Consider the following 72,089-nt stretch of genomic DNA (forward strand, 5'->3'; position numbering starts at 1 on the left):
CTTTTGCTTCTCCGGTGTTTCCCAGGATGGCCCCTTGGGATGTAGGAAGAAAATCTCAGGACTTCTATTTCTATTTATTTCTTATCTTTTTAAAAATTTCTAGTTTTAGTGTATGTTTTATAATGAGCATAATGTACAAATACCATACTATGTATATAGTTTAAAATTGCATGCTTAAAAAATTGCAATCCAAAAGCATGCAGAATCCAAAGATTTTGGAGACCACGGCTATGAAGAATAGAGTCAGAAGACGACAGAGCAATTCAGGATAGACAGGTACTAGTGTTTGGAATGAAGAAAACCAAAAGCCCCCAGTAGCGTGAAGCTGGGAAGCTAGAAAACATGCCTGCAACTGAGAGTGGGTGAGCTCACCTTTATTTGACTTTATTGCCCATGGTCACACAGGTGGTTGCTGCATGGTCAGGAGCAGAGGCAAGCCCTGCCCTAGTCTAGCTCATGTTCCACCATCTACATTACCCCAAAGGGACAACTGAACTGCGTCCTGGGCTTCAGGTCAAGATGGCAGATCTTTAAGTAACCCCACCCCCTGGGAGTGTATTCTGAAACTTCATTGCACACTAGTGAAAGTAAAGATTTTCAGTGCTTTCTGTTTCATTTAATAATAATATTTATATCTTGTATTAATGTAACATTACCTCGTTCACATCCAGTTTCTCCCCTCTTAAAAAAAAGAATTAATTCATGCGAACTGGATGTTTTTCCTAATACAAACATTATTTTTTCCGTATCGTATTGATTCACTTAAAATGTTTCCATAATTTGCATATTAGGCTGAGTGAACATATACTATTCTTTTTTATAAATTTTATTGAGGTATAGTTGATTTACAATGTTGGATTTAATACTATTCTTGAATATGATACTCTCAAGCCTCAAAGCTGTATGTTACTACTCTCTCTTTTTTTTTTTTTTACTACTCTTTTATGGGCACTGAAAGGTTTGTCTTTGCCTAACTGAAAGGTTTGTAACCACTTTCAAACACCAATAGAAGTTTTTTTGGTTTTTGGTTTTTGGTTTTGGTTTTGCCTCTGTGGGATAGGTTAATGTATAAGGACCAACTTTTCAGGAAGCTCTAAGTCATCGGTTGACCAAAAATGTGAGGCAGAAATACATATTCTGTCCACCTCATTACAAATAGCTCAATTTCGTGGACTTGAGGATATGGGGAGGGAGAAGGGTAAGCTGTGACAAAGCGAGAGAGAGGCATGGACATATATACACTACCAAACTTAAGGTAGATAGCTAGTGGGAAGCAGCCGCATAGCACAAGGAGATCAGCTCGGTGCTTTGTGACCGCCTGGAGGGGTGGGATAGGGAGGGTGGGAGGGAGGGAGACGCAAGAGGGAAGAGATATGGGAACATATGTATATGTATAACTGATTCACTTTGTTATAAAGCAGAAACTAACACACCATTGTAAAGCAATTATACTCCAATAAAGATGTAAAATAAATAAATAACAACAAAAAAAAGAAATACATGTTCTGGTCTCACATTTTGACAGAAGATGCTTATCTGTAGCAGAAAATTTACATGAGGAGCCTGTCCTTTGATATGTATTAAAGAGTTATTCCTTGAACGAATCATTTAAATATTTTAATGATTAACGAAGTCATGAATGGACTCGGAGAGGCTGTCTTGTTTGTTTTATTGATCAATAATAAACTTGTCCTTTTAAAACAAATCCTAACAGCTTATTCAGCTTACATTCAAAGACCCTGCCACACACACATTCACAACTCTGTTGGCAAACTTTGAGAATAAAATACAGGTAAATAGTGAAATGATCCTTAAATAATTCTTCACTCCAAATAAAATATTTCTGCAAATATTTCCTAACAAAATCTAGTACAACAGTCCTGTTTGTGCTAAGATCCTTCCAAGTGTACTCATAATTCCACTTATCAACCAAGTTTAAAGAAAAAAATACATTAATGTGAACTATATTTTAAAGTTGACATTTCCTGCTGAAATTGACTCTCTTCCAAACCTCCTAAAAAGCTTTTTCTACTTTGAATTTAAAACTCCTCTATGTCACTGCACTTACTTTTAAATAAATTCCCTCTGTTGCTCATGTTTTTGACCTTTTATAAATCCATAGTGACTAAATTTTTCTAGGTTTCTCGTATACTTATTACTGTTAATATTACTATAATTATTAATAATAAATTTACCATGCCTTGGGTGTTTGGAAACCTTATAGAGTTATACCTTTATTCTAACCATTTTAAACAACAATATTATGTTTATTTTCTCAAGAGGGTGATAAATATGGGTATGGAGGATGACTTGTACTAACAACTGTTTACAAAAATATATAAATATTTACCTTCACACTTCCCCCAAGTGGGCAAAATACTTCCTTGCTCTCTCAATCTGAGGTGGCATTCTTTAAAGCCATTTATGGAAGTGTGTGTTTGCCCTGTGCCCCAGAACCATCCTTCAGATGCGGTAACCTGGGAACTACATTAGCAGCCCTTTGAAACCTGCTTCAATTCAAGGCTACTACTCAAACTCCTGCAAGTTTCCAACATCCCACTTCCTTCAGGGACTGTTTTGTTTTCACTTTTCCCAAAGTGAAAAAAAAGCACAATTAAATTCTACTGAGGCTACCACAAGGAATATCTAAATGTCATACTCTCCCACCCCCAGCGCCACCTTCTCTTGCTCCTAACTCTTCCTCCAGCCCATATCCCAACATTAATGTACATCAAGTCAAGAACCGTGGACTCGCTGTGGTCTTCAGGTTTGGCTAGCTTTCTCTTTGGCTGATCTCCCTCCAGGTTAAGATTATCTAAGTTGCATTTTTAGTTCTTCACTATTACTATAAACACATATTAAACAAATCTATACGCATTCAAATATTTAACAAATATCTAAGAGTCTCCAGTCATATGCATTTTATGGATTGTTAGTAGCCTACTTTTTCTTTTTCTAGACCCACCCTGAATCACACTTATTCTCCAAAAGTTACATGTCCATATGCTATAATACAGACAATTCCTAAAGTGTTGGCTGTGTGTTGAATGATCATTAAAATAGTCTTCTCTTGGAAATCCCACCCAGGATCAGCGTGGATTTAACCACTTCATTACAGGAGACCGGGCAGCATTCTCCTTCACGAGTTCTTCTCTCACAGCATTGCCATCTCCAGATGCCATGTCATGCTCTGAAAGTAGAAGGAATACAAACCATGTCCAAATGTTTATAACTTCAGGATCAAGTACGGTTTTGTCTTATTTTTGTATTACAATGGATTTACAATGAAATCTTGAATAGATTCCAAGAGTCTATGCTGTGTTCACCTGCTATCAATTAGCACCTCCTTGAATTATTTCTCTTCATTCTCCTATTATCACCTGACATTATTCTATATATGCATTTGTCTTTTGTTCCCTGTATTATCTCACTCCACCACTAGAGTATCAGCTCCATGAAGGCAGGGGCTTTGTTTTGTTCACTGTTGCAACAGTGCCTGGAACATAGTAGGCACTTAATAAATACTTTCGGAATGAGCAAATGCTGTAAGTATAGATCTCTAAGTAAGATTCTTATACTATCTGATATGGAAAAGGAATTAGCTTATCGATGTGACTCCAGAATGCAGAAGGCAGACCAAAGGGCAGAACTTTTATAAAGATAGTTCTTGCTCTACATAAAAATTTGTAATATTTAGAGTTTTTTAAATGAAGTTCTCTGCTTCTAAGAAAAATGAGGTGTGTTTGCTTTAGCAGTGCACATTCTGCTATATGAAGATTAGCATGGCCCAGTAGTTAAATGAATGTATGTAAATTCATGAAACTCAATAAATCTTACCACTACCCCACACCCACCCCCCCCAAAAAAAAAACGGCTTGTGAATTCCCAATCTTAGAAAGGTGGAGAGCTCACTACTAAACAGCAACAACAACAACAAATGAAGAAGGGAAACCAGGAAGTCCATTTGCCAAGAATGTTGTGACCAACAGGTAGAAAGTTAGAGAAGACAACCTCATGCAATCAAGGTATGAAAGGCACCTCCGAGGTCCCTGTGCTGAGGAACCTTGGTGCCATTTACAAAGGCTTTGCAGAGGTGATAAGAAGCCCAAGACAGGACAGAGGCCCCAAGCCCCCTCCTGTAAACAGTAGCACCTGAAGCCCAGGAAGTCCCATGTGGACAATGCAAAACTGAACGGAAGGGCTCCTGGGCAGCCTTCCCACGAGGTCTTTAGGATATTCTGTGCTCCATCCTCAACCTGATTAAGGTTTACCGAGGTCACACTAATAGTCATCCTTAGTTGCTCCTTTAGCTCAGGAAAGGCAACACCTTAGGTCAGAAAATGCTTTTTCCATAAATTTCTAATAAGAATCTTGATACCTAATCTGGGCACAGAAATATTTTTTGTGTAACCCTTAATGTAACTTTCATCCAGCAAAATACAGTTGACCTTGAACAACGCTGGTGTTAGGGATGCCAACCCCCATGCAGTAGAAAACCCACCTATTGTTATATCTGCCCCCAAACAAAGGAATTGGTAAATGACTCACCCAAGGGCAGGAAGCTGAAACGGTTTGGATAGAATCAGGACTCAAACCCTAGTTCTTTGACTCCACGGATTGTGATCTCTAATCGAAAACAAACTGTTCCCCACACTTAGTTAATCTAAAGATCTGTAACATGAAAATACAGGTGCTATGTTTATTGGGGAAAAAAATGTGCATATACGTGGATCCACACAGTTCAAATCCATGTTGTTCAAGGGTCAAGTGTATCTGTTTCCAAGGCATCTATACAGTGGTCAAGATTTTTGCAGAATCTGCAAGCAAACGAGAGAGGGTGACAGGCCCGAGGGAAAGAGACTGCACAAGGGTCCAGAGGAGCAGAGGATGTGCTCCTGTGTGTGCAGCAGGAAGGATGGAGGTGAGACAACAGAGTTCCATCACTGAGGAACATTCCAGAGGAGCTCGAGAGCCCCCCAGACCTTCATCGCAAACAGCAACAAAGATTCACCAGGGATTTAACTCTCTCTTGGTGGGAAAGATTCAGGTGCAATCTTAAACGAGTGAAGAGGGATTCTAAAGTTGCTCCTTTAATGTTCTTTGTAGCCTACGGTTTTAAGAAAGCAAAATAAGACAAAAGGAGCTACAAGTGTTTGAGGCAGCTAGCTGTGCTGAGGTAATAGGTTTCCCTGTACTAAAGACAATCAAACCATTCAAAGCATTCCTTGTCTCAGGGCTTCCCTGGTGGTGCAGTGGTTGAGAGTCCGCCTGCCGATGCAGGGGACACGGGTTCGTGCCCCGGTCCGGGAAAATCCCACATGCCGCTGAGCAACTGGTCCTGTGAACCACGGCCGCTGAGCCTGCGCGTCTGGAGTCTGTGCTCCGCAACGGGAGAGGCCACAACAGTGAGAGGCCCGCGTACCGCAAAAACCAAACCAAAACAAAACAAGCAAACAAAAAAATTCCTCATTTCAGAACGTAGATTTGTGGTTGCTAGGAGTTGAGGAGTGGGAGTAACTGCTTGATGGGTACTGATTTTATTTGGAGCTGAGAAAAGTATTCTGGAACTAGATAGAGGTGGTGGCTTCCCAACACTGTGAATGTACCAAATGCCACTGAATTGTTCACTTTAAAAAGGTTAATTTTATGTTAGGTGAATTTCACCTCAACAAAAAAATTTTTCCGAACTTAAAATTCAATTTTCTTCCATTTTGCTTTTCAAGAACTATAGGGACAAGTCATAAGTATTTATAATGTTAATACTGATCTCAATATCCAGATCAAGTATTCACGTAGATATTCACCTAATAGGTTAAAAACAGGTTTTCAATTTAAATTAATGTTTAAGGGCATAGCCACACTTAAAAATAATAATTCACTGCAAAACACAGTATTTCCCCTTTATCTTGATGTACTTAACTGAACCCACATGTAAGAAGGAGGTAAAGCTGGGAAATAAGCACATTTGTCAATATTTCAAATCTTATTTAATTTGAAGTGCAAAGAACCAGAAACAAAAACTGAAATAGATTTGGACTGTCAACTATTTGTATCTGAGGGGGAAAAGTATACAGTTTGTTGATACTAGCAGTTGCTCTGGCTACATGTTATTTTAAACATGTAGCTACTTCCAATTCAATAAAGCTTTACTGTACTCTAACAATTTATCCAGCAAGATAACCGAATAGGTTAATAGCATAGTCGTATAGGCTGTATTTCTCACATTCTAACGACCTGTGTAAGAAATACAGAAGCACTAACAAGCAGTATGTGAACATCACACACTTTCATTCAAAGGTTTAGAGATGATTCCCAAATTTTAATCACAGATACTATCTCTTATTCTCTCCAAAAGCCACAAAAAGGCATGCTTGGAATTATTCCATTTAAACACTTCCATTTGGTTTAAAAAAAGAAATGTTTTATATTTTCTATGTTGGCTCTTAAGTCTTATCCAATAAATTCCTCAGAGTACTCTTTCTATGTGAAGTTGGGAGAGAAGCAGCTTTGTCTAGTATGTATGTAAAACAGATCACTGAAGAATTTAAATAACTTTGTATATCTCGGTTATTTTTTAGCACAGGTTTTTTCTGTAATCAGTCATATTTATCCTCCATATAAACTGGGTAAACTTTACAAAAATTATATAATCTTCAAAATTATTAATGAGGTTTCTTTGAAAAAAAGCAACAAATTTCAACAACCTCCCACCTTTCCCTTAAATTAAATAAAAGAAACTAAATCATTTAAACCAACGTCTTATTCTACTCATCCATATTTTTTCTTATTCAAACTGAAAATGAGGCTATGTTTCAATGTTTATACAGGAATCAATTCTTACCTGTGTGAGAAACAAATCTCTGGTTGGCAGCCTTGGCTACTGAATATTGGAAGAAGGGAAACTTCAGACATTTGCCAGTCACCCTGTCACATATGCCCGACTGACAGCTGCAGGTCTGCTTGCATTCCATCCCGAAGGTGCCATACGGACAGTCTAAGGATAAAGGGAAGGTTGAGAGAGGGAGCTGCTTGTTGTACATAAGCGTCCATCCTCACAGCCCGTGTGCACAGCCTCAGGAATTGGACAAATCTCATGAATATTGACTATCAGATAAAACCCAATTCTCCAAAAATCCCAGGCTTTGAAAATTGAAACCTTGTCACAAATGTGAAATCACACACTAAGACCAGATAGTGGATGCCTCACTTGTAGTGTCTTGCTGTGAAGTTTAATTGAAGACAGATACACGTAACCAATATCCTTGAACCAGTCTTAATTCTGTCTACTTTCTGCTTAGATACCAAAAGACAAGGTCTCATGGGCTACCTCTGTGACAGCTCAGTGAAGGTGGGCGATTGAATAGACATGTGCATCAGCTCCTCACAGAGCTTAAGAGATATGATGCTGTATTTGAACCCCCTGTAGTCACAGACAATTTACTGTTGTAAAGGTACAGGAAAGGGCTTACACTAACCAGGGGCTAAGAGGGCGATCATCCTAGCTCTTCATGAAGTGGCTAAACCTCAATCTGCTCCAACTCTTATCAACTTCCTTATCTATCAAAATGGTGGTACAAATGTACCTAACTCCTCCAGATGTTAAGAGGATTCACTACTAAAACCCTCTGCAGAGCTAAGATCCAATATGCTAAATGAAAAGGAAGCTGAGAATGTATTCGTATACCTAACCAAATCTGGAAGCTTTTAGAGCTTCAATGTTTTCATACTTAGACTAAAACATACTATATTGAGAAAAAGAGAACAAACTCATTTAGTAAAAATACATGGGTTTTATGATGTAAATAGCAGCTCAATAGACTAGCCAGGCTTGAACAGCCAAGCAGAATATTTATTCTCATGGCATAAGAATATCCTTGTAAATGTACAATCCCACATGGGGGAAGAAACAAGTTGTGAGGCATCTAAGTCTTTAGCAATCTAATATTCCACAGAATGATCAAGATAGATATTAATGAACTACATTTTTTAAAGAGATTTAGGACTGCTGTACTCTGTCCTACAGATTAGAGAAGCGCCTGGTTTTAAACATTGGCCTCTCTGTTGGGAAGAATAGTTCTTAAAAGGGATCCTGAAAAAAGTATCTGGCAGAAAAGCACACAGCATTGGGATCTGACTGTGTCTCCAGTGATATTGAAAACTAAAACTTTAGCCAGATTCTCAGTTATGCTTCTATTGTATCCCTCAATGTACTGAATAATGCTGGGCAGATAGTAGGTGTTCAATAAATATTGTTATCTGGGCAACGCGACGCCAAACATCTGAATATTTAAAAAACATCCAGATATGCAGCTAAAGTATACAGTTTTCATAGGGGTGTTCTTTTAAAAAAAAGCTAAAGTAGAGAGTTTGCCTATAGCAAAATACAATGTATCTAACTGCTGAGGTTCACACAGCCTCACTATTTCCAGCAGAGAGTAAATGTTCGAAACCAGACTCACTTGCAATCTGAAGGATGTCCAAGAGCTATCCTAAACAGCTTTTAAAAATATATCTTATTAACAGCTACCTCAATCATTCAGTGAATATTGGAGTGCTAAAGACTCCAGATGCCTTACAGCTTGTTTCTTTACCCATATGTAATTGGACATTTACAATCACACATACAGAGTCAATTTTTATGCCAAGAGAAAAAGCAATCCACGGCGTATACTTGTTATATCATAAGTATGATTGTGTTAACCACTTCCTCCCTAATTTCCCTGTGTGAAGTACTTTTTTCTTGGCTGATAAGCCCTATAATTTACAGAAAATAGAGATCCTACTCAACTGAAAGAAATGTATGTGAATGTCCACCAGAGAAAATGTTTCCTCACTATTCTACTTTTTATTGGTTATAAACAAAAATAAGCTAAGCAAAAAATAAAATTCTCCTAAAAGTTCAAGCATTTATTTCCTAACCTTTAGTATGTTTTGTGGCCTAAAAGGTAATTGATTTATAAAATATTTTTCTAAAAGAATTAATGGGATTAGCTCAATACTGGATGATTACCATTCATAAAAGCTTACAGTTGTATTAAACACATAAAATAAGAATTATTTAGAAACTTCTCAGTCCCTTTAATTTTAAAAGCTTCTTTATAGCTGATTCACTTTGCTGTACAGCAGTAACTAACACAGCATTGTAAAGTAATTATACTCCAATAAAGATGTATAAAAAATAAAAATAAAAGCTTCTTTGTACTGTAAAGCTGATGAATGGGGCTATAACATATGTGTTGAATCTTAATAATAGTTCTTAACATGAGATCATGAGGTATCCATACACAGAGTATTTTAAAATCACCGTTCTTTCGTTTCTAAACATGTTAAACATTGTAAACTACAGTCACTAAGTTTGAAATAAATTCTACAAATGTTTAACTACATTGTTTAGCTATAACTTCATTTTTCTTTAAGTCTGTAAGAGTGCTAACCTCTTTCTTTACAGAGTTCCAATTTTAGTTTTTCTTTAGGTGTTATTTTTCCTGGTCTTACACTCATTTTTCTAGATGACCAAAACCTTTTATAGAGTGGAATGAGGTTTGTTTTATACTTCAGGGTATCTTCCTCCAAGAATGTGAGTCATTTTGCTAGATGACTTAAGCTGCCCTATTTCACAAAGTGCATTAGTGTTCATCAGAAATATTTGATCTTGAGAGGTGCCCTCCATCCCGTGGACCCTTTTAAGATCAAAGAATCACTAAACCGCAGGGCTAGCCACCACTCCAAGAGGTTATCCAGTGCAGACCTCTGTAATCACTGACTGCAGAAGAGAGGACACCTAAACCATCCATAACAGATTACCTGTCAAGTTCCTGAAGTTTTCCAGAAAAGGAGGCAACACAGTCTTCAATGGGAACTTGAAAAAAAAATCTCCCAGGCATAATGAGTGAAATACTGTATTCCTTTCTGGGCTTTCTTGCACACTGGGTTCAGTTGCAATCTGCAGAGTTATCTTTCTCTCTCTCTCTATGACAGCATCAGTGTGGGACCTGGTCCCTAACCCACCTGCATTTTCCCTCTTTGCAATTTGAGAAAAGGCTCCTCATCTCTCGCGCTGGCTAAAAGCCCTCAGTGTGCCCTGGGCGGGGAGAAGAAAGGGGTCACTCTTTACCTTTGCAGATACCAAACTCGTCACCAAAATCATCCTCCTGACTGTAAAACTGACACCTCAGCCCGGGGCCACACTTCACGCCATCCATGCCTGAGACCGTGCGGTAGCAAGTTTCTCCCGGACCAGCGGCGCACACCCGGCAGCAGCCACAGTCGTCCAGCACCGTCCTCTTACAGCGCAGGCTGCTTTTGCACTCGTTAGTGTCACAACGCTCCGGGCAATCGACCGCGTACTTGGTGCTCCAGGCCGCCACCAGGTGCGCGGGGACCAGGAGCGTGGCCAGCAGCAGGAGGCTCTTCATGTTTCCCGCGGCGGCTCGGGCTCCGCTTCCCGCGGCGGGGTCTTTGCTGGCGGGAAGAAGCCGTCCAAAGTGGTAGCTGAGCCTCTGCCTACACGTTTATGAGTTTTATACACTGGGTTGCCCGCATGCTTCCCCGTCATCAATTTCCTCAACCCAGCAGCAGCGCTGTCCTCCTGCCAGGCTCTCTTGTTTTAGTTTATGAAATCCAGGATGAAGGCTGGATTAACACGCTGCTGCCATCCAGGAATTGAAAAGCCCGGGCTGATGTCATCTGTTATGTTTAGATGGTTGTTTTGCATGAGGACTAAAACACTCGCTCACATCCGTCTCAAGGGCTCAAGGACGTCTGTGAAGGGGGAATAAAGAAGGCTGCACACCCTCCTCCAGGACAGGAATTGTTCGGACACCAGCACATCAGTTGGGGCATAGCTTTGTCTACGAGCCTCTGCAGTCATGAGGAAAATTATATCGACATGAATCATCAGGACCGAAGAAGCTCCTTTTAAAAAAATAAATAAACATTTGGTATTTCCTTTCAATAAATAGCTATGAGATCATTTGGAAGAAGAAAGGGTTATGGTGGGCCTTTTCAATACTTAGAAGAAAGAAAATATTTTGAAAGGGATTTTTTTAAAGACCCTCTCTTCCTTCCTCTCACCCCTCATCCAATGTTATTTCTAAAACAATTCACATGGCATATATCTAAGTTTATCATGGATGTAGCTATATTTCTAGTAAGATGTGGAACGGCCGCTGAGAATTTCCTTTAAAATCAATACAAAACCCACAAAAGTGGTAAGATGCTGCTGACACTGTTTCTGGCTTACTCAGTTTTGGAAAAACTTATCAGTTGGACTTGTCCTGACCCAAAACTCACTGGGGAGAAGGCTCATCCATCACCAAGTCTGCTTGTCCAATGATTGAGCCCATTCGGAGCCCTTCCCCTCACCTCCTGGCATCGATCAGAACGCTCACTAAAAACCGCCAAACAAGGCAGGCAGCCCAAGGAAACAAATGAGCCAGCAGGCAAATCAGACCGTGGCCCAGAGAGGCAAGTCACAGGGAAGGGAAAATATTACCCATCAGGAAACAAGGTCTTCAAGCTATGGAGGGTCACAGGGCCTAGGTCCCACTGGGGAAGACAGAGCAGTCCTCTTAATATATTAACTGGATCTCGGCCTCGTTAAGCAAGGTTTGTGGGGCAGAAAGAGCAAGTTTGAAAGAGAGAAGAGAGTTCTTACACTAGCTACATGTTGGAGTCCAAGCCCCACCACCTATGAAAATAGACATATTCCCACTGTCATCTAGTAAATATACAGCCAACGAAGTCGATAGCTCTTGGTCAGTCACAAGTCAGTGATGGGCAAGCCACAGGGCTTCTCTCAGCCTCTGTTTCCCTTTAGAGAACTGACAGTATTAGGCTAGCTTATCTCTAAAGTTCTTGTCCCTTCTAGAAAATGAGGTCGAGTTCATTGGATGTGACTTGATGATTAGCCTTCAAATTTGCAATTTTAGGAGGATGGAGGAAATGGAAACCGAACTGCAGGAAACTGAGGAGATGGGAAGTGAAGGGCAGCAACTTAGCCTCCAAATTTCCCAAATTTTTCATGACAATCCAATTTAAAATATTCTATCTTCATCTCTCCAGAAGCAAACAGCACACTGTGATTAATTGTTTTCAATAGTAGGTAACATCCACTGAGTGCATGGTATGTACCAAGCACTGTTCCGAAGCATTTTACATGTATTAACTCACTTGATCCTCACCCAACCTTATGAAGTAGGTATTATTCTCATACCCATTTTACGAATGAGGAACATGTGTCAGAAAGAGGTTAAATAATTTGTCCAAGATCCCCAAAATGTCAGAGGATAAACTTGAACCATGTCAGTCTTGTGTCAAAGCCACACTCTCTATTGCCTATTACAACATAATCATGCTTCCATGGCCAATGCTCTGATGGCCTAGTTCACAATTTAGGCTGACCCTGGGAAAGGGTTCTTGTTCAAACTTTGCTGAACCCCACTTTCTGAGGAGAGTGGTTGATTGGAATAGTGGTCAATAATAACACCTAACTATTATAGAAAGCTTATGAGGTACTAGACACAATGCTAAGCACTTTATGTGGATTACCATACTTTCAAAACAACCTCAAGAGCTAGGTACTGTTCTTATCCCCATCTTAGAGATGAGAAAACTGAGGACTAAAGGAGTTAAGCAACTTGTCCAAGGTCACAGAGTTAGCAAATGATAAAGCCAGGACTCCAACCCAAAGACAGACCATCTCCAGAGACTAGAATGAGGACTGCAAAATCAAAGGCATGCAGGTGACCCAGTTGGGTGAGGTGGTGAGCTACACAAGGTGTCATGCAATAGGAAGGAGAGGATTTTGTCCACCTGAGAGTATATGCCTTCTCTAAGGGAAGTAGCCACTCCGTAGGGCTGGCTGACTGCTACCATACAGGAATATGAGCGCACTGTGCCCAGTCTTCTAATTTCTTCAAAGAGAAGCTAGAATCCAGACTTTTGAAAGTAATCTCCTAATTTTTAAATGTTGGTCAGCATTTCATTCAAATTAGAAAACATTATCTGTGCCTTCATTTGTTTTAGACTGGATCCAGTCTGCACACTAGTTTGGGCTTGCTATAAATTTTGGATTCTGTCAGAGCTGGATCTGATCTCTGCTCTGCCACTTACTCCCTAAGGGAACTTAGTTTAATGTCTCTAAGCCTCCATTTCCTCGTGGTGTACAATGGGGCCAGTAATACCTTCTTAATAGGGTTATTGTTAAGATTGATAAGATACAGGATGGGAAGTGTCAATCAAGCAATATGCATTCAATAAATGATGGCTATTCTTCATTTTAAAAATATAGTCACCTTAGAATTGGCAATGAATAAAGAAAAATAATAAATAAGTAAGAACCTTCTGACTTTTACAGGAATTTAAGGAAGAAACAATAAAGGTCTTTTTTTTTTTTTTTTTTTTTTGCGGTACGCGGGCCTCTCACTGTTGTGGTCTCTCCCGTTGCGGAGCACAGGCTCCGGACGCACAGGCTCAGCGGTCATGGCTCACGGGCCCAGCCGCTCCGCGGCATGTGGGATCTTCCCAGACCGGGGCACGAACCCGTGTCCCCTACATCGGCAGGCGGACTCCCAACCACTGCGCCACCAGGGAAGCCCCTAATAAAGGCCTTTGAATGTCAAAATCCCAAGTGTTAAGGGGAAGAAGAAGAGGAGCTTGTGGGCACCATCATCTGCATTTCTCAAAATTGATAATACCTCTGGTAAATGACAATGACATAGAGAGAAGATATAAGTTGAGGATACCAAATCCACAGTAATAGTAAACCAAAACACAATACACAGAGGGGTGGAGAAAATATGCTCAGCAGAGCTCATAAATGGTGGAACTATCTCAATACATAGTACCTAACAGCTCATTCTGGGGACTCCTTCAATTCCTTCCAAGACCCAACAAAAACTTGGTCCCCACACAGTCCCTAATGGATTTTTGTCTAGTTGTATTTTTATCTTTCCCAACTTTGAGCTTAGATCAACCTATCTTATGAAGAAAGCTAGCTATGACCACAAGGAGTTAGGAAATCAGAGCATGAGTAAACAAGCAGCCAACTTTAATCTGCACAGAAAAAATAATGATGTGAAGGCAGAGCTGGTGATGATGAGGACTTGAGGTCCCCCTTGGCGGGCTTGCTTTGAGCTGGGACTGGCAAATCTCTAACCTGTTCTGTACATCGGTTGTCAGTGAGGCCAAGGGGAATCACATAAGCTTTCACAGCTCTGCAAATGCAAGTTAAAGCTATGGTGGGTCAAACAGACCATCCCAGGATCCAAAGGACAACACGTGGCCTTCTGCAGCAGGGGCCAGAGACATGATAAAACCACATAACAATTCAACCCAGTATACCTTGCACATTTAAAATATCATTGTAATTTTTTTTCTTAAACCTGATATTGTACCAAGCAAGAAAATAAGCCTAGGTAATGTGCACTGGTATTTTGTATTTCATTTTGCACATTATAATTGCTTGTAACCAAATATCAAGCATCTTTTCCAGATAGGTAAAATGGGAAAGGCTCTGAGAAGGTTCCAAACCCTCATGGTCAATTCAAATGGTACCATGCGTATTGTGCCTTCCTCACAAATTTCTTTACCAGATAGGTTTGATTTCAATTGAATTACGAAGGCAGCCTTGAAGGTGAAAATTTCCAAGGGGCAAGCAGAGAAATTTAGGTGTATGAGACACTGTTTTTAGTTTAGTTTTAGTTTTTGCTTTTGGTACCATCTGAAAGTCTTCCTGTTTGACACCAGCTGATGGCAATTTTGCATGGGTCCAGGACAAGGTCTAGCATATAATAAGAGCTTATACTTAATAAATATGTAAACATAATCAACTGTTTCCCAGAACCATTTTCAGAGAATAGCGAGTTACAGCGGGCACCACTGTGTTCCCCAGGGCAAGCAAAGCGAGATCCAGGTTCTTGGACAGGTTGGAATGAGGTAGAAGTTTCAGAGACAACAGAAGCAGCTGAGGGTGGAGTGGGGTCTGAACAGAGACATTGGTCCCATCATGTCAGCTCCTGCACAGCTAACCAGCTTTGTCCTCTTGACCTTCCAGCCTTGGGTGTGGCAGCACCACATCCACCCTGAGAAGGAGTTCATGGAGCTCCTCATGGCCGATAGACCCTGATGAAATATATCTCTGCCAAACCAACTTTTACAGCAGTCACAGGTCAGCTGTCACAGGCCCTGGAAATAGCTTGCAGGAGTTCTAGAAACAGCCCTGCCACTACCAAACTATGTGACCTTAAGAAAGTCACCTTAAACCCCTCATCTCTCCTCTCTACCTCAGTAATGATTTAAGAAGACCAAAAGGGGCATCATGACTATCATTATGAAGAGTCTAAATTTCTAAAGGTTTGCTTCATTCCTTAAAAATGATCTTATGTCTTGGAGTAAACATCTTCCCAAAAGAAATATCTCTCCAGTTCTCTAAGTTTCAGTTCTTAGTGAAGACAATTTTAATAGCAGAGAGGGATTTGATGTTACAGGAAATTTTCAAAAACTACACCTGCTTAGAAGAGTAAAGAGATGTGGACTTTTTAAATTGGGCTTCTTGCCTGCATGGGGTCCTCTGATTTGTCTTAACGAGAAGGTCAAGGCTGTAGGCAGGTGGGGGACAACCACAGTTGCTCGCAGCAAACAGCCCTGCAAGAACCGTGTGGCGAAGTCTGAGAAGATAAGCACAGGACACCCACAGCATCTCTGACAAACCTTGACCCTGAATCTCTGGGCAGCCCCCAAAGAACTTTAACACCATATCCATAGCTCTGATTCCAATGGAGTCCCCTGAGAAAGCAGCCACAGAATCAGGCTGTTTTTGTAACCCTGGCCAAATCTAGAAACTTCCACCGTGGGCTCAGACTGGCAGGAACTCTTTTAGAGTGAGAAAGCCTGGACTTGGGGACATGTGAGGAGCTCTCACTTCCCAGCTGCCTGCGTCTCTTCTTTACCCCGAGTCCCGGGAGGTGCTAATGTGAGGAGTCAGGCAAGTTTTGCTAACAGCTAGCTCTTTCTCAAATCGGGGTTCTGAGTCTATGAACCTATCTGCAAGATGTCATACAGTGTTCTTCTGCCTCCAAATATGAACCCACATCCAGAAGCACTGGGCACTTCCCGGATACCAGACGAGAGGCAATGTTGAGTACCAAAAGCAGCTCTGAACTTGGAACCAGGAGACCTGAGTTTGAGCCCAGCTCCACCATCGGTCTTGGTGCAAGACACCAACTCGCTTTCCTGATTAACATGATGTCATTTTTTTTTTCAGCAAAATAAAGGGATAGAAACACTGTCAGCCCTTTCTTAAAGAGATGTTGTGAAGATCAAAGATAAGGTAAATGTGAAAACATGTTGTCATCTCTAAGTTACCAGGTGTGAAGCACTGTTACTTATTCTATAAGACAAATTATATACCAGGCCTCACTCCCCTCACCTTCTTCAAGGTGCAATTTTTCATTCACTCAGCTCACAGAATGATGGCTAAACATCCATATTCTGGCTTAAGAGGACTCCACCACCTCTCCCTGCAGCCTCGCCCCATCTGGAGTGAGATGACTAGACAGCCCACAAACTGCTCTTGTAGGCCCAAAGAGTTGTTTTTAATTACTAGTTTCTAAATGACTGAAGAATTAGCTTAGGCTTTGGAAGTCATTTAGACATTAGAACTATCTGACATTAGAGAACATAGGTTTAAAAAGTCATGTTGGAAGTTATTGCTAAGCCACTTGGCATTTTCACTAGGAATTTTGGAAAGACTAGGGGTTCTGATTAATACAAGATCATAGGAAATGATTCTGCTACTTTGTTTCTCAAATAACGTGGCACTTCCTTTGCCTAACCTTAAACTGACCCCTTTTATAATGTAATAAAATATTAATCAGGACCACCCTCACCAGACTCATCAGAGTTTGTCTAGTGATGAAGAGCCTTAGCCTTTACATGGTATGTGGGTTGAATAAATGATCTAATGTTTTTGAAAAAATATAAAGGTAAGCACTAGACGGGGAGAAACATGAAGCATACCTTCCAAGCCTCTTATTTAGAATTTTTTAAGGAAACAGCAACTTCAGACACACTCTCTAATCTGGTGTTGAAATATGTTGGCTCCTTTATTCCTAGGATGTTCTCAATGAAAGGCCACATTGTGATCTTGTTTTAAGTGCCTTGCTTTCTTTTGGCTGCCATGGAGTTCATGAAGTTTCCAAGCTTACAATCTGAGAGCTTAATGTACACCGATGGTGCCTCAGACAGGGCTTGGTGTAGCGTGCTTCAAAGCACTGTTCCCCAGACCACCAGCATCAGAATGTTCAAGGGAGCTAGTCAAAATGCCACTGCCAGGGAGTCCAGTTTGATGGGTCAGGGGTGGGCCTAGGAATCAACATTTTTAACAAGTAAGCCACTTGATTCTGACAAACTCAAAAATTTGAGAAACTTCTAAACTACTGGTTTCTCCCAATCACATCTCTTCACATTAGCAGAATTAGTACATGACATTTACTCTGGAGATTTCTGAAAGGAAAAGCCCATCTTTGAGGGATTGACCTAGAATTTTTAACTATATTATGCACCTCAAATTTTTTAGCATATTTTACTGATTCTAAGACATACATCTTCACACATTAAAATGATTGAAGTTGGGATACAGCCATTACTATTTAATTATCATTGCTTACATATGCACATCAGAACGTGCAGGATGAGTGCCAGTCACTTGGAAAAGAATCTCAGAGACAAATAGTGGAGCTAGTTGTTAAGAAATGCTGCATTACTAATCATCTCTGTGGCCCAGGGGCCTGTAATCTATCAAAAAGATATGACATCGACATGTGATTCAGAAGGACCAGATATGAATGTGGAGTCATTTAGGAATATTCTAACCAATTTACTGAATTTATATTTTTCCTCCTATGAATGTTCAAAAGTTCTAAATGATAGAAATCTATGTCCAAAAAAGCCTAAAAGAGTACTTTCAATAAGTATAAATAAAAATACTAGTGATAAAAAAGTACTGGAAGAATTTCACAAATTCTTCTAATTGGAAGAATTTTTTTCTTTCTCAATGGTATATAAAATAATGGCACATAATATACTGATAAAATTTTAGATTTAATAAAATACAGTATTTGTCAAAATAAAAATAGACCTGCTTTTATTTTTATTGATCCACCATCAATAGTTTACTTAGCAGCAGAATGAAGTGTTTCATCAGTCTTTAATCTTCCACTAGAACCTTATATGATGAAATCGAAGCCCCAGCTCTTGCAAGCTGCCTGATAAACATCATCCTAACCTGATCAGGTATTTCAGGGTTAGATATATGCGCTGTAAAGCCCAAGTTTAATATCCCACTCTCAGTTCAAAAGTGCACGCGTGTGCGTGCGCGCGCGCGCGCACACACACACACACAGCTTACATTTCTAACAGTGGATCATGAGCCTGTGTACACATCACCACTTCCGGACAGCACGCTGAGCCTGTCTCCTTTGTAAATATATTTAGGAAGTCGTCACTGAATAAAACACCAAACAATGTTTCCAAGAATGAAAAGAATCCAATGTACTTTGGGCTTTCAGCATTCAAAGTGTTCTCAAGATCAAAATTTCAACCTTCATGTGGTCTAGTCTAGGAAGGACCAAGAGTATAACAAATGGATAATTTTGGAGCATTGACCCACGCTGGGTATTTTTTAGCATTAATGCCTTCATTTTATAAATTTAAATAATGGGACTTCAAATAAGGTCACGAATGATCACCTTTTAAGCATCCCACATCCAGACAAGAGCTTATACTGAAAGCAAGAAAATGTAGGGTATCTGATCCCACCAGGGAATATCTGGCAGGCACTGTTGAAGGCACCTGAGAGGAACCAGTTAGTAAAACTGTTGAGAAAGGGAAAACACATGTGGCATGCTTGCCTTGATAAGCTCTTCCTAGTTGGTTAAAACACAAACACACAGACACACACGCGCGTACACACACCTCATAAACGCAACAGCAGCAGCAACAAAAACAGTTAGGGGTTCACTCTGTCAAACAATCCTACATGGTGAGCTTTCAAAACTGTTCACCTGCAATTGGAAAGCCACAGAAACCTGCTATGGGAAGACAGGCTTCTCCTCTGAGGGGTGGATACATGATCAGAGTGCTTCACGTTCAGTTAGGAGCATTCAAAACTTCAAAACGCAAAGTACAGCTTCCCTCCACATACAGTCCCACTGCCAGGGCAACTAGAATAAACAGGTAATCAAAGACCTTTAGTACCTGAAAAGAGGAGAAAGGGGTTGAAGCAATAAATGTGACCCCAGAAAGTGTCTCAAGACCTAAATACACCAGAGCTTAGAGCTAGAGAAAGTCTGATTTAAGAAGTGTTTCCAGGTAAGTTGTTTATTCAACTGCCAAAGAAGTCAGAGTTAAGAAACAGTTAATAACTTGGGGTTTTATACTTTATTTTTAACTAAGTATTTTTAAAACTTCTGTTTTTAATCTTGACCTGTAGTAATTATACAACACTAGTATTTACAGTTGAGTAAGTATTTCTCGTCATTGAAAACAAAAATGACCAGATTGTAGGCAAATGTGTCCACAGATGATGACAAATATGACCTGGGCTGAGCCTGCTCCCCCGCTTTTCTCCATCCATCAAAACACTTCACCCCTCAAGGCAGAAATGTCAGGGTTTGTATGATGCCCCCGCTGAGCTCCTCCAGGCCAGAATGGACCCCTCACCCAACATGGCATCTCGGCACTCTTGACGTGCAGGGGGCCCTCTAGTTCCGGTGAGCAGGAACCATTTTATGATCATTGTCGTGATCTTCACGATGCTTCTCTCAGGTCCTGAACATCCAAGGGGCTTGAGAAATGGCATAGGCTCTAAAAAGAAATAAGCAAACTTCAGGGACAGCCTCACAAACTCCAGCCCTCACGTGACAGTGACTGAGACAGCCGTCCCCAGCCCCCAGCATCCTCCCACCCTGCCGAGTTCTCAGGCAGCCGTGGTTGCAGGCATGCTCTTTTCACTTCACCCTCTTCTGAAGTTAAAACGCTAGAAACAGCTCCAGCATTACATCATGAGCACAGTAGTGCGAAAGAGTTTATCAGATCACTTTCCTTTCTGCCCCCACCAACCCCTCCTGCTGCACGCCTACCACTCCCCATGACTCCTAGCTCCACTGTTAGGAATTAAAGGGAGGTAGAAGCAGCAGATTTATTTCGCTATATAGAGCAGTGCCTAAAAAAGTATGATTTGGGGTCAGATCACTTGAATTTGAATCCTGAGTCCACAACTTTTTAACAGAGCAAACTGAGCACATTTGAAATCTCTAAGCCTTGATTTCCCCAGATGCAAACACACATGAGAATACCTACTTCCTAGGGTTAAACTGACACACCCAGCCAGCGCATGGTAAGTAGTGAGCTCTCAAAATATACTGAGACCTTGGGCTGGACCTCCACCAGATACCCCTTCCTGCCCCAGCTCTCCATGACCCTGTGATTTCTGGTCTCCTCAGAGCACCCAAGTGGATGTACACAGTGGAAAAAGAAGGGATACAGAAAGTCTCCAGGAAGTTACAGAAGCTCAGGTTGTGTCTCCACCCACTAAACACTTTGATTCCATTACTTATTGGGAGGGCGGGGTGGATGAATCTTGATTTATACAATAAAAAGTCAATTTAAACCCAAATTGTTAAAGTGGTTTATTTTTATAGACACGACCACATGCATGTGGAAAGAGCCCTCAGCATTGGTCCAGGGATCTGGGGACCCTGGGGTCTGCATAATCCAGCCTCAAGGCTGAAGGTCAAGGTAGCCAGGAGTGGGCCTTATTTATTATAATCCAACAGTTTCCAAGGCAGTGAAACAACAAGACCTGGAATAAGATGAGTCACACGGACTCACAGGATCAGAGAAGTCACGGAGGATCAAGGAACAGATGAACCTTCCAGCTCACTGCCCCTCTGAAACCAAAAGGTGCGTTTCGCAGGGCTCACTATAATCTGTTCCAACTAATTTTCAGGGATTGAGTCTAGAGGAAGAGTCAGCAGGAGATTTTGTTGCTATAGCCACTTGGATCCCTGACAAAGTAGGCATCAGTGGAACAGTAAAAAGCCAATTTCTCACAATACCCTCCCCCAAACAAAATGAATGGAAGTCAAAACCTCACTTATGCTGAAGGGATTAAAGACATAACTGAATAACTTGCAAAGAGATCAGAAATAAATACGGAGATAACTGAGCAACTTGCAATGCACTGCAAATAAATATTACTAATATATTCAAGGGCGCTTGTATACAACTGTTTTGTAATGGACACATCTATTTTGCTTTTCCTGTTGAATTCTTTGTCCTATTATGATGTCTGCCCACCAGCCACAGGTGAGGTGTCACAGTAACGTCACGCTTGCTAGACACAACATTCAAGATGCAGCCCACTGACCATCTCCTTTTGCAAAGCAATGTAGATGAGTACTGCACAGTCATCCTGGCCTCATAAGCTGACATGCAGTTGGTTAAACGAGATTTTGGCTAGAATTCTGGGGAACTAGGGGACTCTCCAAGTCTGCTGTGGGAGCCTTGCTGCCACCCACACTATGTTGGTTCCTGCCTGGGTTTCTTGTAAACAATGGAAACTGGCAAAGCTGTACACATGCACCAGATCTGACAGAGCAGAGTTCACTGGGGAGATGGGGACGGTTTCCCCATGACCCATCCTAGAGCAGTGCACCGAGAGCCAAACAGAGCTAGACTTTGGGCTGCGTGATTAGGAAGCACCAGCTCCTTACCTGCTGTGATCAGAGACTGGACACAAGAGTGACATGTCATGTCAGTACCTTAGCTCCAGCCCTGTCCCACCAGCTTGGGCATTCATGCCTGGGAGAGGCTGGTCTTTCCTGGCATTATGGGGGCTTCAGGCTCTAGGATGCCACAAGCTAGCTACAGAATTCCCCTCTAAGTGTTCATGGTGTTCACTAGCACCTCTCCTGGCATGATCAGAGACTGACGGGGACTGAATGCTTTAAGCACTGGGGCACCAGGTTTCCGCGGAAAGAGGCCACCTCTTTTCTGGGGAAGCCAACCTGCTCACCTCTAACAAATGAACTCTTACCTCTAGCAGGCGTACTCTGCTTTATATAGTCACATGCCTGCTATGCATGCTGCCCACCTGGGCCCTGTCTATGGCCAGACAAAGGAAGAATTTGGCGTTTCCCGTCAGAGCACAAAGGACAGATTTCTAGGTGCTGTGTGGTTTTTCGCCACTCGTCCCACCCACCCCAAATCAGTCTCTGCCCTTTCCTGCCTGCTCCATGCCCTCTGTGGACTACGGTACCCCGGCTCCCTTGCCCTTTGACTTCTGGTTGGGCTTGGCCTATGGGAGGCACCTACAGAGGATCAGAAGAGGAGAGAGGGGCTGTGGCATTTCTTCCCTCCTCCTTGCCTGCTCTGGCCTGCGTCTGCGGTGGAAGCTGCATCCCTCCAGGCCCACGGCTCCTGTTGGGCGTGCTCTCCACTGCTCGGCTCTCACTGGGCCCTGAGGAGCAGCAATGGCTCCTGAGCTTGCATTTCCCTGGGGCCCTTTACCTTGCCCGCACCTCTGTGAGTTGTTCCTTCATTAAAGTCTCTCCATTTGAATCACTTGGGTCAGATTCTATTTCCTGACAGAACCTGACTGAAACAGGTATCTTTCAGCAATAACATCCTGTGATTCTAACACTTGTAGCCCAAGCAGACGCTTTGTTGAAACAACATCCTGAAAGAAGTACATTGTGGGCACCAGAATTATGACTTCCAACTCAGGTGGGTTTTGTTCTGTCCCATGAGTAAGTAACCCTACCTGGCTATTTCTTTACCTATAGACTTTAGGCTATAAAAAGGATGTATCTCATTATATCAAGTTTACTAAACAGTTACCTTTAAAAGCATATATAATATATATATATATATATATATGAACATATATATACATACTAAAATAGTATTACTGGTGAGAGCTCAGGTAAAAACATTGTGTTAACTAATGAACTGGATAAAACAGAATAATCCCTGTTGTAGACTTGTCTGAATTGTCCCTTGTCTCTTACTTGCACTGTCCGCATTCTGATGACCCTTCTGTGTACGTTCCATGTTGATTTTGTTTTGTGTCCAGGGCTTGATTCGTGGTCTGTAAAGAGAATTTCAGCAGGGACTAATCCTTCATTGCTAAATTGCTATGGAGTCTTGGCTTCGCTCTGACACACTTGGCAAAATGCTGGCTGCCTACTTCTTTTATTCCTTGTTTTCCCATCGGAAGAGTAACCTTTATTTAATAAGTTTAAAATATAGCTCAAGATGCCAACTATTGCCAATGGTTATTATTACTACTTTAAAACTTGAGAATGAAGAGACTTTCCCCAGGAAATTATTTTTAAATAAAATACAGGTTTACCATATGTTGGTTTTTGACCCAGAGATTTTACATCAATTTTCCTGACCATTTTCCCCAAGAGGATTGGCCACTTGGATGCACACAATCTTTCTCATCACCCGTCTCTTCTCTCTCTGTATCTCTTCTGACACTTTCACAGAACAACGATGTGAGAATAAAAGCCTGAAGAATGAACAGTGAACAGTGTTCTTGATGTCTGGGATGGAAAGCTGATAGGTCTACTAGGAGAGTTTTCCTTCTTCCCTGAACTATGAATTATTAAAAGTCTCCTCATCATATAGAACACCTTGCACTTTGATTTAGATCCCACAACAAGCATCCTTGACTTTGGTTTGGGTTGGTTTCTTTGCATGCTGTCAGCTGGGGCTGCAACCTGCTGGCTTGGATCCTGTCACTTTTCTAAGACTTCTGAATGTATGAGACTTTGTTCTTACAGCAGGTGTCTGAGGGTAACACAAGGGAAGCACCACTTAGAGAAGGACCTTCTTTCCTAACACCGGGCTACCTCACTGCCCAGCTTCCTATACCCTTGGTACATAGGACCTGGAAATGGCTTGTGTGTGTGTGTGTGTGTGTGTGTGTGTGTGTGTGTGTGTGTGTTGGTGCCATCTGTGAACCAGAAGCCCACGCTATTCCTGGAGCCCTCACCCTTTGTTGTTCTTTGCTCCTTCATAGGGATATTTAAGTGAGTAAAGCACTCTCTGATTGAAGTCCAAACTTTAAAATATTTCTCTGGCCACTTCCCACACGAATATTTCTCTTCCCACTTACCCACATGGGCAGAAATACATGTGCCTTAGCATTTGACTAGCATGTGACTGTTTTAAACATCCCCCTGGCAGCAGCAGTTCAGGAACTTCTGGCTTTTCAATTACCCAACAATATGCCAAAAAAAAAAAAAAAGTCATTCCTGGAGCCAACCTGTTATGTACCCAGAGTAGGTGATGCCTATGTGATGTGACTTAATTGGAACAAGGAATATTCTCTCCCCAAACTGTCTCCATCCCTGAATCCATACCTGACAGCTCATCATTAGAGATGCTTCTTCTGAATATTTAGAGGTTTTTTAAAAATTATTTAAGAAACATTAAATAAAATGAGAATACACTGTAAAGTAGCAACACCTTAAAATATTCTTGAGCTATGAGATGTTGGTGGGTATTTGCTGACAATAAATGCTTGCAGATAAGGACTGTTAAGAGAAGTAGGAATTCTGAGAGTGGAGATGAAAGAGTCCCCACGGTGAGTTTTACCTGCTTCAGAATGTGGTCTTGACCAGTTCTGATAATTCTGGTTTTTGCCAAATTTTAGAAAGCATAGAGAGAACCAAAAGACACATTTTCAAACTTCATTTTGTTTATTAAGGGAGAAATGAGCAGAAGAGGATTTTGAAACATGTTCTTTCCTGTTGACACATGTTCAAAGAATGTCTGGAGGAAATACTAAATTAAAAGACAGACTGATTCAACTACTGGCATCATATCACTTACAATGAAATATGGTTGCTATCTTGAATATGAGGAAAAAGAAAGAGAAGCTTCCCAACGTTATAATTTTGTTGATGGAGACAATGAAAATCTTAATTTAAAATCTATTTTATGTTTATGTTTTGATTTTATCATTGTGAATTCCCTTGGAGACATTTACTCAAAATGGTTCTATTATATTCCTCGTTCCTGATACTACTGGTGTGAAGAGTACGGGAGGTGGGAGGAGGGTGCAAAAGCTTTAATATTTCAAATATAGAATTAACAACTATAAGTGTTCACCTATGAATCTTCCTCCTTATAATTCAAATTTTGAATCTTCCTCCTAGAGAGTCAGGAAAGGTAGAAGATGGGTAATGAGGTCTAAAATCTTGACTAAACACATTATTTGGCATACCCCACTGTCCATCCTTTTACTCACTCAGCAAATCTACAGAATGTGCAGTGCAATCTGTGGGGAACTGAACAGGATATTAAGGTAGAAATTTACTTCTGCCCATTCCCACCTTGCTAATGGAACCCCTATTTTTCAAGTCTGTATTCTTCATCAAAGATGATCCAAATCCCAGCTTGGGAGATGTGTCTAAGCCAGTCCGATGGAAAATCCCTTGGTTTGGGGAAGGCGTGTGATCTTGTTCTGTCTAACTACATGTGGGAGTGGAGAGGTGCCATCATGCTTCTAGAAAAGATGTGAGATCGTAAAATACACTTACAGGAAGAGCTGTGTACTTTAACCTTGTAGAAGCCAGATGTGACACCTGGGACCATGAGGTTAGTGAACATGAGGACTGAGGATGCACACCTGCGTCCTGATGGTAACACTGAGCCACTGGATTCATCAGCCCTGGTGCCCCGCTACCCCTGAGCTTCTTGTCACATGAGAAAGTGAATGTCCTTGTTGTTTAAGTCCCTCTGGGTTGAGTCTTCTATTACTCACAGCTGAAAGCATTCCTTGCAGGTACAAAGTGCATAAACACAGTCCTCAAGAAGTTGACAATCTCGGAGATGAATAGACTGAATAAAATAAACACCATAATAACATCTATGAAGATGTTAACTATTACTTCTAAGGGTTCCTCTTGCTTTGAGAAGAGGGAAAAAGCACCTCCACCTGCAATGATTAGGAGATACTTCATGGAGAAGGTGGCACTTCCTATAGCACTTGAATAATAAGGTAAGTGCTTGGATGGCCTAGAGGTGGTGAATAGAAAATAATCTATTCCCTCTCGAGAGTAAGGAGGCTAGAGAGTAGAAGAAAAAGTTGTTGGAGCAATATTATGAAGAGAGGTCAAAGTGGAAAATCGGAAACTGTACACAGGTTTCCCACCATGAGGTCTAAGGAATCCATGTCCCTTGATATGCTCTGTGAAAATAAATGTTCTTTAGTCCAACAAGTCTGAGACACTGAGCATACTATATCCCTACGTATCCTCTTGGGTATTAACAATACACATTAGCATTTAAAGGCTCTGAGAAGTCCTGAAGACTCGAGCTACATTTAACTTTGTTTAATTGCTTTGGAACAGGCTGGGCTTAAGAGAATAGAAGAGACTCATAGAGAGAATTTGGAGAACAGAAAGAGGATGTGGCAGTAAAGAGACAAATAGTGATTGAAGCGGTAAAAAAATGTCAGAACAGAGAGTATGACAGGAGTCAGGGGCAGAGGATGCTTCAAGGAAAAACTGGTCAGCAGAAAGAAAAGATGCAGATAATCAACAAGAATGAGTATTGAGGGCAGCCCACAAGTTTCACTGATAGCGTGTTTTAGCAGTGAGAGATGAAAACAATTTGTTGCGATGACAAGAGAGCAAGAAGTTGATTATGAAAGAAAGAACTCTGATTAGGAAAGGAAAGGAAGGATAAACTGAGGATCAAACATGTTCACGTGAATATCTTTCATGAATAGATAGGTCTGTGTGCTTGCATACAAAATTAATGTAGAGATGGTTGGATGGATAGATGGATGGATGGATGGATAGATGGATGGATGGATGGATGGATGGATGGATGGATGGATGGATGGGTGGATATTGAAGGACTGAGCTAGTGGAGATGTAGAAATTTAAGTTGCTTTATAAAGAAATAAAGACCCTGGGAGATGAGGAGAAGAATAGAGGTGTCCCTCTGTGGAGGTGTTCCCGCTTGGCCAGGAAGAAAAGATGAGTAGTTAAATAAAAAGAGAGCGTTCACCTTCAACGTCTGAAGTAGAAGGTGAAGTGATGGAGGGAAAGGGGGGCTTGGGAAAGATAGAGTCTGGAAAGGCTATTGTGGCCAGAGATCTAGAGAATGAGGGAGATAAGTGAGAGGATTTCTAGAGTACAGTGAACTCTCTACTCTTGAGCTGGTGGGCTAGCCCACTAGGGTACTGTGATTTTCTGCAGCAGAATTCTTTAACCTAGAATCTGAGAAAGCAAACGGGAAGGGAGATGTAGGGTTGGGCAGTTCCACAGTAGAAGGTTAAGGAGGCATGATACCTGGAGTTGATAGGTGGGCCTTGTTTGGGTTTCTTTTGCTGTTTGTTTGTTTTGGCCATGCCCTGAGGCATGCGGGATCTTAGTTCTGCAACCAGGGATCAAACCCATGCCCCCTGCAGTGGAAGTACAGAGTCCTAACCACTGGACCACCAGGGAATTCCAGATAGGTGGGCCTTGTTAACATGACCATCTTGTTCAGACTGAAAAGAGGTCAGATGTGTCCAGAAGAAAGCTAGTGGACGTGGGTAAATTGCAAGAAGACCAGTGATCTGAAATGCTGGTGAGAAGAGAAAATATGTGTTTGGATTTTGGAGAGAAGTAGAGGTGAATTAAGGAAGTTGTGAAAGGAAAGAGGATTTACAGAGTTCAAGATCTAAAAGAAAAAAGCACGATCATTACATTGTTGCCAAAACCCATTCACTGACTTGTCAACCAACAATGTGAATGTAGTAGATTATGCTTTCGTTGATTTATATCTTCTCAGCTTGGTGGTCTTTTTATCAGCACTTGCTATCGTTTTGCCGCTAGTGCATCAAACTTTTACTTACTAAGCTTGCAAAAATGTGCTTTATTTTCTATCCTAAAATCATCAATATTTTTAAAAAATATTATGTATATGCTAGCTTCCTTAAAAGGAAATTTAACTAAAGCATTATTTTGTTTATACTTATACTGATTTGTTCATTATCAAGCTCATTTATTATTACTCCTATTTTCTTTGATGTAGTTGTAAGAGCTCTTCACATACTAAAGATATTATCTTTGGGGGGAATGTTTTATCATATGTCTTTGGATATTGCCTCTGGTGTTTTTTGCCTTACAAAAGTCAAAGTTTTATATACTCTTATGTATTGGTTTCCTTTATGTCTTCCTCTCTCAAACATTGCTTTTAACTTACCATTTCATTTAATGTTTATAATGGTTTCACTTTTTTCATAGAAAATCTTTGATCCACCTGGAATTTATTTGTGATAAAGAGTACGATAGGGATTTAGGGATCAGTGGGTGTGGGGCAGGGGAATGTGCAAATGTGTGTATGTGTATGTGTGTGTGTGTGTGTGTTGTTTGGTTAATCATTCGCCTTTGGGAAAAGTATTTCTATCACACTTAGAACTGTGTGACAATTTCTACTTGAATTCATTGTAAGTGAAAAATTAAGGAATACTGAATCAATTGATTTATTGAGTTCCAGCTTGGCTACAGCATTTACTGTGTTTCCCTTATGAATGAATCTGACCATCCTCTCTGAAATAACTACTAGTTTTCTTGCTTTATTTTATGAAACCAATCTGATTCATTTAAACAACTTAATTGCTTTCAATGTGATAAGATTATTCCTTTTAACAGATGTGTTTCTATTGTAAAAAAGATGATATATTTGGCTTGGGACACATCACAGTATCTGAGACGTTCAACTATAAATGGAAGTGTTTCATTGTAAGGCCTCCCATCCTCCATTGATTGTTTTCTTCTTTCCTTCCTCTGCAATATTTATTTATTTCCTTCCTTTCCCTTCCTGCTTCCACATTTCTTCTGGTTTCTGTCACCAAGTTCTCTCCCTGACATCTTTCCCTTGACTACGTATGGACGCCAGTTTTCTTCCCAAAGCCCCACCAGGTTCATGCAAGTCCTCAATTCCTCTGTGCAAGGCCAGTGGCCCTACAAGTCTGCTGCTGGGAGAGAGATCAGGGCTACAAACCTTCCTTTGGCAGTCAGCCCTGTTGAAAGGGTTTTCACATGTGTAAATCTTTTAGGACAAACACTGCAGACAGTGTGATTATGTCCAGTGACATCACAGGACCACACCATGTGGGACTTTCCCTCCCATGACATTTCAACTCAGTGAAAATGAACATCAAAAGCCACCCTGAAGAAGAAAAGAAAAAGAAGAGGTGTCACAAAAGGGCAGCTTGAGGCCTGGAGAAAAAGTTAAGACTAGGACAGTATCTGGCCAGGCAGCCAGCTCCAGGTGTACTGGGAAATCCCCATCTGCCAAATTCTCAAGCTGTTTCCATGTGGTTATTCCTTATGCCAAGATACCGTCCATACTTACCCATTATACCTCTCATTCACTGCAGTTATTTCATAGTTGACTTGGAGAGGAGTAAAGGAGGAGGAGGTTAAAGGACTATTGTGTTACTTAACTCAATAGTGGTGAGTAGGAAACATACTCATATTTAATAAAGGAAGATAATTAATACGCAAAATATGTTCTGATTAAAAGGCAGAGAAATATAAAACAAATTTCCCTCCATCCTACTTTAATCACCATCATCATTCCACCAAAGGGAGATCATGGAGCAGTTCTCTGAAGTATTTAAAATGAAGTAGCTTAGGAAAAGACAGGGCTCCATATGCTCCAACGCAGCTTACCCAGTTTCTCTACACTGAGGTTAAGTCCAAAGCTTCAGGTCTGAGTCAAGGGATACTTTGCTTTCCTTTGCAGTTGTTCTCAAGCTCATCCATTTTATGGAATCTCATGGAAGGAATGGCTGTAATCTGAAGTAGGATTTGTCTTCTGGGCATCTTTGGACATAATGTCATCATACAGCACCCCAATAACCCTCCCTACTCCAATTTTCAAAACTGCCATAGTTTCATCATAATTCTTAGCAGATGCATGTATCAGATTAGCTAAATCATTACTGGACAGAAACCAAGGCCCAGAGGGTGGTGGTCATAAAGGAAGGACCCAGTAGAATTCTGCCAAATCCTGATCTCAAGTGCAGGACAGCCATGGGAGTCTTGGAAACCTTGGTGTTGGAAAACTTTCCAAAGGAGGTCAAAAGGGAAGAAATGGGAAGGGCTTGAAATAGACATGCTTTGCATTTGTGTCTACAGAGCAGTACTCAAACTACCCATGGGGTAGACCAGGTACGTTTTGAAATTTTGTTTGTTCGTTCATTTGTTTGGTTTTTGTTTCAATTCATCGTGGACTGATACTTTTATACAATAAAACACAGATGAGTAGGAAAATTAAATTTAAAAAGGCATACAAAATGCATGCCTTATTATATGATTAGGTTGGACAGACATTAAATTACATTTCATTAAATAAAGTAAATTAGTACAGAGTCACGATAAATGACTGTAATAGCCTCTAAACTCTGTCTCTCAACTTCTGTCCTCATCTTGCCCTAGATGGGTAATAAACAGGTCACACACCGGCACAGGTCTGGTAGCCATCCTTTGAGTGACAAGGCTTTAGAGGGCGTGGCTAATGAATGTGATGGAAGCCCAAAGGAGAGAACCACATGTGGCCTTTGGAGCTTCCAGACAACTGCTCTGTATGGGTCTCTCGAAACACAGAAGGGTCGAGAGACAGTAGGGATGGAGGAAAACAAAAACCCGGAGCTCAAAATCAGCATCGCCAAGAACAGCTAATAGGGACAGCGGAACACAACACAGCAAAGGAGAACCTCAAGGCCCCTGACCTGTGAACTGGTCCCGCTCGGAGCACCGCCTCACACTTGCTCAGCCCAGCACAGCTGCTACAAAATTCATCCAAAGCAAACACGGCTCTCCCCGCAGCAGACTCAACAGAACAAAAATCGACACCAAGAAATAAATTAGATGGTGGAGCTCATCATGTTACACAGCTCACTGTTCTCAAATCCAGGATCCTGAATGTTGTAACAAATGATGCTATTAACCCCCGCATCAGTTTAAAGCCCAAACCAAATAACTCCTTACTATAAACCAACACGATTCTCAGAATTTTCCAGGACAGCTACAAGAAAGAGTTATGAGACCGTCCGGGAAAAAAAGCCAAAAATTCTAAAGAAAAAAAAAAAATCCTCCCAATTGAATTAAATCTCACCATGTCTAATTGCAGTGTATATGGCTAAATCCTTTTTCCCTCTGCACAGCCAGCTTGCCTCTTAGAGCATCTAAGCCCCAGAACTTGTCAAAGTAGGGCAGGCATGTGGTCAGGTTGAAAGCCACATGGACCCTGGAGCCAGCACCTAAGGGTTTAAGAACTGATCTGCCACCTGCTAGGTCAGTAATCTCCAGCAAGTCTTTATCCACAAAACAAGACTAATGACAGCCACCTCCCAGGAAATAGAGTTGAAAATGCCTAGCAATTTGTAAAAATCTATGTGGATACTAGTCCTTACTACACAGAAATAAGCAGCTGAGAGATTTTTTAACCATGCCCCCCTGCCACCCCGGCAAAAATGAAGCTTTGTCTTTTACACAGTTCATTTCTTCCTCACAGCTCAAATCACTTCCAAATGTCACACATTATCTTTCTTATGTTCCCAACATCACTGCAATACAGTGGGGAGCTGGCATCATCAAGCCCACTTTACAGCTTGCAGAAGTGGCACATGAGGAATCCATCAAGGCACACCAATGACTTGCAAAGTAACGAGGACCTTTGGCTGGAAATAACAAATCTGCTTTAAGTTTGTGGCTTTTCTTAATCCGGTTCCTCCTTGTCTCACCCACAGGTCTATGAGACAGGAAGTCACTACTCTGCATTGGTTTTGTTAATTCTTCTTATTTACCATGCAGGAGAGCTTTACTGTTGCTGCATCCTGGTAAAGTGCAAACAGGATACTTCTCAAATTCTGTGCTCCGGTGGTATATTTATTAACATACAAGTTATTTCAGATCAGGCAAATGATTTGGTCCAGCTTGTATGCTGTGTAACCTTAGGCAAATTACGTAGCCTCTCTGAACCTATTTCTTCAGTTGTAACATAAAAATAGTAGTTTGTCCTGCCTTTCTCACAGACATAAGACATGAAAACATATAAATGATCATGTAAAGAGAATTTTGGAAATAATTTAAGACACATTAAATTATAATGTAGAATATACAAGTATAATATTGTTTTTTATTATTCCCACTGTCTTATGCTAGAGAGCAATTTAGTAGGAACTTTTCGCAATCTGCCAAGAAAAATAGCTCTGTATTTCAATTCTCCTTTATAAAAAAAAAAAAGATAGCACACACATATCTTAGAAAAAGGAAAATAAGACCTGTTAATTCAAGGTAAATTTTGGTCAGTGTTTCTGCAAAGTGATTGGGGTCATGCATGGTGCCTGACTTGTCTATCCATACTCATTTTACAACATTTGCGCTATTGATCAGCACCCAGCACAAACAGAATCTCGTCGAATCTTAAGTCGAATACCTTTTGTAGTGAAGGAGAAAGTACAGTAGAAAGCCTGGCAATGTGTTTCATCTGTTCCTGGGGAGAGTGACAAAGTGCAGTCCTTGATTTTTAAAAGATATTATTATTAAGGCCCTGGATAAACACATGGTCATTTTCAATTAAAAATGAGTAAAAGAGACACTCCGAATTAGAAATATGTTGCCAATATTCCCCTTTAATAACATTATTAAATCTTCCAAAAATGTAATGAAAATTTAACCAAATTTGGTCAAATTTAGAGAAAATGGCATGACTACGAATAAATTTGCTACAAAACATATGGGTTTCTCTGGATGATGTTCAGACTTTAGCTAAGCCTTATTGTAAAGGAGCCGTGATCTGTGCAAGGTTCCACGTCTCTCTACATAATAAATCTATGTCCAAATGAAAAATAGAGAGAAACTAAATATGATAGGCATCATTTTCTGCCAGGAAAAATAGTAAGTATTACTTTAGAGCAATGAACATCTTTGAACTTCTTTAAGTTCTTATGGCTTGCATATTTTTTATTCTCTCACCATTTATAACATGCATACTTATACAGATATTGAAAATGGTTAACTACAGAAATGAGTACTTTATGACACACATACCTTGCTCTAAAAAGTGCTAAAAGCACAATTCCGAAACTCCCCAAACTGATATATACCTTTAATCTTAGGTGTGAAAAACTTTACCTCTAGAACACTTGTGGTGAGAAAGTTAAATTTGCAAAATCGAAACTCAGTCTTCACACTCTTCTTCCTTCACCAATACAGTCACAATATTTCATCTGGGCTTCTTAAATCTAAGCCATTGAAATGACTAAGTTTTCTTCTTTTTTTCTTTGTTTCCTAATAGCCGGGACTTACATGACTCCAGAGTGTAAGTATCTCCCATACCTACCACATGTGAGAATTAAATGATTTTCTAGTGATTGTATTGTTACATTATAAATGAAACTAATTTTTACCTCCATGTAGCTCCCTCTAAATGTAATGTATTATCCAGTTGTTCATCAGTAAAATTATAATAACTATTAGGTGACAAAGATTTTTTTTAATCTTTGAAAAATGATATAATGACTGTCAAAAGAAGAATTACATGAAATAATCTGCTTAGATCTTTTGCATTAAATCTTTTGGTTTTCTTTTGGAGGTTTCAACATGGAGATTATCGGTGGGAGAGAAGCGTCACCTCATTCCAGGCCATTTATGGCTTCCGTGCAGTATGGCGGCAATCACATTTGCGGGGGCGTGCTAATCCATCCACAGTGGGTGCTGACAGCGGCCCACTGCCACTCTCGGTGAGTAGTAGGCTTACTGTGTTTCCTCAAGTTGGCTAGAAAAGAAGCTCGCCTCTCCCAGGAGAGAATTTGATCTACCCTTAGCTTCTGTGATAACTGACCAACTGGTGGAGTTTATTTACCCTCTCACACATCCGCGATTCTGCCCCAAGTTCTCCTTTTCTGGGAGGTCTAGGCAACTCAATAGACAAATTCAAGTCCTTCATGTAATGCCTGGGAACACAGCAACAGTTATGAAGCGGCAGTATTCCTGACCTTGTTAGGGGAAATCAGACAACCTGAGTTTGCACCCCATTTTACAAATGGGAAATAATAATAGTAGTATATAACTGCTTCATGGGGTTTTGAGGATTAGATAGTATCTATTTAAATATTTTAGCATGCTTAGCACATAGTGAGCTGCAAATAAGTTGCAGCTTTTATTACTGTTATATGTATGAGGAACCTGCTTTGCTAATAGATTTTTGAGACCCCTTACCTTTACTCCCCTGCTCAATGCCCACCGCAGAGGTCTGAGGCCCACAGTTTGGGAATCACAGCTGTAAGGGGCAACAATCTAACTAGGTGAAAAAAAAAAAAGTATAGATGATTTACAAAGAAAAAGAGAGAGAGAGCTATTTTTTCTGGGATACGTAAAATGAAAGCTTTTCTAAAGACGGACTATAACCTCTCATTCTATGATTCTCTTACTTCAGCTAAAAATGTCCAAAACCCTTCTTGGGATGCCACTACCATCACAAAAGGAAAAGCAATAGAAACCTAATTTGGCATTTGTTGTTTTGTTTGTTTGTTTCGGCTTGGGGGGTGCTTTTTTTTTTTTTTTTGTGGTACGCGGGCCTCTCATTGTTGGGGCCTCTCCCGTTGCGGAGCACAGGCTCTGGATGCACAGGCTCAGCGGCCATGGCTTGCGGGTCCAGCCACTCCGCGGCATGTGGGATCTTCCCGGACCGGGGCACGAACCCGTGTCCCCTGCATCGGCAAGCGGACTCTCAACCACTGTGCCACCAGGGAAGCCCGGGGGCTGGTGTTTGTTTGTATGTTTCTTCCTTATGTTTCTTGCTGAATAAGCTAAGAAAAGATGGGGCCTTCTCCTTTCCTTACAAATATGACAGCACTTCACTTAAGAACCTCTTAGCCATAATCATTTACTCTCTAGGCATCAGTTATATCTAAATGGAACAACTGAATTGACTTGCTTCCCATATTTTGGGGATTTTGCTTGGTTGCTCCATTTTAATGAGACTGTTTGAACACAAATTAGAAATTCTGAAGCCTGCAAACTGTGAGAACTTCTGTTTTATTTCTAAATAGCAAGCCACTAATTTCCAATTTAACATGGCTACTTCATTTAAGCAGGGCTCTTGCTGTCACAGAAATCGCCCTTGTGTCCTCATCAGTTCTGTCTTTTCTGGGGCACTTGTCCCCTGGGGACCAGCTAAGCAGAGGGTGACTATCAATAACTGTTCATTCAATTCAGAATATGCACATCTTCAAATACGCTTGTGGTTACACATTCAAATGGATTATAACCTCCCCAGACACAGAGCTTGATTTATTATAAATGCTGACCAAATGCTGGATAGAAAAAAGGAAATAAATTGGAGAGGAGGGGCTTTTTTGGGTTTTGGTTTTTGCTAAGCTAAATGAACACTATGTGAAGTCCTTCACAAGCCATAAATTGCTATCCAAAGGTAAATAGTATTATTAAGTTGAATTTTAAATTTTGTCAAGTGAACTTGACTCAGTAGAAATAGATTCCCAAATTGAAAAATTGGGAAAAAGAGGTCTTGGAATTAAAAAAAAAAAAAAAAAAAAACTATTGCTAAATATTATTTTAAATGGCTGTAGTTTAAAGAACTGCAGAATATGTGGATCAGATTTCCTCTACAGGACACTTGGGTGTAAAAATGTAGGCAGATTGGTGCTTAGAAAAACATTAAGCTTTGTGAAATCCAAAATATTTATGAAATAGTTCAATGGTGGCTTCCCACAAATGGACTCCCAAGTATCCTACGAGAATAGCTTACTAACTCCAGGCCCCTCTCTCAGCAAAATGGTGAAGGGGGCCAAATCTGGGGTGTTCCCTTCTCACTACCCATCCACACTAAGTTCCTCACTTAGTCTCTTGGCCCCTTTATTAGTTGCCATGCCAATTACAAAAGGAAACCAGTAAAAAATCCTCTTGTATAACATTTTCAGCATTTCAATTTATCAGAAGCAAAACTCTCACCAACTCTTGTCCACTGTCTTCCCTAGTCTCCTCCAATGCCTTCTCCCACTGAACACTCCCCCATCCTTTCACCTGCCTAGCCAGTGAATAGATGGAACCTCCTCGCTCCAACCCAGCCCCTTCCACATGGCCTCACTCCATCCCAAATCACTCAAGGCTCCCAGAGTAGAATGGTTACCAATCCAGACCCCAGGTTCAAACAAAAGAAGCTTTAATCCCCCCTGCATTTGCATCCCAGAGCCTCCGCTTAATATTGGTGGGACTTTCTCAAGTTCGTCAATTTATCTGACCATCAATTCCCTCATCTGCAAAATGGGGATAATCATAATACCTCCTCCACAGGGCTGTGGTGAGGTTTAAATGAGGGAAAGTATGTAAAATGCTTAGCACAAAACCTGGCACACTACAGTAACCTAATAAATGTCATCTAATGTTATATTAATATCTGTACCTTCCATGGTAATCACTGAGGAACAAATATCATGGTCCAGTCCTGTTGATGGGATAAAACCATGACAGCCCATCTCTGACAGCCAGGTAGTTCCCTCCTCTCTTAGGCAAGAGAATTCCAAAAATAGGGACCCTACCTTCACTAACACACCCAGAGGAATGGGTTTAAGCAGAAACACTGCTCAGTGCCAAAGCAGAGTGGCAGAGGAAACAAGAGGCTTGAAGGGGCTTGGCACGGGGCTTATAGAGGTGCCATGCAGCCAGACACCTCCAGATGATTCTGACGCAGGTGGTCCAAAGACCACCTGTGGAGAAACACTGCGCTGTGCAAAAGAGACACTAGTATTGTCACTTCTCCTCGGTGGGAATTCATACCTGGATTTAGGTAAGGAGGTGTGATCCTAGAACTCAGGTAATTCCAGGTATCCTGTGGGCAGAAAAAAATTGACCTCTGTAGTACAGATTACAGTTGAAGTATATCTAGAAATGGAAAGTTCAGAAAACATTCATGGTCTGCTTGGGTTGTTTTTGGTATTCATATGTCCCAGTGGAGATAAAAATAACTAATACACTTCAAAGCCATTAACAAATCAAGGAAATTGGTAAAAGATGAAGGAAAAACAGACATTTTCTCAGCACCCTTTCCCTACTCAGAATTCATCTTCCGCGTCCTGCATTTGTATCTCCCAGCCTTCCTGTGTTAGTTATTTATGTATGTATCCATCTTTTCTATTATATCAGTAATCCCAGGGATTTTATATCATCCTTCTCCTCCAAAGCTTTGGGTTTAGTGAGTACGCTGAATTTGGGTTTGAATCAATCCTGAGAAATCCAATCTACATCCTTTGAGAAATTTCATCCCCATCCTGATTTTGCAATAGACAAACTTTTCAACAAATAGAGCTGGAATTCCCAAAATAAACCAGAATAAACTCTTTTGGTAGAAACCAAAAAACAGTAATTCCCAGCAGTCACAGCCTTGCCATACGCAAACCCACCCCAGCATAGCCATATACTGGCTCCCCAAACCTAAAACAACCTCTTATTCCTTTTTCCGTATGTTTCTGTGCTCTTTTTAATTTTTATTAATCTTTATTCATATGTATATATGTGTGTTTATTGGGTATGTATGCTTTTATTGTAATCTGCCCTGACTCTTTTCCACTTGACAATGAAATAGTTACATGTAAACAAATATAATTCTTTTTATCACCTTCCTTGTTCCAAAAAAGGATTTGAAGTCGTTTCCTGAGAACACACATTAAAATGGGATATTTTTGTAGCATGCAAATGGCTCCAAGGTGTTGTCAAGATCTCAAAAAAAAAATTTATATATTTCATAACTAGATGTAAATATAATTTTATTCAACATACAGTAAATCAGATCAACTGTTGAAATACTGGTACTAAAATTGTATATGACTAGAGATTTAAAAAAAAAAACAACTGTTGTTTCTTCATCTGACTCACCAGTTTTTATCCTCTAAATCTCCACAATGGAATTATCAATGACTACTAACTCTAAAGTGTCTTAATTTCAAATGATTTTTCACCTTGAGGAAAGTTTTCCCTTCTTGTCTAAATCATCTTTCTAACTGAGGGGACAGAACATATGAGTATAGTTGAAAGCCATCTAATGGACCTTACTTCTCCATATTGCCCTGAGATGAGGTTTAGACATACCAGATTAGCAAGTGTAGAGTTGTGCCTTTTTACCTTTTAGTTATTAAAACACTTAACATTGGGAAGATGAAAAATTTCTGGATATTGATGGTGGTGGTGATGGATGAACAGCAATGTGAATGTATTTAATGCCTCAGAACAATTTAAAAACGGTTAAAGTTATAAATTTCATGTTATGTATATTTTACCTGAATAAAAAAAACTTAACAATGGTGGATATAAATCACAACCCACAAACTCGAGAAATATAATTTCCTTTATTTTTATATAAATTAACACAACTTTATTGTAAACTTGATCTCAGTCACTTAGGATTTCACTCCTTTTTCCCCACAGTAGGGTACAAGTCCTGATATTCTTTTGCAAGGCTGGGGAATTGGAGTGGGATGGGTTTGGCCCTTGTTATCATCCATTCGTGATTGGGTCCACTGACACCTCTGTCACTCCACCTAATCCTACACAGGTTATCTTGGAGCTGGTCCTTATTCCTGTAGGTATATGGCCTCCTCCACCATTTCTACTCCTCACTGGAAGATTTGAGAATCATTCTGTGGTGTCTATTCTCTTTGCTTTTTTTAGGTTTGCCAAAGGCCAGTCTTCCAAAGTGGTTTTAGGAGCACACTCTCTCTCAAAGAATGAGGCCTCCAAACAAACATTTGAGATTAAAAGATTCATACGATTCCCAAGATTTACATCAGATCCTAAATCGAATGATATTATGCTGGTTGAGGTATGTAGCATTGCATTCCTTCAGTTTCTCCAACATTCTTATACAGCACAGTTCAGTTGTTAAATCATCTACACAAAAGGATGCTGTTGGCACTTTCCCCTTGTTCGAGGTGATTGTGACATATTTTATAAGGGCCCATTATACTCCATTTACTGCCTTGAGAGAAACAAGAAGTTATCACAGATGCATCTGGGCTGTGTTTATACAAGTTAAAACAGCTCTGATGCTCACATACGTGGGAGGAGAACACCCCAACAGGCCCAAGGATCCACACTGCAAGCTTTTTCCCCAATGCTTTTCTCATTAGCAAATGAAAAATACAAGTCACTTATACAACAGAGCCAAGCAAGTGACTTCAGGGATATAGAAGTGAGTTACAACTTAGTCTAGACCATACTTAGTCTAGTCCAAACTTAATCTAGACCATACTCAAGGGTCCTATCTAGCAGGAAATAGCCCAGCCCTCAAAGTCATGACCTATGGATGTTATTCCACAGCAAACCATCCAATGCGGAGCAAAGGCCAGTTTGCTAGAGACTGGGCAAAATTCCTGCTCTGTGTAAGCTCCCTCCCCAAGGATCACTGAGCTCTAAGGGAAATGAAGAGCATGTTCAGAAAAGCAACAACCACAAATGCAGCTGTGGGCTACCACCAAAGTAGATTCAAGAAGAGGGACGCCCTCCTAGCACAGAGGGACCACACATACATCACTCAGGCTAATAATACTACTGGGGACAAATGATAATTTATTCTCTTTTCAATCTGTCAGCTTCACACGGCCGCAAAACTCAACAAACATGTCCAACTGCTCCACCCAAGAGCCAAAAATGATATTAAAGCTGGAACAAAATGCCAGGTTATTGGCTGGGGAGCCACTGACCCAGAATTTTTAAGGCCCTCTGATACCCTGCGAGAAGTCACTGTTACTGTCATAAGTCGAAAAGTTTGCAACAGCCAAAGTTATTACAACCACAACCCTATTATAACTAAAAACATGGTATGTGCAGGAGATGCCAGAGGCCAGAAGGATTCCTGCCAGGTAAGAACCCCTCACTCAAACAGGCATTTCAGGCTGCTGAGCTACAGTCAGGCCCCACCTGCACACCCGCACCGAGGAGGAGAGGCATGGAGAACATCGCATCACAACTCCAAAAAGGTGCCCTCCGATCCTGCACAGTGTTCTCTTTGCTTTCTCATCTACCAATGCAAATGAGTCATAAGTACTTGCGCAACACGTAGTAAGCACTCATTAAGTGTTAACTTAATATCCTTAAAAGGATAGTTAACTATATCTGATAACTTTTACTGAGGGGTATTACCGCCCTTAGAAAGCCTACCAACTCTGAGGTCAGTAGTGGTGATTAGAAGGTAACTTCTCAACCCCCCACCATCACCACCTTTAAACTAATAGGTCTTCTAAAACCCAAATGCAAAAAGCTCAAATGTATATTATGTGTTTCTTAAATAATGTTGACTAACTGCTAACTGACTAAAAGGAACAACAGTCATGCTTTTCAAAATCTTCTTTTTCCTGAGGCAGTAAAAAAAAAAAAAATAGGTGATCATGTTTACAGGTGATGAAGGCTGCCTAGAACAGATGGATTACTAATTTTTTTTAAAATACAATATAATACTCACATTATACTATATTAAGCATTATCAAGGGGAGGGTATGATGATGGCAAAGATCATGTGTAACTGCGGTGCCCCAAGATCATCAACCCCCTCAGCCTCTATTTTCACAGCCAACCAAGCACAAAGTACTGCAGTTTTTGATGTGATTGGCAGCAGAGGCAAAGACTGCTCTTTAGATTTGAAAGCTAGCTCCTTATCTGAAAGGCCAGGCTTCCCCCTCTATCACCTTGTCACTTTCCTTGACAGAATTTTTGTTTATTGTTTTGTTGTCAGAGTGAGTCCTCAAGAATCAGTTCATTGAGCAAGTATTTACTAAGTGTCGGGTATGTGCAGAGCCCCACGTTCAATCATATGATGATAGACAAAAATAATAGAGAAGATAGAGTACCTGTCACCAAGACATTTACTTTAATACATTGCTCTTTTCTACCAGTCTCAATAGCAACTTGATTTCAAATCCATGAGCACCAAAATGGAATTCATAATTTTGAAAATTTCTTTTATTTCCGTGGGTTATTTCAAACTTTATGCCTACCCATTTCTTCATGAATAAAGTTCAGCAGTCACTGATTACCAAAGGATGTAAATATACATAGTCTTAGACAGAGACAGGGACATGGACAAAGAGAGGCAGACAGACAGATGGACAGAACCATGGTCCTGGATGGAGACAGAGACACAGAGAATCTATACTGCATCAGGGGCTGTATCAGGCACTCTGCAGGACACAAAGAAACCAAGGACCCAGATAATAATCCTTTGAGTAACTAACAGCTGATGGTTGAAAAAGTTCAACAGCTTCTTACCAATTATCTGCCCGTTTTCTTTTTTCCAGGGTGACTCAGGGGGCCCCTTGATCTGCAAAGGTGTCTTCCATGCCCTAGTCTCTGGAGGTCGTAAATGTGGTGATGCCAAGAAACCTGGAATCTACATCCTATTAACCTGGAAATACCAGGCTTGGATCAAAAGCATCTTGGCCCCATCTCATGCAAACTAAGACTACACATGATTTTCTTAGCTCTACCAGTTGCTTGTTTTCGTTTTTGTTTCATAATATGTTCCACAGGCCAACTTATCTTCAGAGGTAGTTGAATGTAGCTAAAGTGGAGCACAGTTAGGGTCCACTCCTAACCCATTAGGACTGATTTTGTTAAGAAATCAAGTTCTTTTTCACATGTACCACTGATGTATTTCTACTCTGCTGATCTTATTCTGAATAAAATTTAGAAGACTATCTGCTTGTCTTGTATGGAAATAAGATACAGGGAACGATATATCCCCCGACTCCACCCACTATCCCCCAAAAGGGCAAGAAGGTGATTAAACAAGACAGTAATGGCATCACCTTTAACCAGGTTTATGTTGTGATTTCTGCTGGATCATCCTAAGCTGTATTTTTAAAATAAGAAACACTAAATTCAAACACCCTAACTCAAGTTAAGAAAAAATCATTAAAAAAAAAAAAGAAAAAATCATCAAGGTTTATACAAATATTTAGATAGCACTTATTATTTTTTTATGTCACATTTTGTTCCAAACAGGATTTAAAGCAAAATACAAAAATACCTACAATAAAACAAAATATGAAATTAAAAACAATTTTTCCTCAAAATATTAATAAAAATACAATGTGATCCAGCAATTTCACTTCTGGATATTTGTCTGAAGAAAATGAAAACACTAACTCAAAAAGACATATGCACCCCCATGTTCATGCAGAACTATTTACAATAGCCAAGATATGGAAAACAACTTAAGTGTCTATTGATGAATGATGAATAAAGAAACTGGTGTATACACACACACACACACACACACACACACACACACATGCACAGGAATATTATTCAACCATAAAAAAGAATGAAATCTTGCCATTTGCAAAAAACATAGATGGACCTCAAGGGCATTATGCTAAGTGAAATAAGTCAGACAGAGAAAGACAAATACCAAATGACCTCTCTTATATGTGGAGTCTTTAAAAAAAAAAGAAAAAAGCTCTTAGATACAGAGAACAGATTAGATTGGTGGTTTCCAGAGGTGGGGGATGAGGAGTAAGAAAAATGGGTGAAGAGGGTCAAATGGTAAATAAATGAATAAATACATTTAATTAATTAAAATAAATAATTTGGTGAAGAAATTGAGGCAAGGAGGAAATGAGAGTAAGAGAGATTAGATGAAGATAGGAATGCTGTTAATACCCAAAGTGCCATAATTTTCTCCCTACACTTTTTTTTTTTTTTTTTTTTTTTGCAGTACGCGGGCCTCTCACTGTTGTGGCCTCTCTTGTTGCAGAGCACAGGCTTCAGACGCGCAGGCTCAGCGGCCATGGCTCATGGGCCTAGCCACTCCCTGGCATGTGGGATCTTCCCGGACCAGGGCACGAACCGTGTCCCCCGCATCGGCAGGTGGACTCTCAACCACTGCGCCACCAGGGAAGCCCTCTCCCTACACTTTTGCTAGAAGGAGCCATATTTGGCTCTATGCTTCACATGAGTCAATGCAAAAAGATCAACAGAATCAGTTACATGAATTACAGTAACCAGGAAATAAAAATAAACTATTTTCCCAGAAGTAGGGCCACTGGTGCTAGAACTAAAACTAAACAGAACTTTCTTCCGTGATCCTCTTAAGAAGGACACTGTGCCATGGTTCCTATGTCCCTACCAAAGGCATCAGGATCACCTGAGAAGACTGTTTGGAATACAGATTGTTCTGAGTCCTTGCCTAGAAATTCAGATTGAATAGGTTTGAGGTGGGCCTGGAAACTTGCATTGTTTAAAAGCAATACAGTTGATTCTGATAAACGCTCAAATCCAAAAGCCACTGATAATGAACATCCTTAATAACATATTACAAAAAAGAACAGTAAGTTCTTGGCATTGTTTTTTATAAATCCTTCAATGTGAACTGACAACAGAAGACCAAAGTGCAATTCAGTAGGGGCACTTGAGGGTCTCAGCTGTCCTTGACTGTGGTGGTCCAGTGATTAGATTGGTAACTCTTTCTAATTTGAGTGGGTGGTAGTGGAGGACAGGAGCATCATTTCAGGCTTCTCCTTCAATGGTCAGAAACCAAAAGGTTCATCTCAGCTTTTATATTTAATTTGGGTTTCAGGAGAAAAATACCACTTATTTCCAAGTACCACCATTGAGTTTTGTTACATTCATATAGAAAAGGATTCTTTTATGTTTGTTTGTTTGTTTGTTGTCATGGCTTTTAGAAACCATTAACCAGCACTATTCTACTGTGAATACTTAGCCAAATGGAAGCACTGCATTAAAAAGCAACCTAATTAAAAGTATAGAACTGCTTTGAGAATAAAGTAATAAAAAATTTCTAAATATTCCATTTTGTGTCATTTTGATTCATTAAAAATATACTGATTATGACCAAGAAATCCAAGACTATACTTCATAAGAAAAAAAGGGGTGGGAGGAATTGTAGAAACTCTGGACTCACCATTAAAAAAGTAATTATCTCATCTAAATTTCAAATCCATGGAACATATTGTTGCAAGTCTCTTTAATGTAACAAAAGGACTGTTGAGATTTCTTCGGATTGCAGTTGGTGAGTATCCTGAAAATTTGTCACTAAAACCTAAGAGCTGTGTTTTGATTTTAGGCTCCATGCTGTTCACATCCAAGAGTCCAACCAGATCAGATTGCCAAAGAGGAAGCTTCTGTCAACAGCTATGGAAGGTCTGGTGACTCTGAAACTGGAAGATAAACAGTTTATTTTGAAAAGCAGCTGATGATGGAGGCTGCAATTGAACAGCATCCCTGATCCTTTCAGGGAAGTACTATTCCATTAAACTTTCCAAAATAGCCTAAAATAATATAGCATTTTAGTTTGGGGAGTTCTGTCTTTGAGAGCTTATTTGATTCCATCTGTGGCCTCAAAGACAAGTTGAGAGTCAAAAATGAGGCAAATAAACAGGTTTTAAAACTGCTCCTATATTTCAATTTAAATTTTTTTTAATTAAAAGAAAAATTTTTTAACTGCTCCAAGGTTTTAGGGGAACTGTTGTCATTCTGAATTATCCCACCTCCTCCCTTCTTCATGACTGTAGACAGAGCATATTTTCCTTCCTCACAGACACAGAAAAAGGCTTCATGTTTCACGTCCATCCAGTTTTAATAAAAAGCGACAGCACTGAAAACAATTAGGTCCAAATATAATGCCTGAAATAGATCAATATTAATTCAGGTGAGCAACTAAGCCAGCCTAGAACTAGGTAGCAGAGTTAGTCTCTCTCGTAGTTTTTACACAAAATAAATCCCAGCTCACCCTGAAATGATTAGAACTACAGTGCTTCAGAGCTTGATTGTTTCAGAAAGTATCTCACTAAAGAACTGCTCTCAATCAATCAGGGCCCCTCTTCCTCTTTGACTAAGCTCTCAGTTTGGGAAAGGACACACACGTGATGAGGGAGAAAGCAGACTGTCCAAGGACAATGTACTCAGATCTCTCAAAAAGCTTACACTTCCACAAGATTACTGAGACACCACAAGATTACTGAGACACACATGAAAGCTGCCCATACGTTGTCTTAAGAGTTCTTTGAGTACCAAGTCATGCTGGCTGAACAGTTGGGTTCCTCGAGTCTTGGATGATTCAACCCTGGTTTCAGGCTTTCACACACTGACTTCCTGTTTACAAATGTTAACTTCTTCAGTCTTTTTGCTAAGTCATATCAGTCAACTCCAGGTTTACAAACCGTCCTCATCACCTTTTATCCTCTACCATGAAAGGGTCATGTTCATTTTGTGGTTTTAACCATAAATGTCTATATAAGAGCTTATTAGAGGCAGCCTATGGGGCTTATACTGAGGCATCTCCTGAGAACTTAGAAGTAAGTAGAATTAAACTGCCCTCTGAGAGTTAAAATTTAAACTCCATACATATTGGGGTAGAGAAAGTGAAGTTCCCAAGCTTACAAGATAGGCTGTAATCTGCTTGAAAGTTAACAACTCTCAAGAGTGTCCCAGTCAGAAGGGGAGGAGGACATCCGTGGATACAGGGAAGAGGAGACAACACAGGCAGAGGTCTAACAAGAGCTGACAGGGAAAGAGGGGAAGTGAGCCCTTCAACCTGCCTTCTGATCCCACAGCAAGCCCATCCTGCCTTTAGTCTGATTCCCTTAGACATTCAGAGGAGTTATCTGGTCTTTTTCTAATTCCACGCTCACCAAGCAATCCTCGGTGAGCATTTTGCTCCCCCTGACAGTTACTTCTCATTGCAAAATAATAAACGTTTTGCTTCTCTACGTCTATGATTTTTTTTCTTTACCTTTAAGTTGGGGTAATTTGAATTTCTCTTTAAGACTCAAATCTACTCTAGTGTGCTAAAAAAAAAAATCAAGTTTCAATCTCTACAGTAATGAAGGTCAACTCTGAACCTTGATAAATTCACCAACATGATGAATTTTAACTACCGCATGAGACATTTAAACAGATCAACAACCTACCTTTCTCCTAAAGAGTACTCTGCCATCCCTGCTCTGGTCACGGGCATAAAATGTGCTCATATCTGGAGTATTTATACATGCATATCCCCATTGGTACTCTGATCATCCAATAACTCCAAGAAGTATTATGGTTTTTTTAGCTGTGTTTTATCTGTTTCCTTCATAGCAGGGCCTGCTGGTTTGCTACTCAACAACCATCTCTGTCTTCCCTGCTAACAAAACTCACATTTTATTTGGAGTCACAAATGTACACAGCTAAAAGATGGTCTTTTCCAGCCTCTCTCACTGCTAGTAATGGTCAAGGAGATGTAAGTGAAAATCATTGGCTGGGAGCTTCCAAGAAGTTCCTTTATTTTTTTTTTATTTAAAATTTTTAAAATTGAAGTATAGTTGATTTACAATTTGTGTTAGTTTCAGGTGTACAGCAAAGTGATTGAGCTATACATACATACGTGCATGCGCTCACACACACACACACATATATATAGATTTTTTTTCCAGATTCTTTTCCATTATAGGTTATTACAAGACACTAAATATAGTTCCCTGTGCTATACAGTAGGTCCTTGTTGTTTATCTATTTTATATATCGCAGTGTGTATCTGTAAATCCCAAACTACTAATTTATCCCTCCCTCCCTTTCCCCTTTGATTACCATAAGTTTATTTTCTGTGTCTGTGAGTTTATTTCTGTTTGTAAAAAAGTTCATTTGTATCATTTTTTTTGGTTCCAAATATAAGTGATATGATATTTGTCTTTCTCTGTCTGACTTACTTCACTTAATATGATAATCTTTAGATCCATCCATGTTGCTGCAAATGGCATCGTTTCATTCTTTTTTATGGCTGAGTAATATTCCATTGTATATATATACCAGATCTTCTTTATCCATTCATCTGTTGATGGACATTTAGGTTGCTTCCATGTCTTGGCTATTGTAAATAGTGCTGCTATGAACATTGGGGTGCCTGTGTCTTTTCAAATTAGAGTTTTTGTCTTTTCTGGATATATGCCCAGGAGTAGAATTGCTCAATCATATGGTAAGTCTAGTTTTTTGAGGAACCTCCATACTGTTCTTCATAGTGGCTGCACCAATTTACAATCCCACCAATAGTGTAGGGGGGTTCCTTTTTCTCCACACCCTCTCTAACATTTATTAACTGTCGACATTTTAATTATGGCCATTCTGACTTGTGTGAGGTAATACCTCATTGTGGTTTTGATTTGCATTTCTCTAATAATTACTGATTAGGAGCATCATGTGCCTGTTGGCCATCTTTATGCCTTCTTTGGAGAAAGGTCTGTTTAGGTCTTCTGCCCATTTTTTGATTGGTTTGGGTTTTTTTGATATTAAGCTGTATGTTTATTTTGGAAATTAATCCCTTGTCGATAGCATTGTTTGCATATATTTTCTCCCATTCTGTAGGTTGTCTTTTCATTTTGTTTATGATTTCCTTTGCTGTGCAGAAGCTTTTCCATCCAAAACCCACGGGACACCACAAAAGCAGTTCTAAGTGGGAAGTTTATAGTGATAGAAGCTTACCTCAGGAAGCAAGAAAAATCTCAAATAAACAACCCAACCTTACACCTAAAGCAGCTAGAGAAAGAACAAACAAAACCCAAAGTTAGTAGAAGGATAGAAATCATGAAGATCAGAGCAGAAATAAATGAAATAGAGACTAAAAAAAAAAAATACAAAAGATCAATGAAACTAAAACCTGGTTCTTAGAAAAGATAAACAAAATTGATAAACTTTTAGCCAGGAAGTTCCTTTAAAGAGAGCTGATTCAGCAGGAAGGAGCGCCCTTTTCCCCTTCCTCCTTCCTACTGTCTGGATTGTAGATGTGATGGCTAGAACTCCAGCAAAAATGCTGGAACCATGTGGCAAACTTGAATAGAAGCCAAGTGTTAGTGACAATGAAGCAGAGGGGAATCTCTAAACTAATCCTGTACTCTTACCTGAGAACTTCTTTTATATGAAAGAAAACAAACATTTATATGTTTAATCCATTATTATTTGGAACTTTCTGTTATATACAACCCTGCCCAATCCTAATAGATAAAATCAGAAATCTAAAATTTCTATCCCTCATATATGCTCCAAACAATGGCAAGCATATGTCTTTATGCCCTTATGCCCAGATCCTCCAAAATCCAAAATGGTTTTAGCTTTCTACCAGGCCCTATTTAAATAAGAATTGATTCAGAAAAGTAACCTTTAAATGTTATAATCAATAAATCACTTCCTTCTCATTGTTTCATCCTGTGGCTTAACATGGAGAAAATGCCCTCACTTAACTTGAAAAGATATTTTTATCTTAACCACATACTGCTGCATGGCAAACATTCTTGTTCCTATTATAAAAATAATACATGGTACTCAGTAGCCTGTAACACTATCTTCTCCTTTTGTGTATATTTTGTAAGTGGATCTTGTAGAACTGTTTTTTGTAAAGCTCCATGAAAATAATGTTCTCTGGCACTTGAGGTTATTATTTGTTTTATTATTTCACAATCATTTGAAATAATATAGCAGCTTTTCCATCCAAACTACAAAAGCAATTCCACTGGAAGAACGTTGGATATAGTAATACCCTGAATATTAGCAATGTTGTAGAAAACCAAAGCAGACCCACATGTGGTCAGACCAGCCAACAGTGCAAAGAGTGACCACATTAACAACCAATCCAGATAGACTTCTGAGTCCTCACTATTGAGCAACCAGAGAGATTCCCTCATTCATTCATTCATTCATTCATTCATATAACAAGCACTTATCAAGCACCTCTATTTACTGAGCTGGTCCCTGGAAATACCAAGAAGAAAAGACAATTCCTGCCCTATAGGAACCCATGGACTAGCGAGCAAATATGAACATGTAAATAAACAAATATATTATGCTCCAAAAATTATTATAAAGGTGACATGCATAGAATAGTCATAATGGAGACAGGTACAAAACAACTATAAGACAAAAGTTGTTCTAATGGAAACAGGAACATGGGAACAGAAAGCTAAGTCAAGTGCGGGTCATTCAGAATCCTTGCAGGACAATTTGTTCTAACACTCTTGTCCTGTACAGATGAGGCCTGATTGACTAGTAGTTTGTCAACAATTTCCCAAGGTAGATCACCAGATTTGTACTACCCACCTCCGACCAGATAAAAAGAAAAAACGCTACAGCAATTTCTGTAGTAAAATCATGTCAATGAAAATAAAGGTGAACTCATTTGCTCTTTTGGAGAACTCAGCTCTCTCAGGACCTAACCTAACTGTAGAGACATCTAAGACTAAGCAGTGTGAGCCGATACATCTCTGGAAGAAACGTTCCATTTCAGCAAGAGATGATTCAGCTTGCCCTGTCAGTCAAGAATGATTATTTATCTGCCCTTTTAGAAGCTTCTATGACCAGGGAACAGAAGAAAAATTTGTGAACCCCAACTTGACATGGAAATTCTAGGATAGAACCATCACAAACTTTAGCCTTGCCTGCAACCTCTGTTCTCTTAATCATTAAAAAAAACCAACCAACAAACAAAAACAAACAAAAACCAACAAAACAACATTAAAACAGAAGTGGGCTAATATATTGGTTTCCATGGGCCACTGCCTTGCTTTGCCAAGCAAGGAACTGGTATACCTCATAGTGTGATCTAACCACATTAACCTGCACAGAATACAGGTCTGGGTTTGTTGAACTCAGCTCTATTTAGACGAGGTCTCCATTCTCTTTCCAAGTGCTCTTACCTTTACATCTGTGTAGTTGAAAGTATTATACCTCAAATTAACTGACTCTTAGTTAAGAAAAGCATATTTCACAAATTATTTTAGATAGAAACAGTATAATCACAGAAATCTTATTAGAATTTAAGCTGTAGAATTCACTATACCACTAGCTCCGTAAGAGCTGGGACCCAGATCTGTTTTGATCACCACTGTATAGCCAGAACTTACCATAGGACCTGGCATGTGGTGGTTGCTTAATAAAAAGTTGTAAATAGAGGGATGAGTGGGTGGATGAATGGATGGATAAATGGAAGAATTTATTATATTGATGGATGATTGATTGAAAAAATGAATGATGAATTAATAAATCTCTCCTTCTGGAACCATTTAAGAATATAATTATCATATGCTTGAAGTCATTTAAAAAAATTTTTATAAAGGCAAGGGGTAAAATGGTACTGGGAGTAAAGTAGGTGACTTAGAAAGTTCCATGATTATTTGATAATTCTTGGAGCACTATGGTAAAAAAAATACTATATAAACATCGAATATTATTATTAATTTGAAATTTCACTGAGCTATTCTTTATATAAGACTTGGTAAGCACTGTCCTTACTTTGTAAGAAGGGAAAATAGGTTATAAAAATAATTAGTATTCCTGGTTTGAAAGAGATTACTTTCAAAGTTACTTGTTTTGGCCTTGTCATCATTGCCTAAATACCACTTAGCTTTTAGCAATATTGAACTTTAAGTGGTAAATTATTTCATTAATTTTCATTAGATGCATGTTCTCTTCAGTTCATCATATACTTAAAGGATTTAGAAATGTTAATATTTTCCAATTCTGTATAAAACTGTACTTTCAAAGGAGCCTGATGAACTTGATGTAATCATTATAGTACCATCTGGGTCAGTAAGTCTGAGAATGGATACAACCTGCAAATCTTATTGATGGTGGTATTGATGCAAGAGAGGTCAGATAACTTGCCTTCAGCCCAAACCTGAATAACCTGATTTCATTTAGGAATTGGTTGTCAAAGAAGGTTGAAGTCCTGAGCTCTACAGAGAAGTGGTTTTTTGACATTTTTCCTCTTCCCAAGTGTCATTCTATGTGGCTCACTTATATCAGGAGGGTTCTGTGATACTATTAATTCTGAATACCTATTCCTTGCTTACCCCAGGGAGATTGCCATAGAAATATTAGTAGGTACATCAGAAAAATAGCCCCTAAATTTGGGGGTAAGAATTGCAGTTGGAGATGTGGGGAATAGAGAGAGGCAGAAAGAACAAGAGGCATGGGGGAACCCAACCAAATACTTGAAGTCTGCTATCTTGGTTTGGGCTTCCGCCAAAGCAGATCCTGCAATATAGATTTCAATGTGAGATACTGTGGTTTATAAGAAATATATATTTGGTCACTCAGATGACCAAGATATATTTCTCATATATGTTTGGTCTTTGTCCACAGTTCCTGGCTCACAGCTCCCCAAAGCCTTGGAATTTCCTGAGTGATAAGAGCAATGGGAGCATCCTTTTTTTTATAATATTTGGTTTCCTGTCTTCAGTTCCTGAAATTGCTTCAGAGCCATAAAGCTGAAATGGGTGTCTTGTTACTCATAACAAGCCCCTTTCCACCACAACTGAGTTTATGTTAATGAGATGACTTTTGGAAAGTACCAAAGGTTTGGGGTCTGGTTGCCAGGGAAACCAACCATTAATAGAGGGTTGGAACTTTCAGTTCTGCTCCCTGATTTCTGGGGAGGGGAGAGGGGCTAGAGGTTGAATCAATCACCAATGGCCAATGATTTAATCAATCATGCCTATGTAATGAGGCCTCCATAAAAACCTAAAAGGAGGTGGTTCAGAGATCTTCCAGGTTGGTGAACCAGAGCCCTTCCATATGCCAGCATCCCAGGCCCAAACTCTATGGGGACAGAAGCTTCTTTGTGCAGGACCTCGCCCTATGTATCTCTTCATCTGACTGTTGATTCGTATCCTTTAGTATCCTTCGTAATAAATCCATAATTTAGTGAGTAAAAGGGTTTCCTGAGTTCTATGAGCCGCTCCCACAAATTAATTAAGGGAGTCACGGGAAACTCTGATTTATAGCCAGTAGGTCAAAAACACAGGTAACAACCTAGACTTTAAATTGGCATCTGAAGTGGGAGCAGTCTTACGGGACTGAGCCCTTAACCTGTGGAACCTGATGCTATCTCTGATAGGTAGATACTATCAGAATTGAGTTAAATTGTAGCACACCCCAGCTGGTACCAAAGCATTGCTTGGTGGTATGGGGAGACCTCCACATACACACATTGAAACAGATACCAGAATTTTAGTGTGCAGGTAGCCTAGTTATGAGGCACACCGAGAAACCAATAGGAGAGCAGAGGAGTAAGAAGGGAGAGAATGAAAAGCCAGTAAAGGGTACTTTTCATGCTTGTTACCACTATGGGCAATGGAACTCAATCCCATGGGGAAACTGGGAGACAGTATAGAACACACCTCAGAGTTATTCCACCTAAGGGGGTAGGAAGCTGGGATATTAGCCACCAACTCCCCCACCATCATTGATAGAGAGTCACTCCAGGGTCATTAACATTCCTGCACTTTCAGCTTGCCCTGCTCATGGGCTGAATGTACTCCCACAGCTAGAAAATAAAGCACCCTGAGACAGAGTTCAAGGTTTCTGAGCAAGCAGCCTTCAGTGTACAGAGGTGAAAGCTAGGGGGATATGGGCACCAGCAGTGTCTGCTATAACTTCTTTGGAGGTACTCATCAGACCCCCTCAATACTGTTCTTGACTGTGCTTCCTACCATAAAGGCTTGGCTAACTGACTAGCTCTCTCAGACGATGAGTGAATTGATGAGGAAGTGTTAATGAGTTATGTGATTACACTTACTACTCCTAGATAACAATTGATTGTAACACAGTCTTTAACTTCATTCACCAGGGCTGAGACTTTCAGGCACTGTGTCAGCTCTAGATTGAAGGAGACTTTTAATATCCTGACAAGTAGTTTCAGCAAGCAGGCCCTATTTGAAATTACCAAGATACCTAATGATCTTCTATGTAGGACCTGCTGGTTATGCCCAATGACTGCTACTTGCATCCAGTCTTAGGTCATGGCCAACACTGACTGAACGGCCCCAGGCCTTGGTCTAAGAGTTTTACTTGTACTGACTCATTAAGTTTTCACAATGACACCATGATGTTGCTATAATTATCCTCATTTTATAGATTCGATACAGAGATTGATAACTTGTATAAGGTCACACAGCTAGAAACCTGTAGAGCATGGATTCAGTCTCAGATTATCTGACTCCAGAGCCCACTTGTCCTATAAACTCCTTCCTTGGGATCTGGCAAGTACAAACTCATGCTCTGATATGCAGCTTTCTTCACTACCAAGCATGAGTCACAACTCCCCCTAAGGAGTTTCCTTCAGCCAATTATGCTATTTTATGTTTTTTAACATCTTTATTGGAGTATAATTGCTTTACAATGCTGTGCTAGTTTCTGCTGTATAACAAAGTGAATCAGCTGTATGTATACATATATCCCCATATCCCCTCCCTCTTGCATCTCCCTCCCATTCTCCCTTTCCCACCCATCTAGGTGGTCACAAAGCACCAAGCTGATCTCCCCGAGATGCATATGCTAACTATTTTAAAGTCACACACTCCCCTCCCCACCAACACACACTTTACTAGCCCCTTTCCCCTTGTACTGGAAGAACTGAAAATTCCACATTGCAATAGAATGTTGCTCCAGAGAATTAGTGTATCAATTATAGGGAGTTCAGACTAAGACCAAAGAAACAAATCAAGGTCCTACCCACTCCAGATGCAGTGTGGAGGAAAGGGCACTGAACTCTGGAAACTGGCAAAATATGGGCTCTGATCCCAAATCCTCCGTGAGCTCTGCAACCTTGACCAAGTCACTTCATGTCTCTGGGCTTTCATTTTTTCATTTGCCACAAATGATTTGGACTAGAAAATCTATAAGGTTCTAATAACCCCCAAAACCCATGACCCTAGATTCAAAAATGTTTCTCAATTACTATGCTACACGGGGGCAATATTCTATGTTCTTCATTATTGAGCAATTGCCACAGTCCTGCTGTTGGACTTCCCTCCTTTTCAGTTGCCACATCATTTCCAAGCCACAGCCACAGATGGCTGGTGGGTATCAGTAACAGAGACTAAGTGGAAGAAGCAGAACCCTCAAGAGCAAGTCAGCAACCACACGAGGCTCCTTACTCCAGTCTCAGTTTCACAGGTTTGGCAGCCCCCAATTTTTCTTACATTAGGGGAGCACACAGAAAAAGTATCTACGCAAAGTCATTTTTGTTTTTATAATAATATTTGTTGGTATCTGAGGAAACGGGAACCAGATGATAGACCCTAAACATGGTCAAACCAAGCCTAAATGAACTTAGAAAGTAAACCTTATGTTAAGTAGGTTGTCATTTTTTGTTATTAACCTTTTATTATGAAAACTTTCAAACATATGCAAAAGTAGAGAGAATGCTATAATGAGTCCCTGTGAACCCATCACCCAGCTTCAACAATTTTCAATTCATGGCTAATCTTATTTCATGTCCATCCTATTCAGTCTCCCCAACTCCAGAATATTTTGAAGCAAATCCGCATCTATATCATGTCACCTATAAATATTTCAATATGTATCTCTAAAAGACAAGGTCTCTTTTTAAAAGGGTAACTGTTATTGTGGTTTTTAAAACTTTCTAATTAGAATATTTTAAAATTTAACATTAATTCATTAATATCAAACAATATCCAGTCAATGTTCAAGTTTCACCAATTGTCTAGTTTTTTAAACAAGTAACTTATTCAAGTCAGTATCAAAATAGGGTCCATATATTGAAATTGATTAATATGTCTCTTCAGTCTCTTTAAATATATAGTTTTCCTGCCATCACTTTTTTTCCCTTGTAATTTAGTTGTTGAATAAACTGGGCCATTTTTCCAATACAGTTTCCCAGAATAGCTTTTGATTATTGCATTTCCATAGTGTCATTTAACATGTTCCTCTCTCCATTCTATTTTCTATGAACTGGTAGTAAGATCTAGAGGCTTGATCAGATTGAGGTTCAGTTTCTATTTCTATTAGGAACACAGAATACCTGTCTGTCTTTCTTGTTGTGATGTTAGCAGTTATTGATCATTGCTTATATCCATTCATTCACTAGAGTGTTCCTCGCTAGTGGATCAGTCATCATTTCTAGGCCTTTTCGGTGGACACAGACAGGAAAGGAGTTTGTTTGTTTGTTTGTTTGTTTGTTTTAAGAAAACACATAACCAGTTCACATTAATACTAACTACTTGAACTCAGGTCCACAGGGTATGTACTTAATCTCATTCTTGCATTCATAGCTCCTTTTTCTCATGCTGAAATCCCAGCTCTCAATGATAAAAAACACACACATTTGCTCTTTCACAAAATACACACATAAGGACAATATCAACAATATCACCAAAAATATTGTTACTAAAAACAGTTTAAGGGTTTTTTGGTTTTGTTTTGGAGAGGTGTGTTTATTTTGCAGGGCTTTTTTTCCTTTAGGGTATATCTCACTAAGAATTTACTGACAAAATCCTGTATTATACAGACACTTAGAAGAGTTTTTATTTGTGTGGTTATGCAACCAATTTGATACACAGGTTTATTTGTTTCTTAATGCTTTCAATTTTTAGAAATTAGTTTTTTAATTGAACTTTGTTTTCAATTATGTGAAACATTTATGTGGTTTCAAAGTCAAATCTACAAAACAAGAAATATTCAGAGAAGTATAGCTTTGATCAGAGTCTTATTCATTTCCTTTCTAATAGGTAACTATGTTCTTATTAAAACTTCTATTTTTATATGATAGCATACTTTACATGCTTCACTCCCTTTGCTTTTAAGTTAACACTGTATTCTAAAGATTACACCATAGCGTTATACAGAAATATTCCTCACTTCTTTTACAGCTACACGGTACACCATTGTATAGATATACCAATAATTTATTCAACCAGTCATCTACTGATAGACATTTGGATTATTTCTAATCTTTTTCAATTCCAAATAATGCTGCAATAAATAGGATGTCTCTCTTTACTGTTTGTTTTTTTTTTTTCTTCTTGTAAGATTCACACATAGAGAGTTGAGGGAGAAATTCTCCTTGCCTCTATTCTCAACCCTCTGTATCTTCCTTATCTTTGTGTCCCTAAGGCCTGGTACAGAGTCTGACACATAGTAGATGTTCAACGAATGTTTGCTGAGTAAAAAGCACAATCATTCATGTGTAAAATCTACAAATATGCCAGTTAATTTCATGAATAAAAGTTGGGAAATGTTGGTGAGGCAAGCACTAATCCTATAGGTTAGTGAATATTTTACATACTCAAAGACTCTTTATCTTAAAGTACTGTGAATTCAAAAACGTCTCCTAGCTACTTCATCATGAGGATGTATTTTTTAAAAGATACTCTCAGTGAATCATAGAACCTTGGGTTTACCTTCTGGGCCAATTTTTGAATTGGCCCAAACTCAATTTTTGACCAAGAGGTTGGAGATGCTGGTAACCAGTGTGGAAGAGAAGAGTCCGGCTCCTAGGTAGTTGTACATGTATACAGCAGGCACCACCAAAAGGTTAATGATGATGTGGTTCTCTCATTATACTGTCACTATTTAATAGCTCTTTAGTTATTTTATCATGCTATAATTCATTTGTTTCTGTGAAGTCTGTGTTCCCTGCTAGAATGTAAGTTCTTGGTGGGCAGAGATCATATCTATGTCTGTCTTGCTCTGAATTTTATCCTCAGTGCCACACACTGACCCTGACGCTTGGTAGGTTTTCAGTCAACATTTGCTGAATAAGTAAATGAATCCAGGGTTTTAACAGGAAATACCTCTGTTCAGTGCAAACCAAAAAGTTCCTGGGTAGCAAACCTGATTTTAACCTTCGTCTTTAGCTGTCTTCCTCTGACACTTCTCCAATGAGAAGAGAGAAGATGCCACCTCATTCCTGGCACATGGAGGAGGAAGTCCAGGTTTCCCACTTAGCCTTCACTGATGCCTGAGCAAGGGAGCTCTTCATTACTGCTGGGCAGATGGGGCAGTTCTTGCTTCCCACTAGGCCTCCACTGATATGTGTCTGACTGGGAGGGTTAGGAGTACCTCATTAGTGCCCCCCACATGCCCTCTACTGATACCACGTGGGCACAGGCGACTCATTACCTCTCAGTGGGAACGAAGTGTCAGCTCCCTACTCAGCTTTCTCTGTCGTCACCCCCCAACCCCCAGTGGGGGGACTTGAGAAAACTTATTACAAACAAGATTCCCACCTGGCTTCTGCTGGCATGGCATGGGCCCCAGAGGTTTTTTTGTGGAGGTTGGCTGGAGTAGAGTAGTTATTATCTAAAACGTTTCTGTCTTTCTAGGCTGCTCCTTTCCTGGCTCTTTGACTAGAGAGAGCACGCTTTTACTGGGGCTTTTTTGGTATTGGTATTTCCAGGTTGCCAGCTTCCTCAGCTATAAGTCTGCGGTATAAAAAGCAGAAAGCAAACCTGAAGAATTCACCCCTGAGTTCTTTGGATCCCCAGGTCGTAACCAGTCTGCCTTCTTTTCTCCAACTTTCAGACTCTTTTTATGCTTATTTTTTATGTAATATCCAAGAAGGAATAGGATAAAGTAGATACTGTGTCTTCCCAGAAGTGCACTTTTTTATTCCCTCTTTTTTTAACACTGATGTGTTAGGCAGTGTTTTATCGCTGTGACATTGTACGTATTCTCATGCATTTATTTGTTAATTCAGTGAGAATTTATTGAGCTCTTACCACACGTTCAACACTGAATCAGTCCCTGAAGTTACAAGGATGAACAAGATCTCACTTTCACAGTCCAATAGAGGAGACAAAACAAAGTAACGCAGACTATAATAGGGATCTGTACAAAGTGCTATAGGAGACCCAGGAGAAAGCAATTCATTGGAATGGGGTGCAGGTGAGCGTGGAGTAGATTTAGGGAAGGCTCCACAGAAGAAGCTGTTGAACTAGATTAAAGAATGAGTAGGAACTTTCAAGATGGATAAGAGGGAAAAGTCATTATAGGCAAAATAAACGGCATGAACAAAGGCACAGAGGCATGAAAGTGAAGGGCACAGCAATTAGCTCCATGTGGGAGGAGCATGGGATAAGAGAAAAAGGTGATAAGAGTGGAAAATAGGTGTGAGGCAGATCATAGATCATGTCACAAAAGGCCAGAGTCACAGTTTTTCTCAAGCAAAACTTATGCAGGCTGCACTACATGGATGGCAAAACACACTTCCCCTTCAGATGCGGCAGAACTGAGTCTCCTCCCATACATGCTTGTTATGAATTACTCTCTTTATCCAGCCAAAGCATGTTTCCATCAACAGTTTGTCAATTCCAGGTTCCCCAGGCATTGCCACAATCATATCCCAAAGAGAGAGGACTGCCGTGTGTCTCTCAACCAATTAGTGGTCCATTTGTGTCTGCCAGCAAGTTGAAGCCTCAGAAACAATTTCCCATGAAGTTTATTTATGTCGCTGTTGCCCTAAAAACAAAAGATCAAGAAAGTAAGAAAATAAGGATATTAAGGCTGGAAGGAAGACCTTAAATGAAGGCTCCAAACTTAATTTTATTCCTAGTGGGAGGCCCACATATAAAGGAAGTGGGCCTGAAACTGATGGGCTTTGGCTGGAACAGCATGTTCATCTGACAGGCTACAGAAGCAGCAGCTGTAATCAAGGGGGAGGATATGGCCCTCCAACAACAATCAACATTGCTGTTGGGGCCTCTCCTGGACTGGCTGTCCCCTACTGTGGTCTGTTTCATGACCCTTTGACCTTAAGGCAGGACCACAAACTTCACTCCTATTAGATCAAGTTTACTGCCCATGCTTTGAGGGGGAAAAACAAAAACAAAACAGAACAGAATTTACAGAAAGTTTTCCCAGAGCTTTAAGCTCAACTTCTAACTTATGACAATAGATATATAATATATGTAGTTGAGTGTCCAAGCTCATAATTTAGAAGACTCAAGGTAAGGAAAATATATTGTATTTATCCACATTTTTGCTTGCTATGTTCTTTCTTCCATCTTGATGTTCCAAGATTCCTTCTTTTATCATTTCCTTTCTCTTGAGAGAACTTCCTCTAGACATTCTTTTAGAGTGGATCAACAGAGAACAAACTCTTAGTTTTTCTTCATCTGAAAATGTCTTGATTTCTTCTTCATTCGTGAAAGATATTTTCACTGGATATAGGATTCTGGGTTGACAATTTTTCTTTTTCTCAGCATTCGAAAAATGTTGTGTGACCTCCATGGTTTCTGATGAGAAATCATCTGTCATTTGAACTGTTTTTTCCCCTAAAGGTAAGGTGTCAGTTGTCTCTCACTGTTTTCAAGATTTTTGCTTTGTCTGTAGTTTTAGAAGTTTGACTATCATGTGTCTTGGTGTGGACTTCTTTGGATTTGTCCTGGTTAGGATTTACTCAGCTTTAGATTCATGTCTTTTGGCAAATTTGGGAAGCATTCAAGCCATTATTTCTTTGAGTACTTTTTCAGGCCCACTTTCTCCTTTCTCCAGAACTCCTATGACATGAATGTTAGATCTTTCATTATGGTTCCACAGGTTCTTCAGGCTCTGTTCTTTTTTTTTTTTTCCCCCAGGTAATTTTCTCTCTACTGTTCATATTGGGCAATTTCTATTGTTCCATATTTTAGTTCACTAATTCTTCCTCTGTCTCAGACGTGGGGAGGGGTACACTAGCCCCTTCTCCAGGGCAGCAGGCTGGGGTCTAAGTGGAGACCAAGGCAGAAGATCCTGGGCCTGTGGGTCCCAAGGGAAGCCACACCCAGTAGCTAGTTGATAATCACTCTTCATGTTATAATTCCTTTTTCTTACCCTTGAGTCATCAATAATATCTTTTAAAAGATACAGCCTGGCCAAGCAGTTCTATGAGGAATTAAGGGAAAGGATATGTTTACTTGTGGCCCAAAGAAATAAAAGGGCAGCAATAGGAGGAGTTGGGGAGGGGCATCCAGAACTATAGGCACAGTGGCTAGAAGCTTAGCAGAGAGGCAGTTTTCCCCCAGGTGACTGCAAAGACACAGATGTAGTGGGACCTGATGAGGTGACACCTGCCAGCCAATCCCCCAGAACCTTGAAAAGAAGTGGAGGTCCTGCTCTCATCAAGTGGGAACATTCACCCAGTAGCAGATTTAATATAATCTCCTTTATATACTCAAACAAGTGAGACTGAAGAGTTATTTGGTCCGCACCCATTGTATAGTTGAGTAAACTTAGACTTAGGGGTGATGACAGCAATAACAGCCAATAGTAATAGCCAGTAAATAACAGAGCTGGCATCTGCACCATGTTGGACTGACCTCAAAATCTATACTATGTTTACTAAAGAGGAAGGGGAGGATTCTGAAAAAATGTGTGGAGGACTAGGCAGATTTAGTCAGACACCATGAATAGTATGAGAGGAAACTTTAGAAACTGAACACTCCAATGGTGCTACCTGTTAAGAAGCCTGCAATGGAGACCCAGAGAACTGGGAAGAGGCAGAAGTATCTTTTGCCAGGGAGTGACTGGCCAAGTGACCAAGACAGAGCTAAGTCATGTGATCACTAAACATGGGCAGTCACACATGTTGCTTCAAAAATGATGATAGTCCATTACACAGCATCCACTGAATGCACTCAAAGTTCACAATTCTAGAGGGAAAACTGAGAAAGTAAAAGGCACAGTGTCCAGCAAGATTGCTGCTTGGCAAGTGAACCCACAAGAGTTTTGATGGCCACGTCTCTCAGCCTAACCTAAAACTGGCCATGAGCCACATCTTCAATGTAGAGAGAAAACTTCTTTGAGTCAGTCAGTGCCAGTTACACTGTGCCAGCGTCCCGGATACACCACTTCCTGTATGTCTCAGTGTGCTGGTCTGCCTGCAGAGGAGGAAAGAGACCCTACCAAATGCTGGGGTGATGCCTCAGTCTTTGAGATGACCCCCAGGTCTCACTGAAAGTGTGATGTAAGTGCAATGCCCTTGAAAGCACTGAGTCAGTGGTGTACTGGTAAATGGTTAGCAACAGGCTGGCCCTTAAGGGGAAAAGCCCTAATTTATAGTGTTTGCCAATTTCTGTGGTATAAATAATCCACCATAGCTGATTTCAAACAACCAATGTGACATCACTGAACATGGAGTTAAGAGATGCACTGTAGTCCATCCTTATATAGCACAGATATGACTGAAATAAAATATCTCAAAAGCACAGATATTAATAGAACACCGTAAAATGATTAAGTGATGAGTTTAGAGTATTATCTTTATTTTATATAATTTATTTAATTGCAAGTTTATCTAATTTAATTTTTAATATTGCCTGTGTTTAACAACTGGCTTGCAACTTTCCTGAAAATTTAACAATTGGCTTTTGTGAGCTGGTATAAGCCAGAACCAGTATCCTTTTGAGCCAGTGTTTTCTTTTATGGACAAATATTGACTGAAAGGTGAAATTGTAAAAGGATGGGCATTTTACAAAGAGATAAAATATCCAAGGAGGTAAGGTATTTGTTTTTGTTTTTGTTTTTTACTTATGCTATGTCAGAATAGGTTTGTTATATCGTTTTACTTAATGTTTTGTCAGATTGTGATTTCTCTCCTCTATTGAGCCCTCTACGGAATATATCAAAGGCCTAACCCAGTCTTCCATATGCTTCCATTATAATAAAATATAATAGGTGCCATCTTTACAGTTTTATCTGTCTCAAAGACAACATGAATGGGGGACAGGAGATGGATGGGGGAAGATTGTAGTTAAAGAAGATAAACTGGTGGTTTAACACCACCTCACTGCCAACAAACTCTATATTAAATTTAATGCTGCTCCCAAGATCAAAGAGGCAGACGGACACATGTAGAAATCAGCAGGATGCGCTGGAGCAATTAAAGATCAAAGGTATGGATAATCCCTGCCCTTGAGGATTTTTGTTCAGGGATGTGTTCCTAGTGTCCAACACAGTACCAAGCAGATACACAATGGTATCTGGTGCTCACTCACTGGCCGTTGGTTCTCCCATCCTCCAGAAGCAAGCTCAGTGCTCCGATGCAGAGAGACCTATCTAAAGAAGGAATTGCCGAGCAATATGAACATACCCTATGGGAATTCAGTGCCTTGCTGCATTGTCCAGAGTTCTAAGGAAAGGCTTCTTAGGAATATTTATATTGCTGGAAGAGTTACAGGAGTTTACAAATTGTAGACCTCACCTCCAAACCTCCATCAATTATTAAGGAAAATCAATTTACTACCACCTGTTTTGTAACAGCCAAATACCACACTAAGGTCAGTTTCTCCTTAAATTGTTAATGGCCTCACTTATGATGGGTTCAGCTTCTCTGAGAAAGTCTTCAGATTGGTTTGTAGGATTCTTGGCCACCAACTAAATCTAACCTTCATCTGGCCCCAAAGCTTTAGGGGAAATTGTATTTCTCATCAGAAGTTACCTCCTCAGAGTCTGCCTTTTTCCCCTGGACAGGATCCCCTTCCTTGAGCTCCTGGCTATAAATTTCATCTGAAATTAAAAAATTTTAGTGAGTCTGTGGTGAAACAGTAAGACTGCCAGGAGCACTCAAAAAATTAAAAACAACTCCTTGACCACATACTTTTCATGTTCCGCATAAATCCTCACTTAAGACATACAGAGTATGCAACCTATGGCAAATCATGTTCTCACTTAACTAGAAGTAATTTGCCCAGGAATCGTTAAATCATCTTCCTTCTTGACACTCATGAAAGTACTATTTGGAAATAGGGAATTCAAAGAATGGCCGATCAAACAAAATTTTAAATATTTCCCATTAGAAAGGTATAGACTTGGGGCTTCCCTGGTGGCGCAGTGGTTGAGAGTCCGCCTGCCGATGCAGGGGACACGGGTTCGTGCTGTGGTCCGGGAAGATCCCACATGCCACGGAGCGGCTGGGCCCGTGAGCCATGGCCGCTGAGCCTGCGCGTCCGGAGCCTGTGCTCCGCAACGGGAGAGGCCACGGCAGTGAGAGGCCCGGGTACCGCAAAAAAAAAAAAAAAGAAAAAAAAAAAGAAAGGTATAGACTTGACCGGGTGAAATTTCACAAATGAGACTCTCAGCACAAAAAGAAAAGGCCATAAATATTTCTCTACATATGTAAAGCAAGGAAAATAGAACTTCAAGTTCCACTCACCTTTTAAGATTAAGCATAGCTGGAAACAATAATATACCCAGAAACAAGCATGAAGCCATCTTTCCAAGGTAGGACATTGGAGGAATCTGAACCATTAAAGATAACCTAAGACATCTGTGAAAGACACAGGTTGTATTCTAAGGATAATAGAGACAAGACATTTTCAAATGTTGTATATAGCAGGATGATCAAAACCTTGAAATGTTCAAGGAAATTTTTTTATTACATATGTAAATAACTTCACAAGGAAAACACACATAGAATACGTCCACAAAAAAAACCCCTGTTTATATAAATGTATAACCAGTTCTGAAGGTTATTTTCACACAAGCATAATTTTAATCTAGTTATAGTCTTTTCATGTATCACTATTTTATAAACTGTTTATCATGTAACAACAAAGTCCACCTGGTCATCCATCATTGTAATGACTGTCGTAGGCTGGGTTCCTCCAGAAGCAGATGCTGAGACAGATGTGAATGCAAATAGCTTCTTTAGGAGGTGATTCCAAGAAGCACTCAGAAAACCAAGGAAGTGAGACAGGGAAGAATGCCAATGCGCAGGCTATCACTGTGGGCAACCAGGGCTCAATGCACACTGGGGACCTTTGGAAGACAGTGTGGAACAAGCCTCAGAGTTAGCCCAACCAAGGAGGGAAGCAGCTGGGATATTTCTACACCAACCGCCATCAGTCATGGGTTGAGAACAGTTTCCAGGGGGTGTTAATTCCCCGACACCTCCAGGCTGCCCTGTTCATAGGCTGAGAGGGCACCAACAGCTAGAGAAACCTCACAGGCAAAGATCTGTAGATGCCTGTGGTTGGAAGTTTTTGGTTAGAGAACATGAATAGGAAGTCCTGCAGGGCCCAAGAGCATCAGACACAGTAACTATGTGATATCTCATCACATTTCTATGGCATTGTTTTTCTATTTGCTTTGAGAAATACAAATTTAATTGTCCAAGTTTCAGAAGGAAGTCAGTCAGTGTAACATCCATGTGAAACTTAGAATAGGTACCTGGTGAAAGGGATGCATTAAATTGTTTTGTAATCAATGCTGTGGAAAGCTAAGTAAATTATTATTATTCAAAAGGCGTTCATTCACTTCACCTCCATTATGATAGCTAACATAAAAAACAGAAAATAGCAAGTGTTGATAAGGATATGAAGAAATTGGAACACTTGTGCATTGCTGGTGGGAATGTAAAATGCAGTTGCTATGGAAAACAGTATAGCAGTTCCTCAAAAAATTAAAAATAGAATTATCCATATGATCCAGCAATTCCACTTCTGGGTATATACCCAAAATAATTGAAAGCAGGGACTCAAACAGATATTTATACACCCATGTTCACAACAGCCCAAGTGTCCATCAATGGATGAATAGGGAAACAAAATGTGGTATATACATATAAAGGAATATTATCCAGCCTTATAAAGGAAGGAAATTCTGACACAAGCTACAACATGGATAAACCTTGAAAACATTATGTGAAGTGAAATAAGCGAGTCACAAAAGAATAAATTCTGTCTGGTTCAACTTATATGGGGTACCTAGAGTAGTCACATTCATAGAGACAGAAAGTAGACCAGTGGTTTCCAGAGACCGGGGGAGGGGGGAATGGGGAGTTACTATTTAATGGGCACAGCGTTTCAGTCTGGGAAGATGGAGAAAGTTCTGAAGACGGATGTGACTGAAGGTTGCAGAACAATGTGAACATAGTTAATACCACTGAACTGAACACTTAAAAATGGTTATAATGGTAAATGTTATTTTATGTATATTTTACCACAATTTTTTTAAATCCTGAAAATTTTTTTAAAATAAAAAAGTGAACTATTATTCTATGCAGCAATATGGATGAATTTTTCAAAGATGTTCATTAATTTTCTCAACATCTTCCAAGCTGTATATACTTAGTTTCTGGAAATTAACATCTAGAGCCTGTGAAAATATTTTAGCAAAAGCCACTCCAGGGCCCTCTGATGTTCTTCCCATCCTTACTCTAAATGTGTACACACCAAAGGTCTTCCTCATGCCAGAATAAAGGCAGTGCTAGATCCAAAACATGGAATGCTTTCACTTCAGCTCTTTCTCCAAGATACAGTTCACTTACAGCTGTGTGTTTCTAGGGTTTGTGCAAAGGAGCCAACTCACGAAACCAGGAGCTTTCAATACTCAGGAAGAGTTGGCAGCAGGGAACTACCAGCGGTGACTGTGTGGAGACCTGATTTGCCCGCCCCCTTTAGAATGGTTGTCAGAATCTGCTTAGGAAGCCATCAAGGAAGGCAATTTTCAAGTTGGTCTTTTGGCAGGCTTCTCTCCTTGGCAGGATCCTAAAGACTCCAGGATGGAGGTAGCTTTTGTCCCTAACTCCTTTCTCTTTAGCACTAATTGAGGCAAGATTTGGGCCTGATACTGTCTTCCATATGATAGCGTGTTCTCAAAGGTGTAGGTGGTGGATGAGACAAAAGCTTCCAAATCGCTTTAAGTTACCTCATGCTCCCACCAAACTGAATTGCTTGCTGTGCCCCAAACACTTTCCCACATCCCTGCATGTGTGCACGAGCCTCCCTTCAGAGGAAAGAGACACTTCTGCCCTCTCTCCCCAACCTCTGTACATCCAAATCCAATCCTCTCCTCCACAATCCCTTGCCCAATGGCTAATTAGAGGTAATTTCTTCCTCTTCCAGAATTCCATAATGCTTTAGCAGTTCTCAGGTTTTTGCATTTGGCATTTTCTACCTTGTATTTTAGATATGATATTTCTATCTTATCTCCCTTACTAGACTCTAACTTCCTTTAAGACAAAGTCCCTATCTGATTTACCCTAGTACCCATTCCACACAGAACGTTAGTTCAGCATGTTTCCCATAATAGGAAGTCAGTAAATATCTCACAAATGAATGAGTAAACCAATGAATGAATGTAAGCATGAAATCCTACAAGAAAAGCCCAAAAAGTCTGGGAAAAGCTGTGCCATTAACCATTTGTTTTTCAAATGCCCATGTTTCTGGCCGTGCCCTGACCCTCCACACTTCTGCAAGAAATACAGGCTATAATGGGAAGACATGTCATCATCTTCAAACCTCTGTCTCTACCCCTCGAGCCTCTGAAGCACCAGACAAGCAATAACTCCCATGGCCCTCTCTGCACACCCCCATCCCCATGCCTTACAGTCACTTCAAATCTGAGAGCCCAGATTCCTCCAGTTAAGGAGCCTGAGTATAGACCACAATTTTCCAGCTCTTCCCTGGAGCCCTATAGTTCCAAGAAGGTGAAGGGGCCACGAGGAGGAGACTGGGACGGCAAGGCCTTGGGAGCCACACACATACACATATACTCACATTGTGCTTCAGCAAGAGCAGCTCTGGTTTTCATCTATTTTATATTTTAGTTTTTCACAGAAGATTTCATGAAGAATAGAAGCTTCCCTGCTAAAATATAAGATATCTGAAAAACACTGGTGTAGCCCATGTACTTGGACTATGATCTCTAGGAGGGCAAGAGGTCAGAATTGTACCATTCATTACTGCCTCATACCTGGCACAGTGCCATAAAATTAATTAGGAAGCATCTTGGTGGCACCAGGCAAGAAGTGCCATAACCCGAGTCCTGGTCCCAGCTCTAGTATGAACCAGTTGGGTAAGCCCCTTCTCTGAGCTTCAGTTTCCTCATTTTCAAAACAAGGGGAGGGCACAACGAGAGGACACTCAAACTTACAGCAAAGGCATAGGATATGCAGGACACTAAGTAACAGAGACTGCAGGATCCCCGACATATCCCAAAGAAATTTCAACCTTGGCTTTAAGGGCTGAGGCCTGAGTCGCTGCAGTGCCTCACCCACTGGCAGCCCGGCGATGCCGGCTCCTAGTTAAAAGGGCCGATGCCGTGGGGGCCAGGTGGCCCCATTTATGCGCAAGTGCGGGCTCCGGCTCGGCAGTCTGATTCCAAAGTGCCACGCGCAGGCACAGCAGCGGCTCGAGGCTGCATGTTAGAAAATATATATATATATTTTTTTATATTAAGGCATTGAGTTGTACTTTGAAGTGTTTGAGAAAAGAAGAATTTACCTGTACTTTTATATACATCTATTTTTATTTCATTATTAAAATTTTCAACTGTTTTAGCCAGCTTAGGCTAAGTCATGCTGCAGTAACAAATGATCTCAAACCTTGTTGATGACACAATAAAAGTTTATTTCTTGTTCAAAAACAAAACAAAACAAAAACCAAGGGATTTGTCCAGAAGATTCTAGAACACCACTGTCCAATAGAACTTTCTAAGAGGATGGAATGTTCTATATCTGTGCTACACAATATGGTAACCACCAACCATATGTGAAGAGTGAACATCTAAAATGTGGCTACTGAGACCAAGAAACTGGATTTTAAATTTTAATCAATTTAATTTAAATTTAAACAGCTATATGTGGTAATGGCTGCCATACTGGACAGCACAGCTCTAGAACATGATCTCCAAGAACTCTTTCAGCTCTGACATTCTAGAACTCTCTAAATAACCCTGCCACCACCTCACTACTCCCACCACCAGGCATTGTGATTACAAATCCCTCCCACTACCAAACACACACACACACACACACACACACACACACACACACACGACATTGGATTCAAAGGACTAAAGTTAGCTGTCTTCCTCAAAATGAACAGTAGGTGTCTCCCTTACCCTGAAACATCCACTGCTACAATTACCTCAGAAGCTTCGGTGATTAAAGCAGCTGTAAGACACAGGGATCTTAGATGGGCAAACTACCCAGAGCACCATAAGACAGAAGGAGAAAGGAAAACCACATTGGAGGGACTCCATGATTCTTCTCCAACCGTGTGTCTGACAGGGTCTTGGTGCTCCAGCCAGGTGTCAGGCCTGAGCCTCTGACGGGGGAGAGCCAAGTTCAGGACATTGGACCACCAGGGACCTCCCGACCCCACGTAATATCAATCAGCAAGAGCTCTCCCAGAGATCTCCATTTCAACGCTAAGACCCAGCTCCACACAACGATCAGCAAGCTACAGTGCTGGACACCCTATGCCAAACAACTAGCAAGAAAGGAACACAACCCCACCCATTAGCAGAGAGGCTGCCTGAAATCATAATAAGTTCACAGACACCCCAGAACACACCACCAGATGCAGTCCTGCCCACCAGAAAGACAAGATCCAGCCTCACCCACCAGGACACAGGCACCAGTCCCCTCCACCAGGAAGCCGACACAACCCACTGATCCAACCTTACCCACTGGGGGCGGACACCAAAAACAATGGGTAGCTGCAGGTTCGTAGCCTGGGGGCTGCAGGCTTTGAACCTGCAGCCTGTGAAAAGGAGACCCCAAACACAGTAAGTTAAGCATAATTAGAAGACAGAGAAATACGCAGCAGATGAAGGAGCAAGGTAAAAACCCACCAGACCAATAAATGAAGAGGAAATAGGCAGTCTGCCTGAAAAAGAATTCAGAGGAATGATAGTAAAGATGATCCAAAATCTTGGAAACAGGATGGAGAAAATACAAGAAAGGTTTAACAGGGACCTAGAAGAACTAAAATGCAAACAAACAATGATGAACAACACAATAAATGAAATTAAAAATTCTCTAGAAGGAATCAATAGCAGAATAACTGAGGCAGAAGAATAGATAAGTGACCTGGAAGATAAAATAGTGGAAATAACTACCACACAGCAGAATAAAGAAAAAAGAATGAAAAGAATTGAGGACAGTCTCAGAGACCTCTGGGACAACATTAAATGCACCAACATTCGAATTTTAGGGGTCCCAGAAGAAGAAGAGAAAAAGAAACGGGCTGAGAAAATATTTGAAGAGATTATAGTTGAAAACTTCCCTAATATGGGAAAGGAAATAGTCAATCAAGTCCAGGAAGTGCAGAGAGTCCCATACAGAATAAATCCAAGGAGAAACACGCCAAGACACATATTAATCAAACTATCAAAAATTAAATACAAAGAAAAAAAGCAGCAAGGAAAAGCAACAAATAACATACAATGGAATCCCCATAAGGTTAACAGCTGATCTTTCAGCAGAAACTCTGCTAGCCAGAAGGGAGTGGCAGGACATATTTAAAGTGATGAAAGGGAGAAACCTACAACCAAGATTACTCTACCCAGCAAGTATCTCATTCAGATACGACAGAGAAATTAAAACTTTTACAGACAAGCAAAAGCTAAGAGAATTCAGCACCACCAAACCAGCTCGACAACAAATGCTAAAGGAACTTCTCTAGGCAAGAAACACAAGAGAAGGAAGAGACCTACAATAATGAACCCAAAACAATTAAGAAACTGGGAATAGGAATATACATATCGATAATTACCTTAAGTGTATATGGACTAAATGCTCCCACCAAAAGACACAGATTGGCTGAATGGATACAAAAACAAGACCCATATATATGCTGTCTACGAGAAACCCGCTTCAGACCTAGAGACACATACAGACTGAAAGTAAGGGGATGGAAAAAGATATTCCATGCAAATGGAAACCAAAAGAAAGCTGGAGTAGCAATTCTCATATGAGATAAAATAGACTTTAAAATAAAGACTATTACAAGAGACAAAGAAGGACACTACATAATGATCAAGGGATCGATCCAAGAAGAAGATATAACAATTGTAAATATTTATGCACCCAACATAGGAGCACCTCAATACATACGGCAAATACTAACAGCCATAAAAGGGGAAATCGACAGTAACACATTCATAGTAGGGGACTTTAACATGCCACTTTCACCAATGGACAGATCATCCAAAATGAAAATAAATAAGGAAACACAAGCTTTAAATGATACATTAAACAAGATGGACTTAATTGATATTTATAGGACATTCCATCCAAAAATAACAGAATACACATTTTTCTCAAGTGCTCATGGAACATTCTCCAGGATAGATCATATCTTGGGTCACAAATCAAGCCTTGGTAAATTTAAGAAAATTGAAACTGTATCAAGTATCTTTTCCGACCACAACGCTATGAGACTAGATATCAATTACAGGAAAAGATCTGTAAAAAATACAAACACATGGAGGCTAAACAATACACTACTAAATAACCAAGAGATCACTGAAGAAATCATAGAGGAAATCAAAAAATACCTAGAAACAAATGACAATGAAAACACAATGAACCAAAACCTATGGGATGCAGCAAAAGCAGTTCTAAGAGGGAAGCTTATAGCAACACAATCCTACCTCAAGAAACAAGAAACATCTCAAATAAACAACCTAACCTTACACCTAAAGCAATTAAAGAAAGAAGAACAAAAAAACCCCAAAGTTAGCAGAAGGAAAGGAATCATGAAGATCCGATCAGAAATAAATTAAAAAGAAATGAAGGAAACAATAGCAAAGATCAATAAAATAGAAGCTTGTCCTTTGAGTAGATAAACAAAACTGATAAACAATTAGCCAGACTCATCAAGAATAAAAGGGAGAACACTCAAATCAACAGAATTAGAAATGAAAAAGGAGCAGTAACAACTGACACTGCAGAAAAACAAAGGATCATGAGAGATTACTACAAGCAACTATATGCCAGTAAAATGGACAACCTGGAAGAAATGGACAAATTCTTAGAAATGCACAACGTTCCGAGACTGAATCAGGAAGAAATACAAAATATGAACAGACCAATCACAAATATTGAAATTGAAACTGTGATTTAAAATCTTCCAACAAACAAAAACCCAGCACCAGATGGCTTCACAGGCGAATTCTAGCAAACATTTAGAGAAGAGATAACACCTATCCTTCTCAAACTCTTCCAAAATATAGCAGAGGGAGGAACAGTTTGCAACTCATTCTACGAGGCCACCATCACCCTGATACCAAAACTAGACAAAGATGTCTCAAAAAAATAAAACTACAGACCAATAGCACTGATGAACATAGATGTAAAAGTCCTCAACAAAACACTAGCAAACAGAATCCAGCAGCACATTAAAAGGATCATACACCATGATCAAGTGGGGTTTATCCCAGGAATTTGAGGATTCTTCAATATATACAAATCAATCAATGTGATACACCATATTAACAAATTGAAGGATAAAAACCATATGATAATCTCAATAGATGCAGAGAAAGCTTTTGACAAAATTCAACATCCATTTATGATAAAAACTCTCCAGAAAATAGGCATAGAGGGAACTTACCTCAACATAATAAAGGCCATATATGACAAACCCATAGCCAACATCATTCTCAATGGTGAAAAACTGAAACCATTTCCACTAAGATCAGGAACAAGACAAGGTTGCCCACTCTCACTACTATTATTCAACATCGTTTTGGAAGTTTAAGCCACAGCAATCAAAGACAAAAAAGAAATAAAAGGAATCCAAATTGGAAAAGAAGAAATAAAACTGTCACGGTTTCCAGATGACATGATACTATACATAAAAAATCCTATAGATTCTACCAGAAAACTGCTAGAGCTAATCAATGAATTTGGTACAGTAGCAGGTTACAAAATTAATGCACAGAAATCTCTTGCATTCCTATACACTTATGATGAAATATCTGAAAGAGAAATTAAGGAAACACTCCCATTTACCATTGCAACAAAAAGAATAAAACACCTAGGAATAAACCTACCTAAGGAGACAGAAGACCTGTATGCAGAAAACTATAAGACACTGATGAAAGAAATTAAAGATGATATGAACAGATAAGAGATATACCATGTTCTTGTATTGGAAGAATCAACATTGTGAAAATGACTCTACTACCCAAAGCAATCTACAGATTCAATGCAATCCCTATCAAACTACCAATGGCATTTTTCACAGAACTAGAACATAAAATTTCACAATTTGTATGGAAACACAAAAGACCCCAAAAAGCCAAAGCAATCTTGAGAAAGAAAATGGAACTAGAGGAATCAGGCTCCCTGACTTCAGACTATACTACAAAGCTACAGTAACCAAGACAGTAAGGTACTGGCACAAAAACAGAAATATAGATCAAAGGAACAGGATAGAAAGCCCAGAGATAAACCCACACACATATGGTCACCTTATCTTTGATAAAGGAGGCAAGAAT

At 40.0% G+C, this 72,089-nt stretch overlaps 2 protein-coding genes and 1 non-coding gene across 3 annotated transcripts; 1 reads left to right on the forward strand and 2 right to left on the reverse strand.

The window, feature by feature from the left end:
• Nucleotides 1-1,652: 1,652 nt before the first annotated feature.
• On the reverse strand, nucleotides 1,653-11,718 carry ESM1 (endothelial cell specific molecule 1). The gene is made up of 3 exons (XM_022597570.2): nucleotides 10,115-11,718; nucleotides 6,842-6,994; nucleotides 1,653-3,190 (listed from the first exon to the last, which is right to left on the reverse strand). The coding sequence occupies exons 1-3, from the start codon at nucleotides 10,413-10,415 to the stop codon at nucleotides 3,090-3,092; spliced, it is 555 nt and encodes a 184-aa protein (XP_022453278.1). The 5' UTR covers nucleotides 10,416-11,718; the 3' UTR covers nucleotides 1,653-3,089.
• A 21,555-nt stretch (nucleotides 11,719-33,273) lies between these two features.
• Nucleotides 33,274-41,788, forward strand: GZMK (granzyme K). The gene is made up of 5 exons (XM_022597561.2): nucleotides 33,274-33,405; nucleotides 33,679-33,826; nucleotides 38,769-38,919; nucleotides 39,689-39,958; nucleotides 41,390-41,788. Exons 1-5 carry the CDS (start codon nucleotides 33,342-33,344, stop codon nucleotides 41,549-41,551), a joined length of 795 nt encoding a protein of 264 aa, XP_022453269.1. The 5' UTR covers nucleotides 33,274-33,341; the 3' UTR covers nucleotides 41,552-41,788.
• Nucleotides 41,789-66,870: 25,082 nt separating this feature from the next.
• Nucleotides 66,871-66,999, reverse strand: LOC115801643 (small nucleolar RNA SNORA76). The gene has a single exon (XR_004021960.2). It is a non-coding gene; the product is annotated as a small nucleolar RNA SNORA76 (small nucleolar RNA).
• Between the last annotated feature and the right edge of the window lie 5,090 nt (nucleotides 67,000-72,089).

This window comes from Delphinapterus leucas, chromosome 3 (genome assembly GCF_059928025.1).
Source record: "Delphinapterus leucas isolate spDelLeu-1000000601 "Yukka" chromosome 3, BTC_Dleu_Yukka2, whole genome shotgun sequence".
In the NCBI taxonomy this organism is placed as follows: domain Eukaryota; kingdom Metazoa; phylum Chordata; class Mammalia; order Artiodactyla; family Monodontidae; genus Delphinapterus; species Delphinapterus leucas.

Bases quoted from the DNA above. Each gene is read 5' to 3' on its own strand.
- ESM1 (XM_022597570.2), bottom strand. From the start codon at position 10,415: ATGAAGAGCCTCCTGCTGCTGGCCACGCTCCTGGTCCCCGCGCACCTG. The intron at 6,995-10,114 runs GTAAAGAGTGAC...CTTTATCCTTAG, and splicing joins CGAGTTTGGTATCTGCAAAG to ACTGTCCGTATGGCACCTTC. The intron at 3,191-6,841 runs GTAAGAATTGAT...TTCTACTTTCAG, and splicing joins GAGATTTGTTTCTCACACAG to AGCATGACATGGCATCTGGA.
- GZMK (XM_022597561.2), top strand. From the start codon at position 33,342: ATGACTAAGTTTTCTTCTTTTTTTCTTTGTTTCCTAATAGCCGGGACT. The intron at 33,406-33,678 runs GTAAGTATCTCC...TTTCTTTTGGAG, and splicing joins GACTTACATGACTCCAGAGT to GTTTCAACATGGAGATTATC. The intron at 33,827-38,768 runs GTGAGTAGTAGG...TGCTTTTTTTAG, and splicing joins GCGGCCCACTGCCACTCTCG to GTTTGCCAAAGGCCAGTCTT.